Source organism: Zonotrichia leucophrys, chromosome 1, assembly GCF_028769735.1.
Source record: "Zonotrichia leucophrys gambelii isolate GWCS_2022_RI chromosome 1, RI_Zleu_2.0, whole genome shotgun sequence".
NCBI classification, from domain to species: domain Eukaryota; kingdom Metazoa; phylum Chordata; class Aves; order Passeriformes; family Passerellidae; genus Zonotrichia; species Zonotrichia leucophrys.
In genome coordinates this window covers 16,858,421-16,926,333 of record NC_088169.1, presented here as the reverse complement: position 1 = coordinate 16,926,333, position 67,913 = coordinate 16,858,421, and the positions used below count along the sequence as shown (strand labels likewise).

The 67,913-nt window shown below is 45.7% G+C and overlaps 1 protein-coding gene across 2 annotated transcripts; it reads left to right on the top strand.

Annotated features, from left to right (window-relative positions):
- Positions 1 to 23,479: 23,479 nt before the first annotated feature.
- Positions 23,480 to 67,116, top strand: RAI2 (retinoic acid induced 2). 2 transcript variants are annotated; one of them, XM_064707863.1, is made up of 2 exons: positions 23,480 to 23,620; positions 64,942 to 67,116. In XM_064707863.1, exon 2 carries the CDS (start codon positions 65,047 to 65,049, stop codon positions 66,709 to 66,711), a length of 1,665 nt encoding a protein of 554 aa, XP_064563933.1. In that variant the 5' UTR covers positions 23,480 to 23,620; positions 64,942 to 65,046; the 3' UTR covers positions 66,712 to 67,116. The 2 variants fall into 2 exon arrangements, with proteins under 2 accessions (XP_064563933.1, XP_064563942.1); XM_064707872.1 differs by lacking the exon at positions 23,480 to 23,620 and adding an exon at positions 38,862 to 39,001.
- The last annotated feature ends 797 nt before the right edge of the window (positions 67,117 to 67,913 follow it).

Sequence of the window (67,913 nt, the reverse complement as noted above, 5' to 3'; positions counted from 1 at the left end):
GACTCTGTCCCCCAGGCCTCCAGCACAGGGGGCCAGATCCCATCTCTTCCCACCTGGTTAGGTGCCAGGGCTGCAGGCAGCATGTGCCTTTGCTACCAGAATCCACACTCCTCCTTGCAGTAGGACTATGCCTGGCTTTTCCTGAGCTGGCATCTGCCCTTGTTCTTGATCCAGCCTGGCTGGCAGCCTGTGTGCCCCAGCAGACTGATCTGTGCACCAGCTTTTCGGGGCCAGGTGCCTGATCTGCACAGGAGAAATGTGAAGATGTCCCTTACCCAGGCAGTGTAAGTGGTGCCTCAGTCCCTAGTCCCTCTGTCACACCTAGAGGTGCCTTGAAGAGTGTGTGTGTGTCTGTCTGTACAGTGCAGGGCAGCTGAGTGAATAGAATAGATTTTTGTTCTGTGTGCTCCTTTCTAAGACATGCAGATTTCATAGGAGAAATCATGCAGAAGTTAGCCCAGAGATAGAAACATATTCCCCACAGGGAGATGTAACCAGAACTATGCATCTTCACCTGGCCTGTGCCTCACCTACACACGAGACAGCAGCACTGCTGTCTCCCCAGCTCTGCTGGAAACACCTTTGCTCCCTGCTCTTGGAAGAGCATTAACATTTCCGAGCAGTGACTCTCAGCCATTCTGTGCCTGATGGACCCTCCCAGGCTTGTCCGCCATACCTGTAATTTCTGACACAGGAGCCTTCAGCTTACATCAGGAGCGCTTGTCCAGCCCTGAGAGCAAGAGCTGACCTTCAGCACTACTAAATGTCATTTGCTTTCTTTGCTCTGGCTTTCAGGTTCATCCAGTTTTCCTGCAGGATTAAGTGCTGCACTGGGGTCCTCGTTCCAGCCAACAGGAATGCATTTTTAGGAGGCTACTGCAAATGTCTGATTAACAGAATGAGTCAGGATATGACACTAGTTCCCAGTGTGTCTCTCAGATCTCACAGCATCACTTCTAGTTCACAGACCACTCAACTCACATTGCACTTCTGGAGCACAGGTTTACCATAAGGCAGTTTCTGCCCAAAAATGGCTCTCCTGCTGCAGTATCCATGTGCAGCTGGTAACCAGGCAGCTGAGACAGCTGGTGAAGACCTCATCCTATGTCCAGCTTAGGTGAAATGGACATTGTAGGCTTTAGAAGGGTTTTTCACCAAGTATTTTCCAAAATAATGTTGATGGATGCTGCTAAAGCATCTCCCCCCTGGGGTTTTACATGGGGGCTGAGATCTTTGCCCATAGCACCATTTCAGGATCCACATGTAGGAGTGCCAGTGTTCTCATCAGCCATCCTCAGCACAGGTGTAAAAACCCTCATTTAAGACTAATTATGGCAAAGTAATTATTTCTGAGCCATGATGGCAGGCAGTCCCAATTACCTCTAAATGGGTTATAAATAGGAGGGGGAGAAAACCTTCTGTAGGGGGAATCTAAGATAGAAGGGGCCAAGGAGAGTCCAGACACAAGCAAAATAAATAGGAACCTTTTCAAGCGAGGATAAGGTTGTGTTATTTGTTCTCAGTTTCCAGTAACACAGAGCTCTTGAAAGAAGGCAGACAGAAGGCTTGGCTTTCTCTGCTCTGCTGCAGATGCAGAATGGCCTTTCAGTAGCCCCTGCCAAAAAAAAAAAAAAGTTATTGGAGTTATTTTCTGAATGGTGTCTCTACTATTGTTTACAGCACCAATGTTCTGGTAGCTGTGTCCCCAGACTTTGATGTTTGGCATGTTTTACATTCTCAAGAGAAACCCATCAGACAGCAGCTACCCAAAGGAAATCCTGTTTGATTCCTCCCTGGGTTATTCCAGGCACAGCCCTTTGGTGAATGCCTCATGCCTTTGGGTTTCCTCCCAGTCCACAGAGCTGGGCTGATGGGCAGCTGTATTTTCAAAAGCTAAACATAAAGATGTTCAAGAAGATTTCAGACTCATTAATGATGTTTTACAGTGTTATCTCAAAAAAAAAAAAAAGCTACTTTCCTCAAACATTACAACTAACTTTCTGATTTTAATATACATTTGTCCCATGGGGTTTTCACCCATTAAGATAGATTAAGTGACTATTCTAATGTACAATAGCAGAATTTGCCCTGTGGTTTAGTGGCTGGCTGTGGCTGCCTGATACCCAGCCCTCTGAATCCCTGCTGAGTATCTAAGCTCTATGAACTGCAGTGAATGCATTTAATCTACATAAAAAGAACACAAATTGCATGTTAGCCTTTTTGAGCCCAGTAATCAGTTTTACAGTTTACTTGGTATGCTTCTCCGCAGTCCTAGTGGCTCCAAGGAGGTTCCAAGGATTCTCCCTTTTTTTTCCCCTGCCCATCTCACGTAGAAGAAAAGTGTTTGCATTTTGATTGTGCTCATTCCCTGACCCCTGTAATTTAACCATTGTTCATATTTAGTGCTGACTGGAGTCCTGCGGGGCAGCTGATAACGATAATTTGTAATAAAGCATATGCAGGCTCTATTTTTTATCCTTGTTTTCCCTAATAATGCGAAATTAAATTTATTAATTAAAACAGATGAAGCAAAATAGGATTCCAAAATACGTGGATTATCCCAGCCTCGCATTTAGGGTGATTATAATATTTGGCATGTATATGGCACTCCAAATCAGCATCGCAGTTAATCCTCAACCCACCGCCCCTCTGAGGTGTGCTGTTATTCCCAAATTTGCGGGGGAGGATGCCCAAGCAGAGAGGGTAACTCCAGAACGAGCCAAATCTGCGCAGACACAGTCCCTCTGTCCTGCCCCAGTGTGATTTTGGATGATCCCCATGAGCGGGGAAGCTGCGGAGCCGCTGCAGGGCGGGGGTTTGGGCCAATGCTCCCAAATGGGCTCGGGGCGGGCGCTGAGAGCATCCTGACAGCGGCACCGTGTGCCCACCACCAGGGGCAAAGCCAGCTCCTCATTTGCCGGCTGTGTCATGCAGCTGAGCAGCTCATCCCTAAATTATTATCCTCCCAAACACATACGTGCTCGTATGTGAGCTGAGCAGCTCATCCCTAAATTATTATAATCCCAAACACATACATGCTCGTCAGGACTGAGATCAAAAACACAGATCTAAACTAATAGCTGGGGAAAAATGTGCAAAATACTCTTTAGATCAAATAGTTTCTCTGGCAAAATGTAGTTTCAGCTAAATATTTTGTGGGGATAGGGTTGTTACCAATATTGGTGAGATGAGAAAATATTGTAATCTTCATTCTCTGCTCAATTTCATCTCAGGTGATTTTGATATATTTTGCTGTTTTCATACACAAAAATCCTTTGGTGTGTGAGTGAAAAAAAAAAAGGAAATTGAACACACCAAAACATGATGTCTTGGTAGCTCTGCAATTTATTTTGGAAGGGTGCTGGATTTTGTGGGACACTGCAGGATGCAACTCTCTCTGATGGGGGGGCTCAGGACTGCTCCCTCTCCCTGCACTGCAAATTTCAGAATGGCAAAATCCTGGTTCCTGAGCAGCTCTGGTAGAGACAATGAGGTGGGCACAAGCTGGGATTGAGACTGTCCCTGGCAGGTTTTCTTGTAATGATTCACAGGCTGCAAAAGCCCTTGGCTGCTCTTTGGGAGCAGTAGGGCACTGGCATGGGGTGCAAGGAGAATCTGCATGCCCCATCCCTGCAGGTGTTCGAGGCCAGGTTGGATGGGGCTCTGAGAATCCTGGTCTAGTGGAAGATGTCCCTGCCCATGGCAGGGGGTTTGAAAACAGGTGATCTGTAAGGTCCAACCCCAAGCATTGATTCCATGATCCTGCAGGGAGCAGGCTGGTGTGGAAACGTCAGACCTTGCAAAAGCAACTGATTCTGCCTAAAAAGCTTGGGTTTACCCTGTTGAGGGGAAATAAAAGGCAACCCTGAAATGGTGATGCTCTGCTGAGAAAACTGAGGGCAGGCAGCCAGAGCTACCTTGCTGCTGAAAGGGCTGTGAAGGAAGGACAGACTGACCTCAAACTGAGACAGGAGTTGATGGTGGGTGGCAGCCTGCTGTATTTTCTGAGACTCCCATTGAAGGAAGGAAATGATGAATCTGACTCCATGTTCTTAGAAGGCTAATTTATTATTTTATGTTACTATATTATATTAAAGAATGCTATACTAGAACTATACTAAAGAATAAAGAAAGGATACAGACAGAAGGCTAAAAGATAATAAAAACATGTGAATTGTTTTTGACTCCTTCCAGAGTCCCAACACAGCCTGACCATGACTGGTCATTAAGTCCAAAACAATTCACATCTTGGATAAACAATCTCCAATCACATTCCAAAGCAACAAAAACATAGGAGAAGCAAATGAGATAATGTTCTTTTCCTTTCTCTCTGAGGCCTCTCAGCTTCCCAGGAGGAAAATCCTGGTGAAGGAATTTTTCCAGAAAATATGACGGCGACAGCAGCCTCCTCCAGGGAGTTCAGCCTGGGATTTCCTCATGCACCACAGGCTACCCAACAGCATGGGGAGATGTGGGGTGACTTTGCTGAAGGGACAGTCATAAATCAGCCCATGACACAGTGCTACTGAGGAGCCTGAGGGGTGAGAAGATGAGGGTGACTGATAGCAGACAAAGCTCATGCAACTGAGAACATCTTGCATGGCTGGGACACTGGCTCATAACCTCTGTGGGCTGTAACAGATGAGGTTAAAGGGATCATCTCCTTATTCTTCTCAAAAATGTCTATCTTCAGCAGACAGTAAATTCTGTCAGCTTGAGATGGTGAATATTGCTGAAAGCTGTGAGGACTTCAGATACAGATCACATCTTTTTTACCCTACAGGAAATCTTTAGAACATCTGGAGGGCAGCTATAAAATTTTCTTTTTTTTATGTTTTAATTACATTTTGAGATTGTTAAGCTAAGCATCCTCTTCTTTAAAAAGAGAAAACTTCATGCTCAAAATATACAGAAAATTAAATATCTACCAAGAACTGTTTTGGTTAGTTGTCACTTGTAAGTTACTATATTATAAATAATAGGAGAAGGAACATTAAAACACAAGTTTCAACAATTTTCACCAAGAGTCCAACAAAGAAAGAGACTATAGGTGTTGACAAGAACTGCTTAGCAGGGAATGATATTGCATAATGCAGAGCCTGTGAACATCAGCTTTACATAAACTCCTTCCATATGAGACGTTAATCAGGATGGAGAACTGAAGGATCTGAAAACAATAAACATTTCTCCTTTCAAACCCCTGATCTTCAGCGTGAGGAGCTCATGCTCTCCCTGTGTGGTGGGAATGCAGGAGATGTGAGGTAGCCATGGGCTAATCAGAGCTGGGCACATTCTCTGAGTGTGTTGGGCTGAAAGCCCCTCCTGGCCCAGCCTGAGCCCACTGATGGAAGGGGCTTGCTCAGGGCAGAGGTGTGTGGGCCAGTGAAATGAACCTCTGAACCAGGGTAAACCAGAGCTGGATGAAACTGGCATGGTGATTCAATGGTAGAAATTAATAAAAGAAGGAGTAGAAAGTGCCTGGGAGGTTTAAAAGGATGAGTGCAAGGGGTAAGCCAGCAGCACAGGAGACAGAACTACACGTGTACCCACACATCTTAGATAAATACATGGATTACTACAGTCCCTACAAACTGGGACTTTGGTGATAAATGAAAATATTCACTATGTTAATGGAATAGCTGTATGCAAAATACAAGTATATCTTCCAATATACTAATATGAATATATTTCACTATCCTATGACTACATATGAAAATATATAAGCATGATTCACATATCTTTTGAACCAGAATTTGTAAGGGAGGATTGTTTTTCAGAAACCTAAACAGCTGTATTTGACAGTTTCCAAGTGAGATTTTGATTTTGCATTTTCAAATTATATTTTTATTGTCATAAATGCAAAATGCATTTGCAGAAAAAAAAAAAGAAAAAAAAAGTGCTGTTTGCCCTATTACCTTTGTAAAAAGATCTAGTGGTGAAAAACAGTTTGATTGCAACATATATGCTGTTCCCAAGGGAACTGCTGCTTGAAAGGACTTTCTAGCTCTGATTAGACCAACGAGACAATCATTTGCTCTCAGCTTAAGCTAGAATGAAACCAGAGAAAGACAATTGGCTTGAAGAACCTGTGTTACAGTCACCTGGTAAGCTTCTCTTCCTTGGCTAAAAGGGACCAAAGCAAGGTTATTATGGCCAGAGCATCGCTCTCAGCTCAGAGCAGCACACTGGCTGAATGTGGGGGTCAGACCCACTGCTGGGATGGTATCCCCTCATGATGTGCTCCTGCCATGCCCCTTTAAGCCAGCAGTGACTTCATCTGTTCACCTTAGGGCCAAAACTCGCCTTAGACTGTGGGGCACAGCAAGCTCTGAATTAAAATGTCTTTTCTTTTGGTGCTAAGCTGACCAAGGTGGCACCACCCTGATCAGGATGGTTCGGGGCACCATGCCCAGATCAGCTGCAGCTGCCAGCAGGTGACATCTCCATCATCTCCAGCCCTCCAGGGAAGGCTGCTGGGCTCTGTGTACCCCCGCTGCTCCCAGGACCTAGCACATGGATGCTCCAGAGACCAGTGAGACCTCTCTCCCTCACATTCTCCACAGCCCTCCCCACAGGGGCTGGACCCCTCTGCCTATGGTGACGTTACACTGGATCAGATCTTCAGCATGCACAACCTGGGAATGCACCTTTAAGTGCAACACTCCCAATTATCTATTTCTTTGTGTCCCTCTAAATGCTTTTGGGATATACTTCTGGAGTTTCTTAATTTTATTTTTTTTTTCATCACCATTAATCTTAAAGATTAATGCAAAGTCAAGCCATCTTTTACTTAAACAAAGTCACTCACACATATACTTTCACTAACCACCTCTTGGGGAGCTTATGTTTATATGTGGAATTCTGCAATAACAGTTTACCTCCAGTGTGCCCGCTGCCCACCATAAATGCCAGTGCATTACTCTTTCAAGTAACACAGTATATTTTGGACTTTAGGAAAGTGAATCTAGAACAATCCCAAAACTGGAGTGTTTATTCCCACAAATAACTACACAGAGCCATGTGGGAGTGCCTTTGGAGAGCTGCATCTGTGCTCTGCAGAAGGAGGCTGGGGATCAGAAATAGAAGACAAAATCACTTGGTTGCATGTCCAGCTTCTCTCTCTCACCCTCAGGACTGTCACCACGTAACCCCAGCCCATGGTTTTCTCATCCTGCATGGCCACAAACATATGTCTCAGCCCCTCTGGTCTTGGCAATTCTGCTGCATACCAGTTACTTTCCCCATGCCAAAAAAGAGTCTCAACTGTTTTCCTTTCCCTGACCTTTGGCCAACACTCACTGTCCTTCTATAAATAATTCCCCACCTTTGTTTAAACTCTGAAACTGAAGGTATTTATTGCTCATCGTCATATTCCCCAGGATTTTCCTCTCTGCTAAATATAATAGTGATTTGTAGTCACTCCTCATGTCCTACCCTCCCACCTGTCCATCCTTCCCTCTGTCCCTCCTGACCTGACTCCACAGACCAGAAGAGCATTTTCAGCCCAGCCACGGGAAAGGGAACCTTATCTCTGGAGGGATGGGGAAGGAAGGAAGGGCACAGGGGAGGCAGAGGACAGGACTGCCATGCACAGCTCACGGATCACCAGCATTCCCACTTGGAGAGTAGTGCCTGATCCCATGGAACCCTGCTCCCAACAAGGCTATTATACACAAGCTGCAGGACAGTCAAATTTCATTATCCCTTCTGCAAAACATATGGAGGAAACAAAATGTTGGAGGATACTCCAGTGACAGCTAATGACATTACTGAAATTACTATAAATATCATCTTTAATCTAATCAAAAACAGTATATCAAAGACATTAAAGCTGCAGATGCTTACTGTGCCAGGGGGGAACCAAATGAAGCTTTACAGATGTGTCATACTGTGAAGCTGTATTTGCATAATAGAAAATGAATGCTGGTTGTATCTCAGATTTCTGCTGCTTTTTAAGCCAGGGGGGATCTGGACATTACATTTAGTGAAGATCTTTCCAGGTAGCCCAAGGTTTGGGCAGAAAAACAAAAATACAAATTATCTGCAGGCCTGACAAAAAAATTTCTAATGAATGGTCACTTCATTCCCTGCTAATTATTACCTGGGCCACTCTGTCACATCCTTTAATTAGCATCATTTCTCTTGAAAGCACATTTCAATGAACCAGTGCTGACTGCAGAGTAAGAACCAACAAAGTAACATCAATCAGTTAATTAACTAGTTAACACATTTCCTTCCTTCTTAATTCCTGCTTTTGATTTTCATTTAGCTGCTTTTAGCATCTGAATTTTCAGGAGTTGTCTCTGGGCAACCGGTGGTAGTGATGTGAGAGAGGGACCTTACCAACATGACCTTCATGATATCATTTTGCTACTGTAGGGAGAGGTTTGTGCTCTCATGGGGTCTCTAGCATCATGGGGAACATTCTGGGAAATAAAAGAACAGGTGTACATTTATTAAATACAGGCAGAATCCTGCTTACTGCTGGAGAAATGAACAGAGACAGCACTACTCCCACCACTGGGCTCAGGTTTTCCCTCCAGTGCTCACCAGAGCAGGAGAAGCTCCCAGGCTCCAGCACAGAGCTGCTTCCTGAGACAGAATATTTCCAAACTGGCAGAGCTACAACAACCCTGGGCTTCTACAAGCATGAACCAAGGCACTCTGACCAACCTGGGTGATGAACTGCTTCCCTCAGAGTGCTCTCCTGTGTCAACCAAGAGAACTATATTGCAGGGGCTTTTGAAATCTCATTAAAACAGAGAGAGTATAATAGCATTTTTATTTGACCTCATTTCTGAAGAAGGTACAGAGCTAAGGAAATAAGGACCTAGTGAGGTGGGTTTTTTTTGATTTAAGTTGTCCCTACTCAGCCATGCCTTCCTCCAAAGACCAGTTAAACCTCAGTGGTGTCCTTGCCTCGATGAGCTACTCTGGTCTCCCAGCAGCCCTTCCTCCAGACAGCCCAGTTTGGGTCATGCTCCCACTTCCCTCCCTACTGACATGGCAATAGCACTTGTCTCTGATAAAGCTCTCATGCAGCTGGGTTACATGGAAGGAGGTGTGGATCCAGCAGCAATGTGTTTTGTCTGTCCCCAGCCAGCTCTTTGGAAGCAGATTTCAGGTTTTCCTGAATGGACCACGGTGGCAATATGCATTATCACAGCAGAAAAGGGTGATGTGGTCCTGGTGACTCGGCATGAGCATGGTCTGTGGTCAGCCCTGTGCTCATAAACCCCAGCAGGAGCATTGCCCTGAGCAGAGCAGCAGAGCTCTGCCTTCACAACACGCCCAAGGCTGGATTTCACTAGACTGCACACTAGATTGCACCTGGCATGAGGCCCACAAGTGGTCTCTACTGAAAAAAATGGATTTTGTCCTAAAAGATTACATGCCTGGATTTATTTAAACTGCCATTTACAAGAAGATATTAATTTAAAAAGAAAGCATCAGGAAAAGAAAGAGGTTCACCGGAAAAAGGATTTCTGTTCAGCCTTAATTTAAGTGGAAAATGATGTTTGTACTGCTGCATGGCAAACATATTAGAAGGATTTGAGATTATAATATAGAGTAGGTTAATGGCAGTTTCATAATCTAATCTGCTGTTGAATTCCGATTTCACCAACCATCTTTCCTCCTTGGGCTTAGAAAGTCTTTGTGTTTCCATAAACACCAGCAGATTGAAAGAGTTCAGAGTTTAAAGCTCAGTGATTTAGATTTGCCATGCTGCTAAAAGCTGTGGCTTAGGAGCAATGAATAACTGCAATATGGAATCTCTTACACACCAGGGAATCTCCAGCTCCTTGAATTGGTGACAATCCATCCCAGGGATTTGCACCCCAGCTCCCATGGGCTGCTGCCTGCACACCCACATTCAGATAATTCCTCAGAGGCAAAACACACCAGCAGTTTTACTTTTAAACATTTTCACATTTTCTCCAGCTTCAGTGGACAAGGATGTCAAAAAGCAACGCCTAGAAATGAAGGTCACATTGCATGGTGCTCCTGGGCACCCCCTTCTCTGGGGATGTAGCATGTGCGCAGCCAAATTCCTCTTGGGAGGATGGGAGGCAGAGAGGATGTGTTGAAGTGGGTTTTATGGGGACCCCCAGGGTGTGAATCCAGCTTGAGGCAGGGCCCATGTCCTGGCCCTCCTCTGAGCTTTAAGGGATGCTCAGCACGCTGTGCTCCATTAGCAGCAGACCTGAGGTGCAGAAGCTCTGCTTCCTGTTGTGTTTTTCCAGCTGCTCATGTGAGAGGACATGAGCTGATTGTGCCTCCCAAATGCTGCATTTAACTCGGCTCCACAGAAAATGTTGACAGACAGAACGTGGGTTTAGTACTCTGATACTTATGGGGAAAGACTGGGGAAGGAGGAGGAGGAGGATGTCCAACTGTTTAGAAGGGGAATATTTAAGGAAGATGCAGGAGAAGAAGCAGTCGGCGACTGGTACGCCTAACCTACAAATGTCAGCTTTACAGAGTGAGTCAGTCTAAAAATAACCTCCAATTGTCTCCCAGCTACTCCAGCAGCACAGCGAAAGCACAAGTGCTGGAGAAAAATCACCAGAGGGGGGAAGAAAGATTCTCTGTCTGGCTTTTTTTTTATTTTTAATTAAAAAAGCCTATGCTTTTAGAAATTTCTGACTAAAAATGAAGCAAATACCAGACTCTCACAAGTATAAATGCAAGTTAACCTTGTGTAATTGTATTCACTCGATTTATTTTGCCTCTATTTATTTTACCTCTGAAAGGCAGCATAGGCTGAATTCCAGATATTCCATGGAACACTATAAATGTAAAACATGGATATCCTTGCATAATTGCATGAGAACTTCCCCTACATCCCCCCCTGACTAGACTCTCTTTCCATACTCAATATTTTAAATTAGAGTATTGAATATCTTTCTATATAATTTGCATACTTCCTTTTTTAGCAGTCTCCCTGCTCATTTATGCCCTATGAACTATTCTTTTCTCTTTTCAGAGGTCATTGAAATACAGTTTCTCTACAGCAGCATTAAACTAATCCATGATAATATTCCAGAATAAATTTTAATGCACGATCCAGAAATCTGTGGAAGCTTTTTCCCTTCCTGCTGTCTGAAGCCTCTGCTCCACAATAGGTGCACACTGGCTCCAAGATGCAGTAAGAGCCAGAACAATGCCAACACTGTTCCATCCCTATGCACTTCCATTTGATATAGCAAACCAACCAAAAAATACAAAAGGAAAGATCTGAGACATGTGAATTTGTAAATAAGCAAGCAAAAATGCTTTTGAAAGACATGAAACCTAAATACCTCCCCAGTAATATACAGGACTGGTGCTTACCTACAAATGTTCTAGAGATGAATCATGCTGCTGCAGATTAGAGGAACTATTCTGACCATTAATACTACATATTTCTCTGATTTAAGGTGTCCCTTCCAGAATGGAAAGAGGTCATAAGGTCTCTCCACTCTGGCACAGATTTTCAAGAAACTTGTTTTTTAAACAATTAAGCCTAGAATTCACTAATTTTAAGGCTTGAAACATTCATCAACTATTCTGTTATATTCCCCTTTTCTACTCTGTGAGTGGAAATAAATACTCAGCAGGGTTCCTGAGGGTTCCTGACAGGGTCTCCCCATGTGTTGTAGACTCCAATGACATTTCCACTGCCATAAGAAGGTCAAACACAAATGGATCAAGCTGATACTTGATGCTGATGCTGCTAAAGAAAGATCAGTCTCAAGGATGTGGAGGAGCACGAGGAGGCAGGCAGGTGCATGCTGCATTGGAATCACCCTGTGTGCAGAGTGGGATGATGGCAGGGGCTGGAGTCCCTCGGGAACCAGGTGCTCAGCTGGTGTGTGGCCATGAGTGCTCCTCCATGGTGGGTTTGGGCCAGTGGTTGGATCAGTCCCTCTTTTCCTAACACCACGTGGGCAGGACAGGGAAGGAGGACATGAATGACCTCAAGTGACTCTCCCTGGTGGGGAAGCAGTGACAGACACCTCCATACACGTGTCCCCACACAGGCTGTACCAGGTTTAGTGCTCTGTGGTCTGAATGCATCAGAGCTGGGGAATGGAAGGACACTGCAGAACTGATGGCAGCAAATCAAACATATGGGCACACTGGAAAGAAGTGGCACAAAACATTATTCAGCTGTTAATGAATCATTTGAATTTTCCCTGAACTCACTGGAATTGGCCCCAGAGATGGACTCACATCATGGCAATACCAAGCTAGGCTTGGAAAGACCACCAGGTTTGGGCTCCAATTGTTCAATATTTCAATGTGGCAGAAGCTCCATATGTGCATCAAACATGCCAGATGGCCTAAAACACACACTATCCTAAATACTCCAACACCTCTCTTGCCCTGCAAAGCCACAGAGCACCAGGCATGCAGTAAACATGGAACTGAATCCCCTTGGATGTGAGTTAGTGACGGCAAAATTGAGTACTCGGTTAAAGAAATCAGTTCTCCAGTTTGTGTGGCTAATTGGTTTGTTTTACTCAGTGATACCCACTTTCCTGGTTCATTTAAATAATATCTCTCTGGGAGGGCTGATGGCAGGAGGCTTTAGTGACCAAGAGCCAGGGCTGTTTATATTTACATCATTGGTCTGAATCCAACCGAGAGCCTGATAGTGAAAGAAAATATTAGCCATCTGCCCAGTGCTTGACAGCCTTGCTAGCAATAAAACCAAGAATTGATTAGATATGGAGGTTTTCTGACTATCCCTTGCTAGGGTTGGCCTTCCAGTTTGCAGAGGGACGTCCTTGATGAAGGAGAACCATCGGTCCTCTTGACACCCTTCCCCACCTCTATTGGACCTGCAACCCTGGCAGTGTTCACCAGAGAAATCCAACTTGTTACCAGTACTAAAGGGAAAATACTGAAGAGAGAGAAAAATGGCTCTGTGTAAGCTGTTGCTTATTCTGGTGATGCATCACACTGTTCTTGAACTAACAGATGCCTCACAGTGTCCAGAGCTCACAAAGGCACAGTTGGAAGGTAGACCTTGCCCATTGCTCCATTATTGTAATGTTCTTGCTTGCCAAAACAGAGTCCTCTATTTTAATATCTCCTACTTGAACTTGCATTTTGTCACATACTAAAATGCCTCAGCTGCAAAGCTAATACTTTACAGCCTTAGACCTAGGGTGTAGGGAGCTCCCACACATGAGCTGTCCTCACCACCAGCAGGTGCACAGGAAGTAGAAGCAGCTTTGTTTTGGCTTTGTTTATGGCTTTGTTTTTCCTTTGCAGGGGCAGCTACTCCACAGGGACTGCCTTACCCAGGGATCACTCCTCTGCCTAGAACACTGCCTTTGAAACTGCTAATGAAGAACCAGTGGGCCTACATGCTAGTGGCTAAAACATCTATTATTGGTGTAAGTAAGTAGAAAAAATATCTTAAACACGACTCAGAGGGGGGATACACCTGAGAATAGATGGTGTGCTACACTCTCTGGAAGATGTTTGGTTTGTACAGAATCCAGCAGCAGGAATGAGTAAGGAGAAGATTTGCTCGCATACCCAGATGGACAGCATGGCCCATCTCCACACTGCTCACTGGGAAGCAATGGGAAGGCAGAATGCCACACTTTGGGCAGGTGATTTGGTTCCCTTTGTTCTCTGCTCGTCAGACAGAGACCCCCCCCAGCCCACATTTGTGCATGTGGGTATTGAAGGGCACCCATGCTCAGTGCATTTCAATAAATAACACCCCTTGCTTCTCACACAGCATTTCTGTGGCAAAAAGTTTGCACCACCCTGCTTTTATTGTGTCTCAGGCAGAAAGATCCCCCCCACAAATGATGGACTTGCATCGTACCACCTACACTTCATCACACAAGGCAGTAATAAATGCATGGAGGAGTACTGTGCCTCAGGACAATTTAAGCACTGTGCAAAGGTCACTCTCTTCAGACCCTAATTGCTCAGCAAAAGTGACATTTAAAATGCATATCATTAAAATCATAACAAATTTATTTACCTTCTTCCTTATTGGGATTGTTTCTGCATACATTACACATTTGACATATCGAGTGCTCTGGAGGTCAGGATGTGTTTGCATGGTAAAATAATGTCTTGTGGAATCATGGTGACATGGGCTGCCAGGCTCCCAGAGCTGCTCATGCACTCACTGCTCTTGTAGGAGCTATCACAAAATCCCAACAGCCAGAGAGGGCCAACAGTCCCTGGGTTTTGTAGGAAGAGAGTGTGGTGGCTGCTTTAAGACAAACAAGTAATATTGCGAAAGTAGCAAGGAAATAATATTGTGAACACTTTTGGACAGGAGGAAGAAAGGTGCAGCAAGAAGCACATGTGCATGTGCATCTCTGCCTCGGTTCTGAACCATTTGTGCAGTGCCAATATTGGCTCACTATATCTTTCTTTCCATCTCATGTATATGTGTGTATCACTGTATCTTCCTCTCTGTCTCAGAAGATGGCATTCAAGCCAATATCTTTTAGGAACTGGAGACACTGCTCATCTAACATGTCCAACAGATGTTTTCTCTCTCACTTGCCATTAGATGTCAAACACCACTTCTTACTTCAGCACCCTGAAAACCACATTCACCATGAGAGCTGCTATCATAGTACCTCTGTGTTTCTATTTGCTATGACATGATTAATTGAAGGCAGAAAAGCTAAACGCAAGCTCATTTGGGACAGAATTATTCCAGGTAGCCTCAGTTTTCTCTGTGTCACTTATGAGCATTAATTTCTTTTATTCATGAAGTTATTTACTTACCTTTTAATGTCCTTTGGGATACTTGGATTTGTATGCCATAGAATAGGAAAAAGGTTTTGTGACTATAATCATGGCAGTTTAATGTCAGTACCAGAGGCTGAAGATTCTTAACTGAATTCTTGCTTGCATTCTTAACTGAAGATGAAACAAATCTCACTAGTTATTAATCCATGTGCTTAGCTCCCTTCTTCTACACAAAGACAGTGGAGGACTGAGAAGTCATATACTCTACCAAAACATGCAGAAAATGTTTACTTGCTGCTTTACAAGGACTGAAGCAAAGCCTACTGGATTCTTTCCAATCCATTGAATTTTAGTTGTTTGGTTTTGGGTTTCTTTAATAAAGCTGGGAGAATGTTTTTGGCGAACAACAAATTTGTCAAAAAATGTAGTTTTTTGAAGAAGCGACTTGCAGAATTGAGTCCAACTTGGTAAACAGATTTATTTAGCTGGGAAAGAAATAGAAAGCATTCATAAGAACATAACTGAGACTTTCCATGTTTTTCTTTGGAAATTATATATTTGTTCCATGTGTGACACTATTTAAAAGCTATAAAGAGGGATCTAGGTTGGCTAGACTGTATAGAAGAATTTCTTCTTTCTCTTTGTTTTTTCCAGACTGGCCCCTGAACAGACGTTTCCTATGTGAGTGTTTTACTCTTTTCCATCCCATCTTCTCTATTTAAATCACTTTTACTTACTTCTTGATGCCTGTCTTCATAATTTGCAATGCTTTTCCCCTGCAATGGATTCAGTTGAACAGATTCTAAGTTACTAATCTCCAAATTTATCACATCCAAAAGATACCACCATTGGTTGGCAGCAACCTCTAACAGAGCCCATGAAAAATGTAACAAATACCGGTTATTGCTGTGCTTTCGTATATTGATATTAAAACACACTTTAACGTGGACTAGGGGTAAAATCTGTAACTAGTGTGACACTTGCCAATGGGCCAAGTATTATTTCTTCTTCACTTTCTATAGGGAACAGTAAAGTGCCAAAATAGATTTGCCTTTCATCCATTACAGAATCTTCAAAGTGTAACCCTTCAATCCAGTGCTGCTGCTGGACAAACCCACAGGATGGTATCCCATGCCTCTGTCAAGAAGGATCCCCTCTGATCAAAGCAAGTCAGGTAGGCAAAGGTTGCATTTCCATGGCTGCAGTGGCCTGTTGCTGATCCTGGAAAATGTGTGAAAAGTATTCCCCCCTGAGACCAGGATAAGACCGAAAATTCTGGATTTTCCTGGACATCCCAAGGTCTGCAGTTCAGCACCCAGAGAAACCCGCACAAGGATGGAGGGGTGGGCAGCTTTGCAGGTGGGAAGGCTGGCATGCAGACTGACCTCCTGCCCAGGGGAGCTGCCACACTCCTGGCAGGCTCCCTGGGGATGCCCCGGGCTCAGGGAGGGTGGGAGCAGCTCCTGGGCCGGCCTGGCTCACCCTGCAGAGCAGGAGCAGCTCTGGAGCCGGTGCCCTGCTGCCTCCGAGTGACTGCAGCTGCTGCTTGGAAAGCCTGTCTGTCTGACCTGCCTGCCTCTTCCTGACACTGAGCTGCTCCTCAGCTGCCTCATTTCCGCCCTGAGATCCTGACAGAGGCTGCCTGACATCTCTCTGCTCACTGGGCTTCCAAGTGACTTCCCATCTCTTGAATCTATCATTAAAACTTAATGCAAGGTCTTCCCATCAGAAAAAAAAACCAGATCGAGGAATAGAGCATTCCTTTTCTTTCATGATGTCTTGTGATTTTAAACAACTATGCCCAGATTGTTGTTTGATAGCTATAAATCAAGAGCTCAGTCGAAAACCTGTACCAGCCCTGCACAGGCACTTCTCTGTGCTTCCCTCACTCTTTCTTTCCTTTTTTTTTTTTTAATTCTGTGCGGCAGAAGTGAATGGCATAATAGTGGATATTGGAAATAAACTCTTGAGCAGTGGAAGGACCATCATTAGTGCTGACAAAAGCAGCTTTTGAGGCTGTGCCAAGATCAAATAATGAGAACTGGTAGGAGAAGCTGGCATAGTTTATGGGTGTGAGGTTCAAGTTACCACTTTTTGGAAGCAATTAACTTTTTTGATATTTTGTATAGATGGGTCTAAGCTGAGGGCTTCCCTTCAATTGAAGCAGAAATACCTTTGTCCACTACATTAATTATTTCTCCTTGAGTGCTGCAAGAGGCTGCCCCTAATTTACTTGCAGGCTGTTTAACCCAAGTCATTTCCCTCCCTTTCTTCACAGCTCTCCCGCATCCAGACTTTCCTGGTGAAAGCACATGAAAGCCAGCCTTACCCCAGAAGGACAAGGACACCCAACTTTCCTGTGAAAACACAAGAGGGAAGAGTTGGACTGTTCTTTTCAAAAGGGAATTTGTCATGATATCCCTGCATCTACAGCCAAAATGTGCACTGACCACGAGGACCCCACTTTCACCTTCATCCATGGAAGAATTTAATTAATCTTTCTATATTGGCAGGCGAACAACATTTCCTGAAGAGAAAAATAACTGTTAATTTCCAGAGGTAATTAACAGTCACTGAATGAGACTAAAGGGCTTTCATCAAAATTACCAATCAGCTCAAATTTGAAGAGATTCTCTCCTCCTCATTGCTTCTTCATCTCATTCAGCCAGTCCTGCTGAATTAGTGCCTAATAGAGTCTCAGACATATTCATATCCTGTCAAATTCCCATCCTCCCAAGGAACTGTCCCTTTCAAATGGTAATAGAGAGGGCGTATGATGTGCACTCGTTGCTATTTTGGATTTAACAGCTGGCTGTGTTGCACTCAGGGTAGCTGTGGAAACTTAACTGAGGGATGTGTGCATGTGTGTGTGTGTGTGTGTACACATCTGTGTGAGTAAACGCCTACTCCTTTGCAAATGATACCATTTATCTTAAACAATGCTCTCTTTATAACTCTAAAGTTCTAATTCTCTTTTTCGACCCCACAGCTGCTGAAGGGGAGAATGGTGCAGCTTCACAGCAACCAGGAGCATGGCCTCACCCCAGGACTGGGCTGTGCAACCCCCTTCTCACACGAGTTTCAGCAGATGAGCAGGGTCACCCTCAGGACTGGGTCACTGGTGGCACCATCAAGACCTAAGGGTTTAAGGAAGGCTTTCTTCAGGCTCTCCTCACTTTGGCCAGGTGAGGAGAGGCAGGGGGACAGGCAGCCCCAGGGATTTACTTGTTTCTGCACAGCTTCAGATGCTCTCAACACAGCCCAACACACACATTGGAGTGCCTGAGCAGAGGCAGATGGTCTGAGGGCTGCCCTCCACAGAGCAATATGAGCACAGAAATTAGGAGTCCTCCCAGGTCACTGCAATATAAATTTCCCACCTCCTGCTTTGTAAATATTTTGTGGCTGAGCCAAAGACAGGTGGTGTTTGCAGGGACATTCTCAGTGACTTCAGCTGGATCTGGAGTACTTTTAATTTGGACATCTCAGGGGACCTCATGGTGACAACCAACAAGGAGAATTTCTAGTAAAACGTTTCTGTGTGCTGTACCAGGGCACTTCTGGAGACAGCACTAGATGGGTGCAGAGCATGACCTCTGTTAACAATATACACTACATGAAAGCTAATAATTCTGGCTAAAGCATATTCAAAATAGGATGCTTGAAGCAAAACTAATGCATTATTCACTGCTTGTTGGGAATACAAGAACATGGAGATAGACATCTGAGCCTTGGGCCTTTTCTGCAATGTACTGTACAGGGGCTCAGTGGGCTTATTGGCAGTGCTGTGACTCTTACTGCCGTGGAGTTTTCATTACTAATAGCATTTAAAATCTTGCCCTGTGATCAATTTTTTTAAAAAGGGCACGTATTCATCTTTGCTTTCTTGTCACATACAGTGATGGGAGGTATTTCTAATGCTGTATTCATTCCCTTGGTGTAAAATGTGCCCTTTTTCCACCTTTACACTAAATCAGACAAATATTTGGTGACACTCACAGGGTGAAATAGTGCAAAAATTGCCAATTTCTCAGTAGGTAGCTGAAAACAATTCTAAACAGTGCACCAACATAATCAACTCCGATACAGTATGCAAGCTCTGCTAACATAATGCTTCTCAAAAATTAAATTGTTTAAAATAAGGAGAAAAATATGTCATTTTATATATTTGTGATATACAAATAAAAATCCTTGTGAAAGAATTTAAGAGCAGCATTGTAGAAAAATCTGTCTGGGATTTGCCTAATTGCCTGTAGACAGCCTGCAGTATAGACACCTGCCTCTGAACTAATCACTCTCTGGTCCTTTTGTGGTCAACAGAGAAACACTGACACTTGGGAGAGTGATTTATCTCTTCCTAAAGTACATGTCTAAGAAAGGTCAAATGAATTGCATCCTAAAAGTGCTTATTTCTCCTGGCTGACCATAAAGGTTGAAGAGTGACTAACTCAGATGTAAATTAATACACTGTGGACAACCACACCAGCCTGTGGGTTGGTGGTGGGGGGGATATGCTGAAGTGCACACCTATTCTTCCATTTGCCACAGTGGTCGGGTCTAAGAATAAAGGCAGATAACTACACCTCTTCCTCCTCCCCATAGATTTCCACAGTTTCATCAGATGAGAGATTTCTGGTTCAAGGAGTTTTGCCATACATCACAGGAAGGGCATTGTATGCCCAGACCTGCCCCACAATATCCTGTCAGACAGATAAACTCCTGTAGGTGCTGCTGCAAAGAAGTTTTGGATCCTGATTTATAGTAATGGTTAATCCTTCTTGGAGTCAGAAGCAGCTTGACTGGATCCCAATTACTGCTTAACAAGGTAGGTCTTGTCAAAACAGTTTTGAGGCCAGCTTCTTCAGATGGAAGCTGATCTTTAAGTGCAACTGAAGATTGGCACTTCAGTAGCACATCTTTGCTATGGCAAATTCTCTTTAAGGCTTTTGAGGGGCTGACATGGGACCAACTTTCTGCTGGAAAACAGATTGAAATGTAAAAAGCAGCATAGTTATATGCATTACTGGTATCCAAAATCCTCAGTTATCTTTAGCTTCTCTATAGCTTATCCTTTTAAAAACCATATAGTAATGAACTTTGCCTACGTGTGATACCTTTGGTCTTCTCACTAAATGCTTTCAGGATGATCAAATTACATATGATTCTAATGAATACTCACACATTTAATTGAAAAGAGAAACAATTGTGAGAATGCTGTTCTTGAAGTCACTGTGCTCGATTTCAATATCTATGAGCTTGTATTTTCCATATTTGATTGCAGAAACTTTGCCTAAAAAGCCCACACTTGAAGTTCAGACCACCTTAGAAAATGGTAATTTTTAAATGTTAAAGGAAATCAAATATGCATTCACATCTGCTAGCATGTGGCCCTCCCATTGTAAAATAATTCAAGAACAACTAGATCAGGCTGACAATCACTGCATCAAAACCAGTATGTACCATGGTCACATTACAAGCAACAAAGCTGAGCTTGGTGATTTATGACAATATCACTAAAACCTCGTGATATATTTAGCAAGTGGTAATGGTAAAGGTTATAATTCCTCTGAGGGACAATAGTGATGAAATAAACCACGAGGGTCAAGTGGATTATGACCTTGTGAAAACTCAAATAATGGAGATGGAGCTTTATAAACTTCCTTATAATAGATAATGCCTTAAACAATTTAAAAGCTGCTCAGTACTCAATTTGGACTTGCCACAGGCTTACTACTGCCTATATATTGCTAGAGGAAAACCTGAAAATTACTTCTGTCACTATGAATCTTGCATCTGCTCAGAACCCCCATTTTAGGTGCAATGAGTGCTCTTGCTGTGCTCTGAATGCTCCCAACAGACAGTGTGTGTGCACTCGTCTGTCAGTTCTCCCCACCCAGCATTTGCAGTGTGGCTGCTTATGCAGAATTTAAAGCTTCCAACGCATCCTGGATTGCTGTGTTAGTAATCACACCTGGCAGTATTAATTTTGCTACTGTATAGTACTATCCTGGGATCAAAGAGTGATCAAGGATAGGCTGAGATGAATGGCACTGCTGATTGCTTTACATGCTTGGCAAAAGGGAAGATGTCACGTTTGTCAGCACAGACAATACACCAGGTTCATGCAGATCCTCTCTCCACAGTTACCTGAGACACCCAGCTTTAGAATACTGTTTATATGGGAGCTGAGGAGCACCACATACATGAATTCGTGCTGAGATTTAGGTGGAGGTGGAGCAGCATCACAGGCAAATGGTGAGTGTCCTGATCAACCTGAGTACATGATCCTGCACAAACAGTGTGAAAACAGCCTATGGGATCAGTCCCATAAAAGACTTCGACCATGAGTCACTTGACCAAGATCATTCATATACGTAATTTGGGCTCCTTCATTTTCATTCTTGCTGTAGTTTGCCTCCTGGGTGTGGCAACCCACCTCACCAGAGCTAGATTTCTGTACCAAGATATACAATATTGAACTAGCAGATTTCTGGAGAAAGCTGCATGGATAAAGCAGCCATACTGAGGCATACATGTACAGATTTACAAATTAATGCACAGAAAAAATTCTTCTGCCAGAAATGTGGAGAAGTTTGAGATCATGCTATCTCAGCCTCAAAGACATGGATAGGAGGGAAGAGAAGGAGGCAACACAATGCTTACCCACTTGTATAACAGCACTGACAATGGCAGGCCTGGGAGGGCATCAGTCTGAAAGCACACGGGACAATCAGCTGCCATTGAGAGAGGGATTTTTGATTGATTTTAAATTAAGGTCACTGTCCCCAGGCCACAGCTAGATTTGATTATTTCTGTCACATTTTAGAAGAGTGACAGAAACTTCTTTGCAACCAGCGCTCTCTCTCTTCAGTGACTCAATGCATAATGATGTTTTTTTCAGTGGGTTTTGATGATTCCAACTTCCATGATATGCCACAAGTTGGTTCAGCAGTGACATTCTCCCACTGAAAGCCACTCATCCCTTTTACTGCTCAAATCTATGCAGTGAGGGCATTAGGAAAGCTGTGGGCAGCACTAAACCAACCCAGGTGTGACATTTAATCTGAGAGGTGCATTCACTGCTGGCAGGTGAGCAGTGACTGTCAACATACACCAAGGGGAAAGGGCAAAAACGGAGCAAGCCCAGCCACGAGCCATTTGTCATGGAGGGACCTTTCTGAGCAAGCTGTGATTTGGTTGTTCTCTGTGGATTTCTCTCCTGTTAATTCATTCATTTTTCCCCTCAAAAAGACATCAGCTGCCTGCTGTCAGATGGCAAAGGGCTCCACAGCTGTGTTTGCATGAAGAATCACCTCTGTACAGTCAGGAGCTCTATTAATGCCCTCTCCCTTTTGTGCTGGAAGCCAGGGCCACCAGCCCCTGCCCACCCTCTCCATGCTGCTCAAGATTTGAGGAACCTCTTCACATGTGCCCTCTGGTGCCTCCTGCCAGTGTGCATGCACCTAACTACAAAACCCTTTCTAGCCATGGATTATCACTGCTGACCTCCTCAGAATCTTTTACAGCTCTGCCATGTCCTTTTTAAGAAGGTGAGACTGGAATTCCAGCAGTATTGAGAGCACAGGTCCAGCACACATTTTCCAGTGTAAAATCTTTTCCTCTTCGTTGCTCTCCTAACAAGTCCTGACATTTGAGTCACTCTTTTGGCCACACTGAGCATGGAGCTGACATTTTCTCAGCTGTGCATGTCCCTGGGCTCTCAACCTACGGAAAGTGATGGCCAAAATTCTTCCATGGCGATGGGCAAGAAATAAATGACCAACTGCAACTGTACAGTTGTGCTGTCTAGGGAAAAAAAACCCAAACAAACTACCTTGGAATAACAGTAGTGGATTTTAAATCCCAAGATGCTACGAAATTCCCTCTCAGGCAGCTTGACCTAAATTCCTATGGGCAATGAGGAAGCCACATATTTGGAGCATTTGAAAGAAAACTAGACAAATGCCCATAAATTATTGTATGGGGGACATTCCTACTCTCTTTTGGAAGATGGATTAGGCAGATGACCTACTAAGTTTTTTTTTTCTTCTTTCACTAATTCCTAGGATGTCATGAGTGTGTGTGCTTTACCCTTTCTTAAATCATAATCTGATTGATCCAGCACCAGTCAAAGGTTTTGAAAAGCCCATTAAACCGCAAGAGGAATTCTTGAGCGGTTTGTTAATATCAACAGAAATCCAGATGGAATTACAATTATCTTTTATGTACATTCGAGGGCATATTATGTAATACTACCAATGGATTTAGTTTAATGCACCCCACCTTCCAATAAGCTGCTGGCGCCACTTAATAGCGATTTGAAACCTACAAAAAACTCTTTTGCCCTTGACGAAACCGTTTTAAAGCTCAGAGACTGAGGTCAAGAGGCTTGGGATATTCAGAGTCTGATGGGAAAACGGGGACGAGGGAAAGCGAGGATGGAAAAGACGGGTGGGTGGGGAGGGGGGGCGGGCGAGAGGAGGAATTAAAGAGGTGGAGGGGGAATCCAGAAAAACAGGAAGTCAGAATAATCGTGGTCAATCCGAGATAAACGCGGAGGAGACGAGGTCAAAACTTCAAGCGCGCAGGGAGCAAACGCCAAGCGCGGTACGCAGGAGGCCGGCGCTGCCTGCCGCAGCATCCTCCGGCGCTCCGGGCGCTCCGGACGGGCGGGCAGCGGGAGGGCGGGGGCGGCGCCGGCGGGCGTGGCGCAGGTTGGGCGGGCCCGCCCCCGGCGCTCGCCCCGCCCCGGCCCGCCCGGCGCGGGGGGAGCGGGCCGCGGTACCGGGCAGGGCAGGGCGGCGCGTCCCCGGCGGCGGCGGCGGCCGCGCTTGACAGAGCGGGCGGCGGCTGCGGCCCCATGGAGCCCAGCTAGGGGCTGCCGCACCCTCCACCGGAGGTAGGTGCCGCGGAGCGGATGCGCACCGACAGCCCGGGGCGGGTGCAGCGGTGACAGGTTGGCCGGGCGGCGGCGTTTTGCGGGAATCGCACCCCCCCGAGCCTTCTAGCCACCGGCGGCCGGGCGCTGCGGTGCCGCGGGGAGGGCGGCGGCCCCGCGCTCCCCGCTTCGGCCCGTGACTATTGTTTCTGGTGGCGCCGAGCGGGCGCAGCGCGATCCCGGTGGCGGCGGCGGCTTTGTGCGGGTTGTCCCGGCAGTGGGGCTGCGGCGCTGGGGGGGCGCGCAGGGACCGCGGCGGGGAAGGGGACGGGGCGAGACCGTGACCGCACGAGCAGAGCCACCCACCCTACCCCCGCCCTTCCTCCTCCTTCTCCTCCTCCTGCCTGCGCAACTTCTCCAAAATCGCCGCCGTGGGTGCGCGGGGAGGAGCCCGCATCGCCCCCCGCGGCTCCTGCTGCCCCACGGGCGGCGCAGCGCTCTCGGCACGGCCGCGGCGGCGATCGGCCATCGGCGCCCGGCCCGCGCTCCGCCAAAGGGGATTAGAAACGTGCAGGATGCATTTCAAGATGGGCGGTAATGGGATCATTTGGGTCCCTCGCGTAGCCGGTCACAGGCGAGCGGCAGGAGGAGAATTTACCCTTCCGAAGTTGGGGCAGAAATCGCTGCCGCCCGGAGTGTGCCAGGCGGAGGGACTGTCACCTGCGGCTCCCTGAATGGCTTTTTCTGGCTGGGGCTGTCGCGGGGCGTGGGTCAGTGCGCCGGCGTCGCCGCGGTCCCGGCGTACGTGGCGGTGGATGCCAGGGCGAAGTGTCGTGCTCCAGAAGTTCTGCATCCCTCCGGGGGATGCTGCGGGGTGCAAGCGCCCTGGGCAGGAGTTGCTGGGCAGTTATTCTCCTTCTCTCATTTCACCCCAACACACCTCTTTTTTGAGAGATTGGTTCGGCTTTGGTTAATTTACCGCTGTTGATGGTAGTTTTCTTGCACATTCTCCATCAGAATTATTTTTCTAGAGAGAAAAATTATTCAAAGGTGGGATTCAAAGTATACATATTGTCTAATGGGGGTGTATTGTTAAAGAGGAAAGAGTATCTCGTTGCCCATTAATTCTTCAGGTATTTTCCGTTTAAACTTGATGAGGAAATGTTTTTCCTTTTTCTAAGTAACCTTTCATGTCATTTATCATTAGCAAATCGGCTTGGCATTCAAAGTAAATATTTTCTCGCAAATACACTGCTGATTACTAACGTTATGTCTGAAACACTCCAGAGGACAGAAATCAGCACACCTCCGTTTGTTTTTTTTAATATGTAAATTTGAAAAGCCCTTCCATTTCACGAGGCCGTGAGTGGCCCCGTTAATCAGATGTAACTACAGTAACTGGCAGAGGAGGCTGCTGATAGCCAGGGTGGTCCCTGCCCCGCTCTGCCAGAGCAACCTGATCAATTAATGCATCCTCACTGGTTTGTCCTTGGCATCTTTGATGAATTTTATAGTATTTCTGTGAGGAGCTCCAGTGGGGGAAGCTGAAGTCTCTTTCACCTTCAGAGATGACTGAAGCCAAATTTGAAGAGGGCATAACTCTTTGAGTTGACTGGAGAGCGCTGTTGAGTTCCTGTGTGTACACTAAATTCTGGAGGCAATCCAGCAGCCAGAGCTATCTGGGTCAGGCTGGAAATCACCTCAGTGATGGGTTTTGCAGGGTCCTGGTCACTTCCTACCAAAAGAAAGCCAGTGTTAAGCTTTTGCAACATGCACGGATTGCATTGTAGGCATGGACTGGAGAATGGAACTGGTCATGTAGCAGGCTTGGGGTTTACAATCAGCAGGTCACACTGAGCACCCTGCAACTTCAGGATGCTTGACTTCACTGTGCAGAGCCTGCAGCAGTATGAATTACAGGGGAAAAAATGCACTTAGATGTAACAAAGGCTGCTGGCTCATCTCCTGCATGAGGAACTAATTTTTTTTTTAAATCTGGCTCCCGTTTCTGCTTCTGACTCAAGCTGCCAGTGTAGCTGTGGGCAAATCATTCCATGTTTCCCTCTCTCCTCATCTCTGCCTGACCTGCCAAGGTCTCATCTGTACAGGGCTGTGCGTTCAGACCCCAGCTCAAGCCCCTTACTTTCCACCAGCTGCCTTGCACACAGCATTCTGAGACCCGAGGTCGGTGGTACCTGTGTGCTCCGAGGGAATACAGTTTGACATTCAAACACTGCTGCTGGAGCCAGTCATACAGACCTAGCAGCCTCACATCAATCTCTAATCCTAGCCCTGTTCTAATCCAGTCGTTCCCTGCTGCTGATGGAATCCCTCGAGCTGCATTTGGCTGCGTGCTAGCCCGGAGATGGGCTGGGGAGCACCAGCCCTTCAGGACACAGGCTGGCACTCCAGGCTACAAAACACCTGGCACGAGGGGCCTGCTGTGATTTAGAAATAGAAATTATAGCTGAAGGGTAAATTGCAACAATGTCAGAGGAAACTGCCCAGCAAATGGGAGCTGGGGCATTCCTGCCAGCCAGGGGCGTGCTGTGCCGCGGGAGGGAGCGGAGGGGCAAGGGTGCAGCTCCCTGGCCTAACAACGGCATTCTTATTTTAGCATGGAAGACAGCCAGAGATAAGGAGGGGTTGTCATCCGGCTGGTTGGAGGATGGAAAAAAAAAAAGGAAAAGCTGTGTGGAAAAGTATTTTGATGTAGGTAAAGAAAAGAAAAAAAAGGCAGATAACCTTACAAGTGATAGACTAGCTATGTAAAGCTGCCAGGACAAAGCTTTTCCCATAAAATCCAGAATGATCCTAATTAAGCCCAGACCCTGTTAAATGACACATGGCTTTATTTATTTCAGATGTTTCTAGGTCCTAAAGATGGGGCCAAATGTGAAGAGTTTGATGTGGCAGATAGTTTAACCTCAATTACTTTTACATAAATCATGTGATTGTTACGGTAGCTGAAGTACCTCTGATGGGTGCCCCAGAGCTACCGATAAAAAAAAAAAAAAGACTTTTAAAAAATCCCCTGAAAAACATATGGCAGTGCAGGTGAGGGTTTGTGGAAGAGAGGTGACCATCCTCTGAGGCAGGAGGATGGGAGTGTGGGAGCTGTTGTGGTGCTGTGTGCTTGCTGGTCTGTATGCACAGGCAGCTGAAATGGTGGCTTTGTAGAACAGGCAGCCGGAGAAAGGGACGTAAAATGGGAGCTGACAAATATTCTTGTTATGAAACTGGGATGGATGAATGATTTATGGGGGTACTTGCTTTTATTTTATTTTATTTCAAGGGGAAGGAGATGGTTGGTGATGTGAGGCGCTAGCCACGGATGGCTTTGTTTTGAGATCAGGCTGTGCTGGGTCCTGCCTCCAGAAACAGCATCTACAGAATAACAATACAGTGAAACACTTCCCAGCATTGCTTGAGTTTCACAGTCTGTTTTCAGGATGAAAAAGTTTTCCTTATCTTATGTTCAAAGCTGCAGGCCTAAATCCTCCCACCAGACTCTAGCTTTCAAATAAGAGGTGGCTGTATGAGAGGTCCTAGGTTGTGTGGATCTTTGTTAGCCTGTCTCAGTTCTCCCAGGGAATTTCCTTCCCTGGGTTTGCAATGTTGCCCATCCCTCCCAGGGCACTGAGCTGCTCTGTAAATAGGCCACTCTGTGGAGGAGCTGCTCTGCTGGGTGATTTAATGTAGCTTGTTAGTTCTGGCTTTCCTTTTTACCCACCCCCACCCAGTTCTGTCCGTGCTGTCCTTTGGTGCACAGAGCAGTGCTGTAACATGGATGAGGTGAGTTTACAGGGTCACAGCTGCAGGATTTTGCCCGTCCTGTGGGTGGCTGGGTGTCCTGGGGACTCTTATGTAAGCTGCTGCTCCACAGTCAATTGCTGGCTTTGGGTGTTAGTGACTGCATCCCTCTGAGCAGGACCTGTTTTCAGCATCCTTTTGTTGTTCCCGGTTAATAGAATCATAGAATAGTTGAATTAGAAGGGACCTAGAGGTCATCTAATCCAACCCCCCTGCAGTAAGCAGGGACATCTTCAACTAGATTAGGTTGCTCAGAGCTCTGTCCAGCCTGACTTGGAATGTTTCCAGGCATAGGTCATTTGCCACCTCTCTGGGCAAGTTGCAGTGTCTCCCCACTCTCCCAGTAAAAGAATTCTTTCCTATGTCCAGTTTAAATTGACCCTAGTTTAAAACCCTTGTCCTATTGCAGCAGGCCCTGCTAAAACATCTGTCCCTGCAGTCTGTCCTGTTGGTCCTCATTAGGTATTGGAAGATGCTGTAAGGTTTTCCTGGAGCCTTCTCTTCCCCAGCATGAACAGCCCCAGCTGTCTCAGCCTGTCCTCATATGAGAGGTGCTCCAACCCTTGGATCATCTCTTTTGCCTCCTCTGGACCTGCTCCAACGAGTCCATGTCCTTCCTGTGCTGAGAGCCCAGAGCTGGATGCAGTATTCCAGGTGGGGCCTCACAAGAGTGGAGGGTGCCCTTGATGCCACTGCTTGTGCCATTGATAAAGTTATGCAAGGATGCCAGTCCCAGTGTGGACCTGAGAGGGACACCACTCATCACTGATCTCAGTTTGTGCATGTCGTTGTTGGAAATGCTTCCTAAAGATATCAGAGGGCTAAATGTTCTCAAGAATTAAACAAAGAGTCTGGGATAGGTCTCCTGTTTCCTCCACACTTTCAGAAAAAAGGTGTCCTTCAGCTCAGCAGCTTCCAGGTCTGTGTACTGCTCCCACTCCCCTTTAGAGTGGCTAGAGAGCAGCCACTGCAGCAAAGGAAGGCAGCTGCTGTTGACTTGTTGAGTTACCCCCACCTCTCCCACGGCAGGCACAGAGATGTCAGAACAAGCCTCAGGACGGACTGACTGTGTCCCCAAATCTCTTATCTTTGTGTTATCTCTGAGCTGATGACTGAGGGCGAGCTCTGAATGACAAGAGAGGCGAGGGAAGTTTGCTGTGACTCCTCACTAAGCTTCAATGGTACTGCAAAAGGCAGGTCTCTGAGCATTCTGGTGCAGCTCCAAATTCATTTGGTCAGGCTGATTTTGAAAACCAGTCTCCCTTTCAATGTCTGCATGTGCCTCAGCCTTTTAATTATTCTGTGCTTTCCCTGTGGCATGGAAACAAAGAGGTGGAAATGTAGTGGCCACCAGGAGGGCCAAGAGGGCAATGGCTCTTGCCTGCCCTGGCAGTCAGTGTGCTCCTCATAGCAAAGCCAGGTTATTTGGAGGAGTGCAGGTCTTTCAGTCCAGGAAAAAATAATTTGTTAATGGCCAGAGAATAATCACTTTACTCTGAAAAGCCTCTCCAGCTGCATTGCACCAACTGTTCTTTATCAGTCTCTGAATCCTTAATGACAGTAGCAGCTAATTTCTCTTTCTGTGTTTTTCTAGCTGCAGTGTCCTATTTTCTCTGAGTTTATTGAGAAAATAATAGAAGTCATTACATAGCTACTTGTCACCTTTCAGAAAAGAAAACTTCTCCCTGCCTGAACGGCCAAGTTAGTTACTTGGTGACTGACTCAGACAATAGCAACTTTTTGTAACTCATCAGTTATTAATCTGTGCCTAGTGAATAAACTAATTAACTAGAGGAGTATTACTGAAGTTCTAATCTGTGATTATCAGAATATGGTGAATACACTGTTCACAAACTGTGTGACAAAGGCACATGTACATTCTGTGGCGTGTAAGCAAAAAAATCAAGAAATAAAGGGCTGGGAGTGACAAAGTGAGAAATGTGAATTCATTGTGTTTATTTTCTTTAAAATTTGATGGTCTTTGAAGCTTATGTGGCAATATTGCACAAAATGGTCCTTGGTTAAAAGAAAACTATTAGGTGTTCCACATATATCTATAATAATTAGGTTAAAGAAAAGGTAATGAGGAACATTGGAATAGATGGGCAGTGAGAATGAAAGACATAGAAAATAAAGTGAAATGTGAAGTATTTTTGTGTTTGCATGATACACGTCTTTCTGGTTGTTGGTGATGGATCACTTGCTGTAGAGCTGGATCTACACAAGGCCACTGCAAAGCAAACAGGAAGGGCAACACATTGTTTTTTAATCAGGATTTTCTTAACCAAGAAGTCAGGCATCACTGTCTGAATAATAGATGCCTTCATCTCCAGCCTTAGTGGTGGGGCTGGAGGTCTGAGGCAGCTCTCAGCCAGGAGGTCTGGCCTGCAGAAAGGGGGGAAGAGGACTTCTGACATGGCCAGAGCTTGCTCTGCAGGCTGTGCGATGCTGAGGGGAGGCCAGAAGGAAGTAGGAACATACAAGCAGATCCTAGAAGAAGGAGCACACAGAAGAGCCTTTCTGTTCTCATGTGACATTCTTGTAATTCATCTCTGGTCCCTGGGGGATGGATGGAGTTTCCTCTTGCCTTTCCGTGCTGGAGAAGTCATGTTTGCTAAGGGTGGATTCACAAAGCTGCTGTGACAGAGCAAACTGGGCTCTGGGTTAGAGCTCTGCTGCATTGTGTGTGCAGGATACACCAAGGGCTGTGTTCTCTCCCAGGATGGTGGTGCCAAGCTCAGCACCTCACATCTCCCCACAGCCTTGTGCCTACGCTTGTGTTCATTTTGCAGAAAACTGCTTGACCACGCTCCAGTTGTTGCTGGTAGGTGGAAGAAAACAGATGCAAGGAATTTACTTCCCTGCTCACCAAGGAAATGCATCTGCCTTTGGTTTGGGTTTGATGTTTAGGTCTCTAACTGATTTTTTTAGATGCTTGTGTAACAGCTGTGTTTAGCTATGAGACCATCACTTCTTTTAGGATGCATTTTGGCTGTCACCACAGCTTTCTGTCCTCTAAAGCGGGGTAATAAATTGATGGGGGTAGCCATCAATTTGATGCCATGAGTGCTGCAGACAGGAAAGTGGAAGCAGCATAAGGCTGTGTGCCATGGATCCCCATGTTCATGTAACCTCAGAGCTGTGCAGTGACTGCCCTGGAGGGACCCAGTGCAGCCTCCCACCAGAAATGACTGGGTCAGGAGACAAGGTGGGTGCCCTGGATCACAAACAGGCTACAGACATCTTAGACTCACTTTGGTTACTGGAAAGGCTGGTCAGCACTCTTACTTGTATTTGCTTTTTGGTGGAACTAAAGAGCTCTTTGCTCTGCAGCATAAAGACCCAAACATTTTGGGACCTGATAATTCTGATTTTCTTGAGAAGAGATGCCCCTGCATCTCTAAGGAGCTGAGGTTCTCAATTGAGTAGCCTTTTATTTTTAAAAAGGAAGGAGGTGTTTTTATTAGAGTTTCCTGTTTTGGACTCTGTTTAGAGGGTATGAAGTGGTCAGAGGAGGGAGAGTTTTCATTTAGGTCAGGGTTGTCTCTTTGTATTTTCTTACACATACAATGTATATATATATAAAATATAATTTGAATTTTGCAATTTCCCCCAGTTCTAGTTAAGGCTGCTACTTAAAGGAAATCTAAATAAGGTTTCCTGTCAAGAATGGTTTAGATTTAGCTGGCCCTGCCTGGGGCTGAGGGATGGGTTAGGACACTTCTCAAGGTCCATTTCAGGACCCTTTCCGTGATCTTAGGCAGTTACTCAGCAAAACAGATTCATTGTAGGTTGTGCTGGTTATGCTGAAAGGGTTTTGCTGTAGCATTTAATATGGTTATTTGTTTGAAAAGGAAATAATAGGTAATTGTAGCATAGTTACTGCATCTGCACTGGACAAATGTTCCTTTAAATACGAAAATAACTGATGTTACATTTTTAGACCAGCATCGTGATATGGGTGTGATTAATTTTTCCAGGAGCTTTGTGTTTTTTATATCTGCTTAAGTGTATTAACATTTTAAAAGGTCAAAGGTAAGCTTTAAAATGGATGCCAAATTAAGATGGATGGGAAGAAAATGACATTTACTTCTTGTTACTGCACATTGTTTGAATTTGACCAAAGGCAAAAACAAAACAAAGAACAACCCTCCCCCCTGTACACACGCACGCATGCACGCGTGCTTGCATGGACAGACAGCCGTGTTCCCACCACCTGCCTTCCCTCCACACCTGGTCTGGCAAAATCTTATTCATCAGGGCTGGTTAATCATGATAATCATCATTATAATCCTAACAAAATCAGCAGTCCAGTGTATTCACTTCCAGACAGCCTCTGTATTCTTTTGCAAAGTATATAATTTAACTAGTGTGAGTGGGCTCTGTAAATAAAAGTAGCTAAAATATAAATATTAGGAAAACATGGCTAATGAGAACTCTAACCACATTATCCTTTTCTGCCCTTGGTATGTTTGAGATGATGATTTCATCAGGGAAGGGACTGGACCCTCATCCCTATTCATGCAGTTCCTTGCACGTTGAGTCCCAATGAAGTGGAGGATAAAGTATGGTGGGAATGATGCCTTTATTCCAGTGGGAATGGTGGCCAGTCCCAGCCAAGAGCAAGGCCTTAGCAGGGCTGCTCTGTGACCACACCAGTGTTTGGGTTTGGACAGAGGGCCACAGCTGGAGGGAAGGACTGGATCTGGTTTAGGTCCATCACTTCCACTCCTGCCCTTCCATGATGGGGGTGGCTGTGCCGGTGATATGCCCTGTGCCTCTGGAATCTCAGCCACTCTCTGGTGAAAGGGACCCAGCCTGCTTTTGTGGGTGCTGTTGAACAAGACAGATTCCCTCCTCTCACTTCACGACATCTGCCAGTATAAGGAGGGTTTAAAACAAGGGAGAAATCCTTCTTCCTACTGGTGGCTAGTGGCTCATCAGGGAGGCTTCAGACTGCGTCCTGTGTCAGCCTCTGGACACTCAGCCCCATGCCATGTCCCAGAGCACACCCCAGCCTTGTGTGGGCACAGGGCTGTGTGGCTCTGGGAAGAGTCACCCAGCCAGTGCCAGCCGTGGCACCAAGAGCCGTGTGGAGCCAGGAAAAGGCAGTGCTGCTGTTCCCATTCCACCTCTACCTGCCCCCCTGCGCTCCCTGGGCAGGGCAGCTGCCCCGAGCAGAGGTGGGGAGGAGAAGGAAGGGCTGGCAGCAGCTGCCTCAAGGGAGGAAGCTGCAGCACTCAGCCCTGCCCCTGCACAGCAGCATGAGGTGTGTCTAAGGCTGGGATGAGGGATAGGCAAATCTTCTCCTCCCTCCCCAAGAAGCAGCAAGCTCTCCTAAGCATCCCTTCCTGGAAGCTGAAAATGTTTGTCTGACAAAAAAAGGAAAAGAAGGAAAAATGACAATTGCTCATATGCTTTGTTCCAGTGTGAAAATGTATTTTTCATTTCAAACTGAATGGATTCTGAGTTGAATCTGAGTAGAACAGACTAGACAGTTTCATTTTTTCATTTTACCAAAATTGTTTTTAAATCACTCAGCCCAAATATTTCTTTTAATTTTTTTACCCCAGCCTTGCCACTATTGCAAACAATTCCATTATTTGCATAGCTCTAATTGCAGTGATTAAACAAACACAGCAAACTCCGACCCTTGCAGAGCCTCATCACAGCCCCACAGCCAGCTTGGTCTGTATTTTGTCAGCAGAGAGGGAGATGTGGCTTTGTGTAGACTGAAAATAAATTATGGACTTTCTGCTATTTTTTTTCCCCTCTGAACTGATACACTATCAGTTTGGAGAATGAATAATTTTGCCTGTTCTCTTGCTAGTGGGCTGTGAGATATCGCCCTATTGTGAACCTTGTACAGTTTTAAAAGCATTTGGATTTTCAGTGCTTTGTTCACGTGTTACATTTAAGTTGCAACCTCTGTTGTGTTACTAGAATAATGTGTAGGGTTGCTATTCTGTTAGTAATACCCATATTAACATAAAGAGAGACAGATATCTACATCTGTGTGGAGTTTTATTCTGTGAAGGTGTTGGGTACCTGAAGACAGGGTTAAGGAAGATTTTATGTGACTACAGTTCCATCAAATAGGAACAAACAATTTTTTGGACATTTTTTAATGACATTTATTTATAGCAGGTAGCGCACAGGCGGCTGCTATTTCTCAGTGTGCTGGAAGAATGTTCTCCAGATGGTGCTTGCTGTTTATGCTTTTATTCACTTCGCTTGAACACAGCAGCACTCTACACAAAACACAGAAAATTGGAAAATAAAAACAATTATGTTTTTACAAAGTGCCATGTGATTTGCCATGAGATGTCTGAGCTGACTGATGAGCCGTGCTGGGGGCAGCGGGGGGACCGCGCCTGTCACAGACCCCCAGCCCCACGTGGGTCACGGGCTCTCCCAAAAGGTGGGTTTGAGCAGAGCTGCTAATCCCACCCTGTGTGTCTGTGCCTCTTCTGCCTCCCTTCTCCTGCGCGGGGGTTTGGGTGAGTGCAGGAAAGGCTGTCATTTTAATGGCAATATTTTTGTTGGGTTTTCTGTGACTGTGCAGCCCCAAGGTGGGAGAGACGCGAGACAAAGCATTTCATAAACCTCGCCCGTGCCATCGTGTTCCTTCAGCTCCTCATCTCACTGAAAAGTGTTAAGGCCTTTGGCTGGTCCAGCTGAAAGCAGCAGCTAAAGGCAAGACTGATGCCCAAAGGGATCAAATGCCCAAATGCTCCATGATTTCTGTTGGTTGCAGTGGTGAAGATAAATAGGTATCCAAATGGTTGGCATGCTCTTGCAGGCTTTTGTTGTACAGCTTTTGCAGGGCTACTCACACAAAACATTCTGAGAGTGGAAGCTTTAAATAAAAGACTCTGGAATCTGAATTTTTTTCTTTAAAAACCCTTGGGAAAATTGGGAAAATAGCTCAATTATTTAAATTTATTAAAAAAAAAAACCTCAAAAAAACTAGTCAAACCAAAAAAAAAAAAAAAAACCCAGGCAATCATAAAAATAGATATTGGCAAATAGGAAAAAGGTGTTTGTTTTTTTGTTTTTTTTTTTAATATATCTTAATGTATAGGTAAAAGAAATAAGTATTTCTCTCTTCTGCTGAAAAAGAACGAGAAAATGACAAACCCACAGCACTTCAGGGCAGGTTTTCAAATGCCAGAAAACATACACCAATTTTAAACTTTGGAACAGGACATGATTATTATTTCTTTGAGAACAGGAGCCTTCGGATTCCTTCGAAATCTAGTTTAAAGCCAGCAATATCTTTAGTGAAATTAAATTTCAAGAAATTAATGTGTGAACAGCTCAACTGGTTTTGGGGTTTTCTCTGGTAGATGGGCAGTGCTGCATAGCGCTTCAGTTCCTCTGCCTTGCCCGTTACCCCAGAGACAGCCCTTTCCCAAGCAGAATTAGAATTCTTGCTACATCAGCTCCATGCTGTTTATCTTCTGTTGCTCCCTTGGCAGTTATTATTTCTTAATGTGTTAATTGTAGTTCCTGGACCCTTGTGTGTGAGGGTGTGTAATGCTCATGGTAATGATGCCGACACGTTCTCTAGTTCCTGGAATCACAGAGCGAAAATCTGAAATATGGCTGGCACAGAGCATCCAGTAAGGGAAGTCAATTAGAAGAATTCAAATAGCATGACAAGAATGAAGTGGGTAATAGGGAAGAGTAGGTGTTGGGTTGAGGTGGGGGTTTTTTAGGCTTATTCAGTTATTATTCCTTCTATGGCTCTGGCTTCATGTGATATATATATATATTTTTAATTAAAACGTGAATTATGTCACTTGCTTTCCACCTTTTAACAGTATTTCACAGTAAATTTAATTCCTAATAGCAAGTAGTCAGGGGTAAGGAATGACTTTGCTGAGTGATGGTGGTTGTTAATTATTAAAAAGAAACCTATGGATTTGAAACAAATTAGACCTCATTAAGCCGAGGTCTGTTTCCACACAGACCAGCAGACATGAAGAAGCCAATCTAGGAGCATGAAAAATCCCAATTTTTAGCTGATGCATCCCTGGTAGTGATGCTCCAGGGCTGGCAGGAGTGCATGTGCTTGTTTGGTTTGTGTGAGAGATCCCTGGTTTCTGACCTCAGCTCAAAGCCCGTGACTCTCTTGGCTCTCTCCCATTTCCCTTGCACTCCTCCTGTCACCCCCAGCCCACCTGCACACAGGACTCCCAGCCCACTCTGGAGGTGGCTGCTGGCCCAGCAGCTGAGCCCACCTGGCTGGGGAAGCCAGTGCCTGGAAAATGTCAGAGTGCACCTTATTGACTGCTCCAGGTTTAGTGAAAGGAGAAACACAGAAAAACTCCTTTTCTCTTCCTTGATTTTGGAGAGGAGGAGGATCTTTGGCTTGTACCATGGAGTTCTCTCCATGGCTAGGCTGGCAAACTCTGTAGGATACATTTATTTGTTCCCCTTTACAGAGGCACGGGTTTATTTTTTGTTTGTCTGGATTTTCTTTGTTATCCAAACTCACCCATGACTCTTAAGTTGTTTGTACTTAGAGTTTTTCCATGGGACTTAAGCAAAAATCCAAAGGCCTAGAGTGATTGTTAGAGAGTACTCTCAAACATATGTAACCATGCCATGTTTTGAGCTGCTTTTTTGAAACTTCTTGGAGGCAATGGGTGAGTGCATCTGCAGGAGCATCCTAATAAGGAGAGTGAAAGGTGGCCTTAAGGGATCATTTTAACTGTATGTTCATAGGCATGCCATGTATGGGCTTTGCTGTCTAGCTGAGACATCCCCCAAATCTTCTCTGGCATTACAGGCATGACACACTCATATCAGGAGAAGAAACGCCCATTCTGCTGGCTAGAAATCAGCAATAACATTTTGACATCTGTGCAACAGTTTAAAATGAATTATTCAGCACAGAGATCGTGCTATTTGAGCAGCCAGCACATCTCTGCCCATTTACTACTGTCAGTCCATGGTGGAGATATCACTGATGCCAGTGGAAGCTGAGCACATGGGCTGGGGGTAGGTTTTGGCCCATAGCCTGAAACAGCATTTGACAGCACCCCTGCAGAACATGATAGGAATAATCTGCTTTGCCACCAGCAAAAGACTGAAAGACAATGCCAGTCTCTTTCTTCTCTTAGAGTATGTTGAACACATGCAGATCTTAAGATCTTAAAAATAAAAGATCTTAAGATCTTAAGAATTAAAGCAATAATTAATTGTTTGACTGTTTGAGTTTTGCTTTAAAGAGTGAGACAGGCATGTAATTTTGATTAAATCAATGTATTGCATATGACTGTCCAGAAGCCCTGAGCATCTCTTGCCTACTGGGAGTAGAGCCCGAGCACAAACTGGCAGCAGGTCCAGGCCAGTCTCCGCTTCTGCCAGTTTGGGGGGTTAAAGTGAAGCAGTATCTAATCCCTGTCAGCAAAGAAAATTCATAAGATTCATGATGTCAGCAGCATCTGATTTGGAAAAACTAGCTGAAGTGCTGTAAGAACACACTTTGGAGAACTGAGATGGGGAAATGGGAGGAAACAGATAACTAAACAACAGCACAACCCTTCCCTGCTCAAGACGGGCATTGATGAGAGAAAGTGGACATTTATCTTAAGCTTGGCTTTCTAACTCAGCAAGGTCATCTGAATTACAGCGGTGTATGTGTGGTGAGATTCTAACATCTGTTATTTCACAGGATGTCTGTTCCCTGTAGCTGCATTTTTAAAAATAAAATGCAGAACTCAGTATGGAAATGTTCTTTGCTGTAGATTACTGTCCTTTTGTTGCCCTTCTTTAAGAACTATGTTGTAGCTGTTCACTGATGCTTATCTCACAGGTGAAAATTCAGGAGCCCTCAGATAGCATTGCAGTGTGCAGCAAAATCATCTCCCTGTCATTGTCCATGTTTTTCAGTTAGCTAGCTAAAAATGCCTCAATTTCTATCTGCTCTTCCATTTATGTGTAAGAAGTAATACCCTACTGTGGAAGGAGCTCAGTGCTGTACATGAAAAGGCAAGACATATTATCCAGGTAACTGTAAAACAAATGGCTGGTATAATGAAAGTTAAGCAAACCCTTATGTCCCCTGAAGTCAATAGAATTTAAGCACATAGTTAAGGCTTGCTTGCAGTAAGGGTATATCCTCTGATAGGAGCACTGTAGCTGTAAGGTTTTTGAACCCATGTGTGTGTACAGCTTTATTTTCAGAATCCCCAAGAGCTTTGCAATTAGCTGAAAGGAGTGACACTGTGCTGTGCACCTTGCAGCACTGCTGGTTGCTCAGGTGTGGTGCTTCAGCAGGAGCTGGGACCTGGCTCCCTCAGCCAGTCCTTGGCAGAGGATGCTGCAGCTGCAGCTGGCTGTGAGCTGGGCTGTGCAGCCCTGTGTAGGTACATTTTGTAGCGACTAGAGTCTGTTCTGGCCTTTGTAGGGCTGCCATCACCAAAGTGTCTGAACCTTCTTGCTGTCTTTGATCTGCTCACCATTGCTGTGCTCCCCTGGGGCAGGGAGTAAAAGAGGCACAGAGAGATGTCAAACCTGATTTTAATGCTTATTTTTGTGTTGGCATATATGGACATCTCTGGGGGAGGGTTCCAAACCTTCTGTCTGCATAGTTTGACCCCCATCTGCTGTTACAGACTTGGTCCAGAGTGGCACCATGTGGGAAGCTCATGAATGAGGCCATGGATGCTCATCTTCCCTGTGTCAGAGCAGAATTCAAGGATGTGCCTTGCTGGTGTAGATGTGGGATGGTGAGGGAGGAGGGGAATGTGCAGTCCAGAAAAACAAGGAGTGGGGTAAATAGCCTACGTAATCTATGTATCAGGGTGGAAAAGGCTACCTGGCTTTATTGCCGCTTGATTGGAAGGATGTGTGTAGCCTGTGTGCATCCATTAATTAGTGATGCAGTTGCTCCATGCTGGTACCAATAAAACCTTAATAGTACATGATTCCAGCCTGTGATTGCTTCCTTTTTTCCACATCCCCTTGTGAGGATGTGTGTATATCAGTGCAGCTGTGCCCTGCATACAGTGTGGATGTGCTGTGGCTGCCTGTACAAGAAGAGGACAGTAAAATAATTCAGCGGGTTATTACCTCCCATGTGATTTTTCCAAGTGTTTATAAAAGGATCTTTGATATGCAGCACTCTCTAATGTGCACAAAATAAGCAGAGTTGTTTTCTTGCCTTTTCCTGAGACATATTAGTTCTTAAAATGGCTCCTGAGCACCTTTCCTAGGTACATGTAGCAACTGCAGCTGATGGTTTAGCAACAACAGCAAGAAGAAGGAAAAAGGCTGTCCCTAGTTTCCTTTATATGCACACTGTGCAGCTTTTCAAGCAGTGCATCAAACACTGCTGGCTGGAAATTTCCAGGCCCATTTCCTCCTGCCTGGTGCATGCTCATAAAGCAAGATTGTCTGTACAGTCTGGAGCTGCAGTACTGCAGAAAGTCAATAAAGAGCTGACCACCTCACCTCTATCAAAAGCAGTTGAGAAGCCCTGCCTCATCTGCCTTATTAAAACTGCACTTGACTCCTGCAGAGAAACCTAGTTGGAAACCTTGAAGAGGAGGGATAAAAAAGGAGTCTGAAATTGCAGTGAGTATTCTACAGCTAGGTCTTGCAGTAAGGTTAAAGAGTGCATATTGTGAAATAAACCAAAAATGCAGCTTCATTAAAAAGGGGAAATTTCTGAATTTAATGCAATGAACTTCTGACTTTTCCTACCTGCAGTACAGCACAGAGATATGATTAGTTGTTGCAGCAATGAGCAGATTTAACTAGCTCCCTAATGGATTTGTATTTTGAATTTAAATATGTTTATGCCTACATATGCATGTGTGTTTATGCTTATATATGCATTTGTGCAGGAAAAGGCATGATGTAGAAATAGATGCAAGAGGTAGAATTTGTAATGCTACATGTCTTTGAGTGTGTGTTTGAAAGGATGTTTGGGTTTTTTCTCCTTTCCTTTATGTAACAGTAATTGATTAAATGTTTGCCAAGCTTTCAGTAGCATCTACTGGGAATCATCACCCTCACCTACCCCAGGAGCGCCAGCTTTTTTTCACCTTGAAATGAAAAAAGAGAGAACTTTAACAGAAAGATCATTGCTTTAGCTTAATATTGTAAGATTTCAGAGATTGAATTTTCTGATAGTAATGAAATGAACCCTGAGTTGTGCCATGAATTTGATTGCAGTTAATTTGATTTTTGAGATGCTCAACAAAGCTTGCCCATTAGCTTTAACCTCACATACTTTGGATTTGTACAAACTGGTATTTTATGTATGTATGGGTAGAGATACCATGAAAACCTCTCTCTGGTGGTTCGTTTGCTTGTAACATTTACTGTCACTGAGTACTTACTAACTATAAGTACTGACTATAAGTGCTATAAGTACTTACTTACTAGTTAGTACTTACTTACTATAGGGCTGTTGAAAATAGTGTCCATTGAGCTGCTGACCAGTAATCCCACTTTGTTTATTGCTTTCATGGTGCAGGGATAGCTTTCCTTCCCAAGGAAAAATACAGCTGAACATCTCAGCCAGGAGGCACACGCTGACTCCATCCTGCAGTTTTTTCCAGTTCTCACTCTTAATGAGCCTGGTCACATGAGTAGCAGTGACTCTTGTCAGAAAGGAGGGTTTTTGGCTGAAACCTACCATTTCTGTATATGTGATTTGCCTCCTCAGACTTCAGAGTGAACGTGTGCTTCTTGCTTGTGTTTGCCAAGAGGCAACAACTGTGGGGTGGGGTATTCCCCAAGGTGGTCCCAAAGTCTGGCCTGTTCTCCTTGCATGATTTATTCTCAGTCAGCAGTAGATAAGATGGTGGAAGATGGCCTTTTATATATATGTGTGTATAAATAATACCAGATGCAGATAAGAAACTATTTGGTGATGTCAGACAACTAAAGACATAAGGCTGCAGATAACTGGCATAGCATTATGGAGTTGATCGTGTGTGGGAAAAACAGGAGGAGAATTCTGCTGCTGGGAGAAGATAGGTCACTATAGGGAAAAAAATACAGAGGCTGCAGTTTCCAGGACAGGGGAGAAACAAGATAGGGAGGGAAGAGATGAATGGCAGGGGCACGCAGGTTGGGAGTTTGCCAGAAGTTCTCCAGGCAGTGGGCAAAGGGCTGAGCTGCCAAGGAGATTACTGCCATGAGCTGCTCCTGGGAGGTCCTGTGAGCAGGGGGAGGCAAAGTCTCAACAGAAGTCATGGGATATATGACTTTGTGATGTGTGGAAGGGAAACTGCCCATAGATGGAAGAAGGGTTGGATACCTGACTGGAAAGAAGGCGTTTTGTCTGGATCTGTGCCATTGGAGTACCGACAAGCACTTGTGGAGCCGGGAACCAGGCTGGCTCCTTCCAGCTCCATCATCCTGAGCAAGCCTGAGCCTCCTGAGCAGGTTCATTTCCTGGCCCCAGCATGGAGGGGCCTGGGACAGCCCTGCTCCTCACTTGGGTGCTTCTGTGTCCCGTGGAGGGCTCCTAGAGGTCATGCTGGCTGCTTCAGGGGCAAGACCAGGGCATGTGCCCGTCCCCTCCTGTCCACCAGAAGTAATCTGGCCTTGGTGGAGTGGAGCAGTCACAGCAGGGCTGAGCTGAGAGGCCCCAGTTCAGCAGGGTGAGGGGCAGGTACCAGGGTGTGCCTTTGCAGGGAGCTGCTGTCCTTCTGCAGGATGCTGGCATGCCCACACCTCTGCAGCATCTCCTTGGATCCTGCCAAGTCACAGTCCAGCGGTCACCCTTGCTGACTGCATGGCAAAGAGAGGTTTTGTTATTCATAGCTTAGTATTTTATAGAGTTTGGGTTGTTTCTTAAATTCTCTTCTCTCCATTCTGCTTTTGGTGGCCCCATCTGAAGGCACTGTGTGCAGTTATTTTGGTCAGAATTAGGCAAACCCCTTCAGCAGCAGAGGAAAGCAGATAAAACATTAAACAGAAAGCACTGATGACTCTGATGACAGCATGAATCCTCACCAAAAAGGATGATACTGCTTCCATACTGCCACAAAGTTAGACTAATTCAGAGGCATCATGTCTGATGTCTCTCAGCCAATGCCAGCCAGAAAGGAAACAATTTTACACATCAGCAATTTTTTATGATTAATAATATTATCCTGCCTTAATTGAAAAATGGGCTGGTGCTCTCAAGAAGAAATTAAGCTGCAGGAATTAGTATCTAACCTCTTTATGATGAATGTGTATTTTTACACACTGCATATTACTGGCAGTGCTTTTAGAAAGAATCGTGCCGTGTATTGTAATAAAAAATTGTCCTGCATTGTTTGTAGTTGCGTGGCACCATTCTGTCTGGCTGACTTGGCTTTAAGAGCCTGAACGCTTGGGAAGAAGCAGTGTGAGGATGCTGAAATCCTTTTAAAGGGAATTTATGTACAAACAGGAGGATGATGTGTAGGCTCTGAGCTCTGCTATCAGTTGTTATTGCTGAGAGATATTCACAGGGAGTCGATGCCAGATGGAGCATTAGCCATTGCTGGCCTCAGTGCCTTCGTGGGAAGTCGGTCATAAAGTCAGTGAGGGCTCCTGTTTGTGGGATTTTTAAACACCAGTGAATCATTTTACGTAGTAAAGCAGTTGTCGTTGGGTGAGTTTGTGTAAAGGTCTTTGTGAACGTCTTTCTACCAAAACAAAGCTTCAGAAGGAGAGGGAGAGGCGATGCTGAAGGACAGGGAGATTTGTTATGCCAAGAACAGAGCTAGCAGTTCAGCTCTGCTGAGGTTTGCCAGGCACCCAGCAGGAGCAGGGAGCTGTCACCAGAGCCTGCCAGTCTGCCTGCAGCCATGGGTGGTCCTGGGGACAGGGGGAGCCATGGCTTCAAGGCACCATGCTCCTTCCATGTGTCCTGGCACTTTGTCTCGTGTGGAGCAGCCCAAAGAATCCAGGATTAAAGAAGATGAGGTGGTCTGGGTCTCTCAGTTGGACAGCTGGGGACAGCACAAAGTCAATAAAACTGCTTTCAACTGTGCTGCTGGCACCATCCACATCTCCTGCAGGTTTCTTGGAGGACCATCACTTCAGCAAGAGACTCATATCATGTGGTGTGTTTCAAATGCCTTGTTCCCTGAACATAAAACACTTAAATGACCCCTCATCAACTTCAATATTGCTTACCCAAACCTTTGAATGCTGTGTGTCAAATCTCCCTGGAAACACACAGTGAAACATCGATGTCTGTGGTGGAAACGCTGGTGCTTTCCAGTGTCCCTGGGCAGAAGGGTGTAAGGAGCCTCCTCCTCTTCTTCATCCTGGAATAGTGGGAGGATCCTCGTGGAGAAATATGTACTTGGGTGGTGCCATCTTTCCGGGAGGGAAAGCTGCCCACAGTTTGGGGCTGTGTAGGGAGGAGGAGGGTCTGAGCAAGGAGCCAGGAGTGTCTGTGGATCCGGGGGTCTCACTGGCTTTGCTGGGATGTGTGGGAGCACAGTGGGAGCAGCCTGGGCAAGGTTGTCCTTCCCTGCTCCTTCTTGGGCACAGCCCTTTGGATTGTGCCTCCCATGGGGGACCCCAGGATCCTCCCAGCCCTGCTGAGGGGCAGTGGTGGGTGGGCTGGGGCTGGCGGTGTTTCCCTGGTGTCACTGCCTGTGTAGGCTGGTCCCGGGGCATCCTCACACCCGTTCTCTGGCATCTCTACATTTGTAGCCAAGGTCTTCTTACTTACCTCTTCCTTTGTAGTTCAGCCAGGTCCCCATTAAAGCAGACAGTGAGGAAGTCTGCATTAAAATGCTTCCTTCCATCCGTCTGTCCTCCCCTCCTCCCAGCCCCATCCTCCTTGTCCCTGGAGGAAACACTCATCTTTGCCAAGATCCTGCCTCGCAAAAGTAAACAACATGAAATTACAATAAAATGTTTTGATTTGCTGGGCCTGACATTCAGAAGCTGCACAACAGAGACTTACAAAAAAGGATTTTCTATAGATAGCCAGTGTGAGAAAAAAATAAATCTCTCATATTGGGCGTTATTTAGATCCAAGCATCAGGGCAGCATGAATGGGAAACAGGATTTTGTTGCCAAACCTGAAGGTTCTTGGGAGGTTTATGCTGCAGCATCTGTCAGCAGCTTTCTGCCTGGCATCTGTGGGTGACTGGCCTATTGCACAGTAATGTCAATATTTGGGACTCTTGTCTCTGTGTGTGTATATGTGCTGTTGTTGCTTGATGCTTTAAGACTGCGTTGTGGACTGAAAGCCCTCAGAAGGAAATAGATGAGCTGAAACTTGTTTCCTCTGGGGTTCTTCCACATAACTCAGAGGAAGGCAAACAGAAATGGAGGTGTAATCCCTGGGAGATGAGCTTCCTTGGGCACTTGTCAGTTTAGCAGGCTGGGTAATCTGCTCTGTCATCAAGATTTGCAGATTAGCTCTAGTGAAGCTAGTTGGCTTTGACATTTCATTAGGGAAGTTTTCCACAGTTTTTCATCCTCAGTCTTGGGGCTGTAAATTATGGCTGATTTATCTTTGTTATGTTTACACCTTTTAACATTTATGCAAGTAGATGATGGGGGTCCAAACATCTTATCTGATGAAGATTTTTTAAATCATTGCTTGTTTATGGAAGACTAACTGGGTCAAAGGCTAATTTTGGGAAGGATTTGCTTTCCCCAGTGCTAACCAATAAATTTTCATCTGGATATCGTAAGTTACCCAACCGTTATCTCCTGAAATGGGGATAAAAGCAAACATCATTTATCCTATAATCTGCAAATATTTTGAAAAGTGAACTGGAATATCAATAAAAGGGCTTATCATCAAGGTCTTGTGAGAACTCTTAAGGACTTTTGTTTAGAAAGGAGAATGTTAAATATAGAGCAAGAACTGTGTAGATGAGGGGGGAATATGTACAAGTGACAGCATTGTAAATTGTCTCAAGGGTTCAAGGGACCGGGGAAGGACACTGTGTCCTGAAGTCACTCTTTCTCAGAGATGTCTCTGCTGATAAGTGCCAGTAGTTGTTCCTTGTGACAGTGATCGAGGGGGACAAGGCATAGGATCACCCTGTGGGCTCCCGCAATGGTGAGCAGAAATGGGGATGTGGCATGGGTTATTTATGAGGGCTGGACGTGCCCTCGCTCTTTCACTGGCTGCAGAGGACAGATCCATGTCCTTGGAGCTTCAGAGGCTGTCCCTGTTATCCTCTCCCTCTGGAGTCCCTTTTCAGATGCCCCTCTAAAGGGTTGCTGCCCTCAGGGCTGGGAGTGTGGGCTGTGTGAGCCTTGGCCTATGGGCTGTGTGAGCCATGAGCTGTGTGAGCTGTAGGCAATGGGAGCCATGGGCTGTGTGGGCAATGGGAGCCATGGCCTGTGTGAGCCACGGGCTGTGTGAGCCATGGGCAGTGTGAGCCATGGGCAGTGTGAGCTGTGTGAGCCATGGGCTGTGTGAGCTGTGTGAGCTGTGTGAGCTGTGTGAGCCATGGGCTGTGTGAGCTCTGTGAGCTGTGTGAGCCATGGGCTGTGTGGGCTGTGTGAGCTGTGGGCAATGGAAGCCATGGGCAGTGTGAGCTGTGTGAGCTGTGTGAGCTGTGGGCTCTGTGTGCCTTGGCCTGTGGGCTGTGTGAGGCCTGGGCTGGTGTGAGCCATGGGCAGTGTGAGCCTTGGGCTGTGTGGGCAATGGGAGCCATGGGCTGTGTGAGCTGTGTGAGCTGTGTGAGCCCTGGGCTGTGTGAGCTGTGTGAGCTTTGGGCTGTGTGAGCCATGGGCAGTGTGAGCTGTGGGCTGTGGAGAATGTGCTGCAGAGGACCCCTCTGGGGACAGCCAGGAGAAACGTGTGGCCCAAGGCATTCAAGGCAGGGATCAGCAGGGACACGAGGCTCCACTTTGGGGAGGGACATCCTTGTCCCTCTCTGGCCATGTTGCTTCCTCACTTCTGCTTCTCTCTCCTTCACTGGCGCTGTCTCACATCTTTGCTTCCTTGTCAGCCTCCTGTCCCACAGACATTGTCAACAGTGGCATGTGGGCTCTGGCACCTGAAATCTGCCTTAACACACTGCCTTGTACTTCTGTTACAAAACCATGAGTGAAAGGCAAAGTTTAGTTAAAAATATTTGCCGTGCTCTATTCCAGCTGAAAAATTTAAATAGAGTTAACATAAGTGTTAATAGATACTACATATCTTAGGGCTTCAGTGATTTATCCATCAATTATGTCATTGTAAACTGAAGGTGAAGTTGCACCTTCCAGAGTCTGGGATAACAAATGATTCCGCTGAACTTCTGCTGAGTACTTCTGTTTGAATTACTTTCAGTGAGTGAAAAGGGTACAACCAGTAAAAATGTCCTGGATTGGGCACCTTGCAACTGCCTGGGTTGGTTTGGGCTAAATCAGCAGTTCCTGTAGCATGTATTCCTGTGTCCAAAAAATGGAGAAATGTTGAAAATAGAAATTTGTATGTGCCCATGTGGACATATATAGACACATGGTGTTCCTGTAAAAGGTAAATATCAATTCTGATTATCTTTATATTGATGTAGCAATTTAGAAATAGCTTTCCAAGAGAAGGTGTCTGCAGTGTTACATTTACCAGCATAATGAAATCAGACAAGTTTTTAGTCCATGAATCACAGTACAGTATTTGCCATTACAATTTCTATGCTTGTATTGAGCCAGCAACACTATCCAAAGAATTTTATTAAATCAAAATGATGAAATTGAAAATCTGTATTGACTCTTCTTTGAGTCTTTCATGTTCTTTTGTGCTTTGACTTGGGAATAAATTTAGTTTGTTTTTCAGACTCTATTCCCCTAGTTACTTTATTTCTCAGGTTGAAGGCTGTCTGTAAAATCTTACAGTGTTGTGTCGTAAATCTCAGGGTGCTGCTTGTGGTGTTTACTGGCTGCAGTATAACACACATTGTATAATAGTCTTCATTATTGTGGCTATTTGAGAATTTGAAGCACAAAGTGGGTCCAAGCAGACCACAGGAATCTGTGACTTCAAGGCAATGATAAGAAATTTCTTGATGGCTTAGTAAGAGACAACATAAATTTAAAGTTGATTTCTGGTCATCACAAGAAATGCTATTGCTTAGGAATGGCTTCAGTGGAGTATTCTTTCCTTCTAGAAGGCAAACTGTGGGGGGATTTGTGTATGGGATTGACTGCAGGCAGAAAGTAAAGTATTTTTTTAAGAGCCTTGAACATTGTTCTCAATACATTTTTATTCCACACAAATGCAGCTTCTGCAGTTTTAGCTGAGAGCAGTTTTGCAGCTCACACCGTGGAGATGCCCTGGGACTCCACTCCTTGCCAGTCACTTTGTTTGAGCATTCAGTCCAAATCAGACCTTCACAACTGGATTGTGGAGAGCCCATGGAGGCCTGTAAAAGAGCATGGTCTGCCCAAGTGCACCTGTTTACATGGTCTGCCTTTCTGTACTATGATCAAGACAAGCCTATTCTCCAACTTTCAGAATTATGAAAATAGATCACTTCCTCCATTGTTTTCAGAAGGATTTTTCATCCATCTTTGTCAACTGCTTTAGAAACACAGCAGACATCCATCAAGGAGTCTGATTTCTGCAAGATAAGGGCACTGACAGCAGCTCTATATTTGTCCCTGCTTCTGTATCTTCCCTAACAAATTCAGTTTTCCACCATCTCTACTTCTAGTGTTCTCTGCAGCTTCATTCAACTTTTCCCTTGGGTCAGCTGCTCTAGGTTTTCTTCTTCCATTTGCCTCTTCATCTTCCCTACATATTTTTGTCTGGGGGGGGCAGGAGGGAAGGTGTTTATTTGGGTTTTCTGTTTGGTTGATTTTTTTTAATGCCCAGAATTCTGTCTCGTACCCTGCATCATCTTCACTTTTGACAGCAGCATCATGTGCATCCCCAGAATTGCATTCCCCAAACTCGCTGCTGATGCCACATTTCCATGTGCTACCACTTCCTTCCATTGCAGCTAGTGCTAGGAATAAATCATCAAGGCCACTGTGTCAGCAGAGTGGCCTTTCCTGGGAGGATGAGTGAGGTTTGAGATGAGTGGTGGTGTTCTGCTGGAGGGTGTTTGGTGACTGCTATCAAGTGCTCCTTTGATCTGGAGACAACTGAGAGGTCCCCACAGTTCTGTGGTACAGATGTTAGAGCTCTGCATCCTTCCTTCTCTTTTTGCTCCTTGCTTCAGGTTTTTGGGGCATGCTCTGGTCTCCACAGGACTGGTGTCTGACCTGCTTTCAAAGGTGTCTGCATCCCTGGGGTTGATCCAGTACAGCTCTCTGAAGCTGTTGCACCAGAATTCCACCCGGCTGACTGTAGGGCTCCACAACCTGTGGGACCTGATGTTAGAGCCAGATGTGCTGTTCCCTAAGGACCAGCAGCTGGCTTCTAAGGCACTTGTGGAGAAAGTGGTTATGCCTACTTGCACAAACCCAGACAACATTTAATTACTTCTTACAGCCCTGTTCTTAAGGAAAGGGGTCCCAGTGATCTGAGATCATCTGGAGAATGGTGTGGCAACCTCATCTGTTAAATAGGCTGAAAAACACTTACATTCAGCTGCTAGTGTTCACTCATCAGCACAGTGATTGTCTCTGGGTTAATAATAGCTCCCTTTTTTCTTCATTTATCCCCCAATTTTACCCTCTAATGGAAATCATGCCTGTCACATGTTTAAAACAGATTTTCTTCACTGTGCGTATGGAGGAAGGTAAAGGAAGTGATAAATCTCTAAAAAACAATATGATAAAAGAAATCCTCTCTTACTAGGGGGCTAGATATTGAGCTTTTTACTCCTTTGGAGTCTTGATCTGTAGCTGGCCCTGCTGACTGTAAGATGACTTCTGCTGCAGCAGGACTTGAAGTGCCAGAAACTACCCTCCTGCAGTCACATGGGAACCCCAAAAACCAAAGCTGTAGATCACCATATCCAGTGATAACTGGTGTGTTGTCTGTCAACAAGGAATAGATTGAAGGAACTGAAAAAAAAAACCAAAAAAAAGCAATCCCCAAAAACCTGGTAAAAATTGGCCCTGTTTGAAACAAAGTAAATAAAAACTTTGGGGTTTTGAGACTTTATGTCTTTCCCTTTTTTGCCTTCAATAATCAGAAGAAAATCCATCACTATTCCTACCTGCTTCTGTCACAAGAAATATTTTATACTTAATTATTTCCCTCTGTTAGCATCCTGTCAATAACAGGATCAAGCTGCTGACTACCTGCTCATTCCTTTCCTCGCTATGTTGGTGCTGTGGATATGGGCAATAATCAGCTGAGGATCAGAGTGATGCAGCTGCTGTAACCTGGTGTTTCTGTCACACCAGCACCCTGCTGATGGATGGGTTGTTGTTTGGCTTTCTCTCATGGAGACCATGGGGCAGGCTGGGGCTGGTGCTGAGCTTCTCATCCCACTCTGGTGCAGTGTCAGGATCCTCTGGCTGCAGTTCACCAGCAGCAGTGATGGTTCTCTCCCAGCCTGCCCTCCTCCCTTGACCCGAAGAAATGGAAAAGAGGGGGAAGGCTTTTGTTCCTGCAGGATGAACCACTCCAGCAGCAGCCACAGGATGCAGAGCGGATGCTTTCTGCTTGCAGTCCTCCCTGTTCTGTGGCAGATGGGCTTCAGCTAAAATAAACCAGTATTCCATGAACCTTTGAAGTGCTCTTGTCTTCTGAGTCACTTCCCTGTCACTGACGGGCAGTGTGACGCTGAGGGATGTTGCCTTGCATCACACAGATGTGCTCAGCCATTCAGGCCACTCAGCCTCCCACTTCATTTCCTACGTGAGTGGCAGCTCTGCCTTTCCTGACCAACATCTTCCTTAGGGTATTTTCCATGACAGTGGAAAGCTAGGACCATTGGAAATGCACAGAGCCTGGTGCCACTTCTGGCCTCTGAACGTCTCTCCCTGCTTTCTCTCTTTGCAGATGTCCTAGTAGAAGGATCTGGGAGCAATGCCATCAAAACAGGTTTTCTTCTCTCCCATCCTGTATGACATCCACTGTGCAGATAGAAGTGTGGCCTCTCAGGGGGAGCTGGCACACCAGCAGGGCTCCAAGTGAGCCAACCACCAAAAATCAGGAATCACTTCATTATTCTTGATTTTACATCATACAATTAAAGAAAATCCTAATGTTGTAATGCTCTGCATTTTCTTTTCTCTACCTGAAATTTCCAGTTACATGAAATAATTTGTGATGGGTCCAGAAGTCCCCAAAAGCCTAAGCACCTTTTGAATGAAATTGCCTATAGGTCTGTTTTCTTCTTGAATCAGTCCAAAGACTTTAATTTGATAATGTTGAGATCTTTACCCTCCAAACAATATAATTCTTTCAGTTTTAATTAAAGAACTTTTTTCCTTTGCACTAGACTGATTCTAAATGGGCTTCACTAAATCTTCTTATGCTCTAAGTAGCAGTGACCCAGATAAACACTTTTAAAAATGCAACAACTGAAGCTACAGTATGTTGCCTTTGTAAGACGCAGCAAGAGAAAGGCTAAAACAGTTCTATATTTACAAGGGTAACAAGTAGCATTTTATCTTTAATAGCAGATTCATAGACCAGTTTAAATTTTTCATATTACTTGTACAAATCTGTATGAAATAAGTGTTGCTTAGTTTGGAGTCAGAAACTTAAAAGTCACAAAGAGGCCTATGAAAAAAAAATTTTCCATTTGTGGATGACTTTTTGCATCATAACAAGGCCTTTTAAACAAAGAGGAGATAACTGTGTTTAAGAATGTATCATAATGCAGCCACTCTGCCAGGACCATACAGGCAGCCAGGATAAGGTTGCATTTCTGTTTTCCTCAGTGCCTGGGTCTGCAGCTTCAGTGGCTTTTTGATGTAAGGTCTGGGCTCTAGCTCCAGCCAAACCCACCATTGCCAACCAGCACACAAACCAAGGTCTGGGGAAGACAGCTGCACTTCACTGGCTGTATTAAGGGGGTTGCCAAAGGGCTTTGTTCAATGTTATATGGGTAAGTCCTTTCTAGAGTCCTAAAAACTGGTTGATGACATAAGGGGATGCTGCCCCTTGTTCCAGATGCACATTTTGTGTGTCAGTGTGTGACAGATGCTGTCCAGGATGCTCTGGTACCCACTTCACGCTGCAGTTGGAGTGTGCTCCAGCTACCTTGTCCAGATCTGATAGAATGTGAACACTGCTGCTCCAGGAGCAAATGTGACCGGAACTTCTCCTGGGAACTACTGCCCAAGCCATGAACAGCATGGAGGGAGCTGATGGAGCTCAGGAGAGTTCAGACTCAGCTCTGTGTGGTGGCAAGCACCCTGTGGCTGTGGCTGCTGGACAGGGAGAGCCAGGCGCCGGCAGGGCAGCCTGTGGGGTGTCCTCACACCCCATAACTTGGTAAAATGCAGAGCCTTTCCACCACTTTTGGTTTTGTGGGTTTTTTTAGACATTGGCCTCGGTTGTGTTTACACGAAGAAGAAATATGCACTATCGGGAAAAAATGGATAATAAATAACCTTTAATTAGCATTGAAGACACACAGAGACCTAATCCCTCAGTGTCTGTTTAGACAGCTAAACCCAAACATGTGCTGGAGGCTGGGTCCTGGAGAAACCTTCACCCAGAGCAGGGGCTGAATTGTCCTTAATCACTGTAAGGACTGGGCAGAGTTTACTGGATGTTAATTGTACTGGGTGTTTTGGGATCTTCAAAGACCCACAGCTCTTCTTTAATTTATTTTTGGTAGCAGTATGCTCTCCTGTTTACTCTGGTTAGCACTGAGCTGTAAAATTGCTATTGTCAGATAAAAAGTCAATGTATTTTATTGATTTCTCATGCTTTTGCAGCATTCTGGGGGAGCCTTTCCACTGGACATGGAGGATGCCTGGGGGTGGCGAGATGAGTGTGCACTGGGATGCATTCAGCATGGCAGCATTCCATGTGAAGTGATGGGGGCTGGCACTGACCTCACCAGTGAGGTCCATGCAAGGGCTGCCATCCCTGGAGGTGACTGGAGTTAACCTGCACACAGTGTGTTCTGGGAAAGATTCAACCCTTCCAGTTGCATCAGCCAGCCGTGGAGACGCAAGTTGGTTGTTGCAGCCTGGCCTCCCCATGGGGAGAGCTGTGGATGCTGAGTTCAGGGCAGTTCTGGTGCCCTCTTGTTGTGGAGCACATCCTGACAGAGTTCATGGTCGCTATCTGTGCCCTGGTGGCCGCCCTCCAGTGCAGCCATGGCCAGCAGCTGTCTGCTTGGCTTCTTGAACCGTGACACCTTTTCAGGAGGATTCAGCTGAGGTCATACAGGGTTTGTGCTCACCAGGGCACAGCTGTCTCCTCTGCTTTGTGCTGCCCAGATGTCTATCCTGCTCATCCAACAGTTTGGTGCGGGAGCGTGTCTGCCAGGCAGTGCAAACAGTGCTTTTCCTTGGTTGCTACCTTGGCTCTCAGGGCTTCGTTTTCAACCCCTGTAGGGGTGCAGCTTGTTCCTGCTGTGCATCTCGTATTGCAGACACCTCTGGTTTCCCTCAGCCACCATCCTGGGCAAAGACAGGCCAGCAGCACTCCTGGGAGCACAATGGCCTGGCTCACACTGCTTTGGTACCTCACAGATGCCCCATCCTGCATGTGGGGTGCCCAGATAGAGCAGCCCAGCTGGAGCCATGGAGCGTCTTGGGCTAGTGTGGGACAGAGCCACATTTTCCATGCAGAGGACCTGAAAGTTGCAGCAGCCCTTCAGGTCAGCACCAGCTTCACCCCTTGAGCATGGGGCAAGTGCAGTGCCAGATGCTGACTGTGCCACTGAAAGGGATCAGGGAGAGCTTTTGCAGGTGGTATCTGCCCACCCCCTTTGCCAAAAGCAGGCTCTTCAGTGAACATAGTTGTTTCCTTAACACCCCACCAAGAGAATACAGAATATTTTGTACGTCTTGGGTGCTCTTGTTGTTTCTGTCTGCAAGGGTGTCATATTCATAGCCAAGCTTGCTACCAACAGAAGCATTTGCCTGAGGCAAGAGGAGAATGTGCCATTTCTCACAATTTACACAGGCTATAGGCAGTTTTTATTCCCTTAAGTTGCTATATAATTTAAACTACTTCCTCCTTGTTTGCTGATCTCCCATGCTCTGTTGTGATTCTGTTGGGCACTTGGAGCTGCAGGAGCTGCAGTAGCTCAAGCCCTCAGTGCCCACCTCTGTTCCCTTGGCCATACCCAGCGCACCTACAGAGACGGGAGGGGGACACTCACCCTGGGGGTGAGTTAAGACCCTGGGGGTTGCTTAAGATCTGGCATTTGGGGACAGGGAGGGTTGGACAGGCACAGGTGGCATCCGGAGGCTGTCCCCATTTCCAGGAGTATGTTTGGTGCTGGCCCTATCCTAGTGGGAATAGGCATTGGCATTGGTGCCACTTCACTGTATACCCAGGCTGAGGAAGAAGGACCTTGTGCATCACCTGTGACACTGATCCAGTGTGGGGTGGGTTAGTGGGAAGATCTGGTGCCTCAGGGAAGAGAGGACTCAAAATGGTCAAGCCATTGGCAATAGCAGTGTGGTGGCATTCCCCACTCCATACAGTGCAAGAAAACTCTTAGCTCCAGCTACATGAAAAATGTGTCACTGCCTGAAACAATATACACAAAACATGAGAGACAAAAGTGTCCTCAGACCTCCTTGCTCAGAGCTGCTTCTCAGAAGGGCTTCTGTGGGGCTGACCTTCCCCCAGCCTGCTCTTACACTGCAGCTGTATTTGCATTAGTGCAGGAGAAAGGAGAAGCAGCCTCAGGCCCTGTCCTCCTGTCCTCCTGTTATTACAAGGATAAGGTAGGACATGGTACAGCCATGGAGGTTTTTATTTGTGTGTTATTTGTTTGACTTTCCTAAAGGGAGAGCCTGTGACTAGTATGTTCTTCCCTAATAGAGCATCACCTCACATTTTCATGGCAGTCAGTCTGCTCTGTCGGCTGAGGTGGCCTGAAGAATCAGGAAGATTGACAGCAAAAAAAATTACTTCAGAGCTGCAGCAGCCTACTGGCAGGTCTGTTTGGAGTTTTTTCACTGTTAGTTTTATTCCTCTTTATTTTTTATTTCATTCTCTGTGTTAGTGGTGGTAGAGGGATGAAGCTACACAGTGACTTTCTTCCTCCATTGTGTACAGTTCATGTATACCAAAATTCAGTTCTTTGAAGATTGACTGTGTGAGGAATTAATGCCAGGCTGCAGCCCTGTGTGCCCTCACATGCTGGAGTGCAGGACCTCTTACATCCAGAGCTTCATTGCCATAGAGTAACATCACCTCACCAGGAGAGCTGAGCCACAGTCATGCTGTGGACTGCATTGCTAGACTGCTTCCTGAGGCTGAGCTGAGCAGGCAAATATGAAATCTCCCAGTCAGATTTATTGGAGTGAGCTGGTGACGTTCCCCAGAGGACGTGGGATCTATGGTGATGGATGACGCCGATCCATTAACGTAGTAGTCTCATCTGGGAGAGATGTAATTGTCGTTATGCATCCTGCAGTTTCCCTAAGTTTTTCTGAACACATAATAGCACACATTGCAGTGGAAATTACTGGTGAAAAATGCTGCAGTAAATATGTCAGGGGCTCTATATACTACAGCAGTGTGCTTCTCTTCTGGAACCATGCAGCCATCATTAGGGAAGGGGTAGGGGAGACGATAATAACAAAGTTTGGTATAGTGCACTCATCATGATGTATGTTCTCTCCAAAGGTTTGATGGAAAAGTATGGGCAAGACTGACCTTGTTTCCTTTTACAATAAGCATCTGCAAAATATGTTCATGTTGACTTCTTCACAGAATCAGGAAAATGCTATTTACTCCAATAGCAGTGCTGTTTTTACAGCGCTGGTTGCCCCGCCTGCATTTATACATATATATATGTATATATGTATAAATGTAAATATATATACATATATATATATGTATATATGTATATAGGTAAACACAGCCCTTTTCCTCTGAGTTGTCTGAGTCTGAACCCCTGATGACAAAGAGCATTATTTCTTTTTTTGGTAGTCTTGGAATACTTTGGATTAGTCTCACCTCCATGCATTGAGAGCAGTGTGTCGGTCAGAGCTCAGATACCAAAGCAGCTGGAGAAGACTTCATTAATTGGCTACAACATCTTCATTAATAGAGCATCAAATTAGTATCAAATTCAGACAATATTAGGCTGACTAGAAGTGCTCTGGCAGCAGAGAAACATGATGAAGAGATAGGAGAAGGCACATTGGAGGAATGTGTCACAAGGAGTGGCCAGCAGCTGTTCTGAAAGGGAAGGCAGCCTGTGCCACCTTAGTGAGGGTGTGTGTGGATGTGTGTGCCCACTCATCCTCTTGAGTGGTTGCAGTGGCAACTGGAGTCCAAGCTGAGGTCTGTGCTTTGTGCCAATCATGTGCCAACATGACTGCTGCCCATGGGACCTCACAGCCAAGTGGATGAAGGAAAAAAGGCACGACAGAAGTGCTTGCTTGTATGCCTGTGCATGTGGGACATTTCTAGGCACTACAGGTAATGGTATTTATTGCAATCTGTAATAGCAGAGAGACCTCAACAAATTAGAGAGATGGGCAATCACCAACCACATGAAGTTTAACAGGAGCAGGTGCCAGATTCTGCACTTGGAACAGGGCAGCCCTGGCTCTGTGCACAGACTGGGGAACGAGAGGCTGCAGAGCAGTGCCATGGAAAGGGCCCTGGGGGTCATGGTTGATGCCAAGTTGAACATGAGCCAGCAGTGCCCTGGCAGCCAGGAGGGTCAGCTGTGCCTTGGGGGGCATCAGGCACAGCATGGCCAGCTGGGCAAGGGAGGGGATTATCAGGGTGTGTTCAAGAAGCATCTGGACAACACTGTCAGGCACATGGTGTGGCTTTTAGGGTGTTTTGTGCAGGGCCAGGAGCTGGACTCAGTGATTCTAAAGGGTCCTCTTGAGCTCAGTATATTTATGATTCTGTGATAACCTGGACTGGTTGACTGAGCAGTGGTAGCCTCAGTGGCACTGAGATGCAGCATGACATATTTTCAGTGTTTTCTGTTATTTGCATACTACTTGTGTTCAGATCCATCTGTCAGAGGCATATTTCCCAGTTCAGTCTAGAAGCTTCTAGGAGGACAAAACTGGTCATTGTTGAGAGGTTTGGAGGTTTTCTTATTACATCTATCAGTGCAACCATGCTGCATCTCATCTGGTGTTATTTTGAATTCAGTCAGAATTCATCTGACATCTTGGCATGGTGAGAGAAGAGGTCAATTCTCTTCCCCTCAAAGTCAAACCAGGAGACACCTGGTACAAATGCTGTGAGGAAAGCATGCGTAAAATTATGTGAGATCCAAAGAAAAAATGCTGCATTTTTAATCACATCACAGGAGTCTTATATTTTCTGTCTCTTATAAACAAAATTCTTGCAGTGGTTAAAATTTTTGCACGGATGAAAATGAGGGCCTTTTTTTCTTGAAAGTTTTTTCCATCCATACATTACAAGATAGGGTGGTGCATGAGTGCTTGAAATCTGCTGTGTACATACTTTCTGCTGAGGATTAGTGCCATTGTGTGGCTGATGAAATGTTGAGCTTGGCTTATAAAAGTGATGGGGAGGGAGAGAAGGAAGTCAGTCTAATAAATCTGAAACTATGAGTGTAAACTTGATTTTGAAGTGGCAAGCTGATGGAACATTTGCTTACTCATGCTAGTGGGGAAGGACAAAGCATTTAATAACCATATTTTGCACAGAGGGAGGGAAGATTCCTCTATCCTTTGGCTCCCTATGCAGCAGTCCAATACTCCTGCACCTTTGTATCTGCCTGTGCTACCAAGTGAGACCTGTCCCACAATAGAAGATAAGTTGATGAGTCTGCTGTTTATTGCCAGCTCTTCATCTCTACATCTTCTCATTTGGGACTGTATCTGTGTCATAAGAGCCACCAGAGCTATGGGCAGCAGAAAGTGTTTATCCCTGTCAGCCCATGGTGGCAGGCTGGGTGGCACACACGTGTGTGGGGAATCACCTGCATGTCCTTACTGTGTTCTCAGGCAAGAGCATTCATATGTCACCAGAAAGGATCTGTGAGCTGGAAGGCTCTGTTTTTCACTTGGTTTTGCTTTTCTTCTCATTATTTATTTTTTTAAGCCAGGCTATATAAGGACGATGAGAGGCTGTGTGAAAATGTGGCTTTCAGTTGATTTAAGATGAGTTACAAAAGTGTTGGAATTTGCTATTCTAACCCCATGACTTTATAATAAAACTGAGGTTAACCCCATTCCGGCCCTGTCTGCACCAAGAGAAAGTGGTTTTTAACTGGAGCTGGCGTGCTGTAAGGAGTGGATGGGAAAGGGTTTGCAGTGAGTCTAAAGGGCTGGGTGTGTTAGGGCAGGTGTGGTACTAGTGCACCTCACATCATTTACAGGGTTTGAGCTGGTGAGGCTTGTTTACTCCTCAAGGGGCTAGTCTGGTGAGCTTCACTTTTATGGCTAGTTGGGAGACAGAGAAAGGGGTCAAAATCAGGTTTGAATAAAAGGGAAAAATCAGATGCTCTTCCTGCAAAAGTGGCATAACAATTTAAGAACTGATTTTCAACTTGACCCACTAAGCTGTTGGCTGAGACCTGTTAACACATCCATGGCAGGGTCCCTGTCCCTCTTACCAGGAGTAAAAATGTTACATCAGCAAGAAGAGATGAGCAGTGGATGGCAGCCTTTGCCACACTGATGCTCATCTGATGCTGGAGAAGATCAAATGAATGTGGTAAAAATATCTGTGCCTGGGATCAGTGGAGAGAGTCAGGACAAAACAGGGAGCCAAGTGTCTCAGAGCAGTGAACAAACCTCCACTGGGGAACCAGTGAGGCTTTGAAGTCATTTCACTGATATCAAACTTGGAACTCCTTTGTAAGAACTGAGATGCTTTATGGGCTGTTTAATAAAGCACTTGACTGGGAAAGGAACAAATATTTTATTAGGCTGACACTGAGTGCTTTTTGTTTCAGGTTTTGGGGGAAGCAGGGATGGCAATTATGTTTAATTGGTATCCTTTTCCTCTTGTTATCACTGGTGTATTGGTTGCTGGGAAAACAAAATGCGTGGGTTTTAAAATTTACTGTAAAGTAAGGGCTCTCTTGTTTGTTTTGTTTAGCTCTGTGTACTCAAACCAGCTCATTTTTCTTTGCTTTGCTGGCGAATATTATGTTTTGATTGAAAATGATACTAAATAATCAGATAAATGGGATATTTAATGACAAGAAAAATTCTTCAAAATATTTTTCCCATAGGAAAATCATGCACTTCATTTTTTGAGCCTAAAAATGCAATTCTTCCTATGATCCTACTACAAAAGTAAATACATGGGTGCACAGCATGCATGAAAGCCATGGAGGTTAAGGTATAGTAAATCTCAGGAACTCTGATGCAAGACAGATCCCCAGAGTAAGTTCAGTTTTTCCCTCATATAGTTTTAATTTAGACATTCTTAGATGTGCAATCCACTGTCAGTTTCTCTTCCCTGTGGGAAGCTGACCTCCTGTATGAGAAGAAAGCCTGTTAGATGAGAGTAGAGCAGTTGATAGTGAGGAAGGCCTTTGTCACTGTGTCCCACAAGATCCTCACAGACACAGCTGATGCAGGGGCTGGAGGAGCAGGCAGTGGACTGGAAACTGGCAGAACAGGCCCAGCAGCACAAAGTCCAGTTGGGCTGGGTGATTATGGCTGCACTCCAGAGGTCAGTGCTGGGTCCCACCCTGCTCAGCCTCCTCATTCATGGTCTGGATGATGGGCACAGTGTGCCTGCAGAAGTTTGCAGATTACACTAAACTGGCAGGAGTGGCTGATACATCAGAGGGTTGTGCTGCCATCCAGAGGGACATCAACAGGTGGGAGAATTGGGCTCACAGGAGCCTCGTGAAGTTTGCCAAAGAGAAGTGCAAAGCTCTGCACCTGGGGAAAAGCATCAGTACATGCCAGGGGTCACCCACCTGGAAAGCAGCTCAGCAAGAAAGGACCTGGGTGTCCTGGTGGACACCAAGCTGACCACAAGCCACAAAAATGATGGGCTAGAGCATCTCTGCTGGAGGAAGTTTGTTTTTTGGGAAGGTGCTGGTGAGAAGACAGTCCCCCAGGGCTGTGCAGGCAGCGCCTTCCCGTGGGAGGTGCTCAGGGCTGGGTACTGACACATCTGTCCCAGCACAGTGCTGCAGCTGCTCATGTCCCCATCCCAAGGGACTGCCTTATGCTTTGAAGGAGACATCTGCACACAGCCTTCTGTGTAGGGGGAAAGCTGATTTAAACAGGTACTTCTACAGTCACAAAAGCAGCAGCTTGTCTTCCCAGTTTGAACAGAAATTGGGAGCACAAAAGCTGCACAGAGTGAGAAGCCCCAGCTGGGTTGAAGGGACATCACTTAACACATGACTCAGCAGTAATTATGGCTGGCAAATTTATATTTGTCCTCCACATATCAGATTTAATACAGCTGATTTCCATGCACTGTCTCCACCTCAGAGTGTGTGTTCAGCTTACTGGAAGCTAAGCAAGTTGATGCTGTGCAGGTTTTTGTGTAAAACACCAAGGATAAAAAATAAACTATGGCTGTAAAGGTTTGATTTTCAGAAACTTGGTGAAAGGTTCCTCCAAGCATGATGGTTCAGAGACCCCAGGAACAGGCCTGTGCTGCAGATTTGAGAAATATTGAAGATTTGGGAATAGCAAGATCAATCTGAAATAATTTCAAGGTAGCCCTGTTTTTATAGTCCTGACTTACATGGAATAGTGTATATGGTGTAAGCAGTGGTCCTTTTGGAAGCAGAGCCCATCAATTAAGTGTTACAACCAGTTAGTGAAACAGTTTGTGAATGGAGTAAAAGAAAAAGGGAAAGGGCATCCAGCAGTACAGCAGCAAGTGCCATCTCCCTTATGCTTAGGGTGTGTCACAGTTTCCAGTGCAAATGTAGGGGGTTTTGTGAGGCTTTCAAATTGGGCATAAAAATTCAGTACAGGTTGAAATGTGTGAGGAAAGTGTTCTGTTCCTCCCACAGCACTTACTGTCTGTCTTGTATATATTGCCCTTGGGAGTGAAGGCACTGGTTTCAGGCCCATGATAGGATTTTTTTTTCAACTGCTCTGATTTGTTTTTGAACGAGAAAAAAGTGAGTTCACTTCTCCCTGGAATGGATTGCTAACTACAAATTGTTGACAACAGCAATATAGTTAGCAAATCTATGACTCTAACGTGCTCTTTGCAGGCAATTAGCCTGTGCAATAGGCAGACAGCCATGGTATTTATTCAACTGAACTATTTAAAAGACCGAAGGCGGCTGCGTTTGAGAGTGATCATGCTGTGTGCTGAAGCAGTGTATGCATACTGTCCATGTCCCATCTATAACATGCCATTTTGCACTGCTGTAATGATTTAATTTCTCTCTTGTTTCCCCAGGGCTTAACAGCTTGGATGGGAGCCTTGACACACATAACTTTGCTTCTTGAAAGGATCCACAAATGCAGCAGTGCACAGTAAACCTGTTGCATTATTTGCTTTGGAGCATTATTTCTCTAGCATCTTTTGAAGCTATCTGATGAGGTGTTTATTTTAACTGCTCTTTGGCAGCATTCAGCTTATCCTCCATGGTGTAGCTTCCACAGAGTAAGAAGTACCATGAGGCTGTGCATACATGCATGGTGAGCAGGAGATGTGCAGTGGGATGGGCAGCAAAGGCTGTGGGTGGAACTTCCATACTGGCAGTGATATCCTGGTGTAGTCCTCCCTTCTCTCTCTAGCTGGTGCCAGAGTGAATCCTGCCCATCTTTCCAATGCCTTTCTCTCCTTGGCCTCAATTGATTTTGCATGGTACCTCCTAAATCCCAACAGGGAGTTAGTTGTTGGGTGTTTGAGTCAAGGGACTGAGGCAGAAGGGAGCAGAGCTAAACTGGGATGTTCCCTTGGTACCCCTTAGAGGAGACAGAGAAGTGCATGCCCAGTGATTCCCTATTTGTGATGACCAAGCAGTGGTCATAGAGCCCCTTTTAAAGAGTCAGTGGGACTGTGTCTGGGGTCCAGCTGTGAGCTGGCAAGAGGATGAAGGCCAGCTCTCCTCTAGAATTACCCTGTGGGTCTCCTCTGCTCTGCCTGGCGCATACCTTGGAGGTGTTCACCATCAGCCCATCTGCTGGCAGAAGGGGGACAGGCCCCACTGCCCTCATGGTGCCTCTGCACCCAACTGACGTGTGTGGTGTAACAAAAACAGCACCACAAATGGTGCAGCACAGGGGGGAAGGCAAGCTCACTACTAGCTGTGAGCTGATTACTCCTTTGCCCTTTGATGCTTGAGGATTACACTACTAAAAGCATGCACAGGGTAGCCAGGATTCTCAGTGCCAGGTGCCTGAATGAATAGGTGAATCAGAGGGAAATGTGAGGGGCAGACATCGCTGAATCATGTATGGGTTCCACATGTGGGAGACCCCACCTGTGTGTTACTTGTGTAGTAATAGTTCCTTGTATTTGGTATTTGAAAGCTCACTCTATTGAAATATGTTTTTTCTATTCTAGCAACAAAACACCAATAATACTGTGGTAAAGCCTTTGTATATGGCTGAAACTACAGAGACCAAAATTTGTAGCATGGAAGATGATTTGTAGTTGGTTGGATCGGTGACATCAAGCAGCGAGTTTTGGGAAAACACTGAAGTCCATATCCAACCACAATTTTGTCCCCAAGCAGCTCTATTAAGTCAAGATTTTAAATTTTCTGTTTGTTACTGTGTTTGTACTGAAGGGAAACCCTATTTTCCCAGGAGATACTGAGCTAAGCATCCCACAAAGGGAGCATCTAATCCTTTCCCATGGTGTGCACAGTATAATTTGAGTTCTGTGTAGACACAAGGCACAAGTCGTGGTACAGATGAGCAGGCAGAGCACAGGGAGAGCTGTGCTGCAGCCCCACAGGAAGGCACACAGCACCCTGAGAAAAGTCTTGCACAGCCATCAGCAGGAGATAAAAAAAAAATAATCTAGAGTTATCACTACCCTTCCAAAGCATTTGTGTATAGCTAAGATACCATTTCCTGTACAGTCACACACATCATTGCCTAGTGCCATGAACTTGGCTCTTATCAGCACCCTGATGGGAAAGCTTGGGTTATTTACAGTAGGGCTTGTTCCAGTGTTCCAGGCTTCTTCTCAGTTAAAACAAACAGCAAATTAAATATAAAATAGATAAGTAGGGAAAGTGAAATTGATTGTCCAGGACTGAGGTATGATAGGCAGAGGAAAGGCATTAAGGCATTTCCTCTAGATTACATTACCTTCTTTTATGTATATTAGATACATGAAACTTTTTTAAAAAACTAGATAACTGAATAATTTACATGTAGTGAAGCAGCAATTATAAAAGACCCAAAAAGTCCCCAAACCCCAGCATATGCTTCAGGTCGATTTTTTATTACAGAAGTATTGTATAGCTATCACTGTTACTACCAATACTGAAAATTTGCTTTTGTTTCAGTCACTTACCATGAGGATTTGGGGTTTTGTATGGTGTACGCTGTGTACATAGTATATAAAAAAGGAGTCCAGGAACTATAAAACACCTTTGGACAACTTCAGACTGTCTCTTGATCTCAGATCTTCAAAGTTTCCTCATTTGAGGCTTGGGGACTTGGATCCTTTTCTCTCTGCCTGTTTACTGACCTTGATAAAAGATTTTTAGTCTAACACGTGTTTAGCAGCCCTGGGATTCCCTCCCAAATGAAACTAAAGATAGCTTTACAGGGAGCAGGATCAAGTTGTGCTGGACTCCACTGTACCTGGCAGCCAGCTACTGCCAAATTGCAGGCCGTGGGCAGGATCAGGAAATATTTTTATGTATATATATTTTTATATATGTTATTTTTTTTTTCTGTAGTGATGACATGCTCTAGAAGCAGGTGTACTGGAAGTACAGAAAAAAAAAGGTACACTTCTGATAGGAAAAGTGAGGGGGGAAAAACCCACCCCAAACCCATAAACCTGGCTCAAGGGCTGCACCTTGCCTTTCTTGTTTCCTTCCCCTCACAGAGAGGGGCCCTCCCAGGGGCAGTGACCTGGCTCCTAAAAATGTATATTTACAGATCCCAGGCATATACAGGATTCAGTGTGGAAACCAGTATTTGACTGTGCTTTGAAAACAACCAGCCAAGCTTCCAGGCTTTTCTCCATGGTTTCTGAGGGTGATAGATGAACTCTTCTTCCCCTCATCTCAGTATTTCCTCTGCCTCCAGCCCTGTCGCCTTTCAAAGCAGCAATGGGGGAATTTTATTATGTTTTATACTTTCATCTTCAGTGATGATCTGTCTCTTTCTCCATGGGTCCCTACAGCTTGCTAATCCCTCAAGTCTCTTACACAGCATAATTTTCATCTTAATTTTTCTGTTTCTCAGTGTTTAGTGGTTTTGCCAGGGGAACGAGGGGTCATTTCCTGTCCCCACCAGATCATTAATTCTCTATGAAAGCACCACAATCTCACACTTCTCAAGCAAACAGAAACATTGGGAAGAGGCAATGTCATGTGCAGAACACTCAGCTGTGCTGCAGCAGCTGGAGGAGCAGAGTGTGTGCACTGCAGACACCAAAATGGTCATTTGAAAAACAGGGAGGGAGATTATGTAAGAGCAGAGAAAATGGCTTTTTAATTCCGTAACAGAAGTGACAATGTCTGTTTTTTTCAGCTTAATCTGCTGAGCTGTCTCCTCAGTCTTTATTTTTATAAACAATCACTTTTTTTTTTTTTTCTAAAACAACACTGGCCAATGGTTTTCTTATTGATACTTGCCACTTTCTGAATAAGAAATTTGATTTTTGCTCCTGTTTTCAGTGCTTGGCTATCTCTGCCTTCCTGTAATCTGTCTCAGCCAAAGCTGGAAAAAAGGAAACAAACAAACAAAAAAAACCCCAGCCCAATATTTGTGAATATTTTCTGCAGAACATTTCATGAGATGGGAGAAATCCAGAATTATTCTCCTTAAGCCAGCAGCAGGAGGAGAAAATAAATGACTCATGTGTTTACTTTTAAAAATCTTTTTTAAGAACTCAGATGTGCCTGATAAATTATTAGCATTTCACCCAACCAGCCTGTACTATCAACTCCTGGCATTTCTGTAGGTAGTCTTGTGCTTGCTCTAGTATCTCACTGCCAAATCCAAGGACTCAAAGATCTCAGGAGAGATTTAGTAGATTTCCCACTTCCTTGTCTTGGACATTTTTTAGCCTCTCTTTGTGGGTTTTTGGTTTTTTTCCCCTTTTCATTGACTTCTTTTCAGGTTTGTTGGTCTTACAAACATCAGTGCCAGCAAAGAATTTCTGTAAGCACCAGAACCAGGGAGTTCTTTACGTGCTCTTAGGCACATGCCCAGGCTGGGACCCTTCACCCAGACAATTTCAGTTTCAGATGGGGCTGCCCTCCCTGGCATCCCCTGGCATCCCAGTACCGGTGTGCCTGCAGGACATGGGGAAGTGCCTTCCTCCCATGTCCTGGGTACTGGGCAGTGGTGACGGCACATCATTTCCTCATAGAGAGCAGGATTCAGCTGTGTGCTGGTGAAAAATGTACATTTGGGGTGTGCTGGTGCTTCCCCATGGTAACAGAGTTGAAACTGGACAAGTTTCCATGGTGATTATTACTACTGCAGGATTCTCTTCACACTTCAGGAGAGGCACGGGCAGCACCAGGCAAAGCAGCCAGGCATCAGCCAAAGTCTGCTGGCAGCAGCTCACAGGGCACAAATTCTTTATCCTTCTCAATAAATGGATGCATAGTGCCATTAATTTGCTGATTTTTTGGGATTTTTTTTCCCCAAGGCAGGGAAGTTTTGATCTTTAGGGGAAACAGGCTGCATATTACACCACGATCATGAACAGAAACCATCCGTGCCTTTTTTAAATTGCCATTTGCTTAGTTGATATAAAGAGTTGGGCTGTCAAACTGGATTTTAAGTTGTTTTCATTTTTTTTTTACCCCCCCAAGTCTTTAATGAATCAGGTGCCTGGTTCACATTGCTGTCTCTGTCTAGCTCTGTGGCAGGGTGAACATTGAATTTTGGTTGGTTTTGCTTTGCCATTTCATGGCTCCTTTCTGATCCTGCACTCAGCATTTTCAGGAGGAAAAAGGGACAAGTATTAAAGGGGAATGAAGTACCCTTCACAAATAGTTGAATATTTCTTGGCTGCAATATTTTTAGAAATGTTTGTTTTGAGGCTTGAGTTAAAACAACATGCTGTCACTCAACTCTGATGTGCATTGTCATTATGTGAAGCTGTGTTTAAAACTGTGGAATGGGCATCCTGAGTCCTTGTTTCAGGCTGTCATGAGAGGGTTTTTTGGCTGCAGGCAGTCCTTAAGGCCATGTTTATGGCTAAATATAAGTTCCTCAAAATGTTTCGCACAACACTCAGGGCTGTATGTATATCCCACATCTCTGTATGTATAGTGCACTGTATTATGGAGCTGTTGGCTCGAAGTGTGGAAAAGTTTAATGGCTTTTCTTTGGTGACGGGGTTTTTAAAGGCAATTGCAAATATTATTTTAGGGAAGAGATTTATGTGGTGCCTAAAATATGCTTCTGGCTTGCAGGCCAAATTATGTCGGTGCTGATGCTCCTGGCAGCGCGGAGCCGCCGCGGGTCCCAGTGACAGCGATGTAGAGGTGGTGCTGGCGGAGCCCAGGAAGCCCTGCGACATGGAGGAGCTGTACAAGGATGCCCCCAACCTGCCTATGGATGTCACCAACTCACCCTCGGCGATGGCCAACAACAAGCTGGAAAATGGGGTGGCTCAGCTGATCACAGCAGAGGCTTGGAACATCAACTCGGCCGACCTGATGAAGAAAGCCCTTTCCCCGCTGGTGACAGTCCCTGCGCCCTCCATCCTGACGCCGCCGGCCGAGTCGCAGAGCGGGGTGGCCCTGAAGGTGGCGGCCACCGTGCTGCAGCCCATCTGCCTGGGGGACAGCCCCGTGGTCCTGCCCATCCACCTGCAGGTCGCCGGCAGCGCAGCCCCACAGATGCCAGCCACCAACGCTGCCACCCCCTACGTGATGACAACGCAGGGCCCGGTCCCGCTGCCCGTCCTCCTGGAGCAGCACGTCTTCCAGCACCTGAACTCGCCCCTGGTGCTGCCCCCGGGCGCCGCCTGCCCCGCCAGCCCCCTGCATGCCGGCCTCTTCCCCGGCAGCGCCACCCCCGTTGGGCAGCCCCAGCTCCTGGACCCCAAGCCCTCCGGCCAGGCCCAGGAGCCCGTCCTGCCCCCGGTCTTTCAGACCCCGGGATTCGCCGCCGTCCTTCAGGACCTGTTTCCCTCACAGGGCGCCCTGGGCTCAGCCCCCTGTCAGCCGCCCCCCGACTACTCCACCCTCCCACCGCAGGCCTTCAGCTCGCCCCTGTCCCCGCTGGTGCCCCCTGCTACGCTGCTGGTGCCCTACCCCGTCATCGTGCCCCTGCCCGTCCCCATCCCTATCCCCATCCCTGTCCCCATCCCTGTGCCCCACGGCGCCGAGGCCAAGGCGGCCCCTGACCCACCCAAGCCTCCACTCTTCACCCCGCACTCCTGCAAGGGCACCCAGACACCCCTGGAGAAGGAGGAGACGAAGCCATTCGAGCTCCTCCACCCACGGGAGTTTCCCCAGCTGAGCCGTCACACTGTCATCAAAATGGGCGGTGAGAACGAGGCTTTGGACCTCTCCATGAAAGGGCCGCCCGCGCTTCGGGCCAGCGAGGCGGTGCCGCCGCCGCCGCCCGAGGACGGGGCTCTGGACCTGTCCCTCGCCTCCTGTCGCAAGCCGGGGGGGCCGCACGGGGAGGCGGCCGGCTCCAGCCCCGCCACCACCGCCGAGGTCGGTGCCCACCCCGCCCCGGACAAGCTCCCCGGGCCGGCCGCCCCCTTCGGCCCCTGCAAGCCCCCGGAGGCGGCGGGCAAGGCGGAGGGCAGGGCCGCGGGCGGCGGCGCGGCCGAGCTGCTGCGGCAGCCGCAGAAGTGGCTGGTGGAGCAGGCGGGCAGGGCGGGCTGCGAGCCCAAGGCCGGCAACAACATCGAGATCGTCAGCACCTCGCAGACAGCCAAAGTCATCGTCTCCGTTAAGGATGCCGTGCCCACCATCTTCTGCGGCAAGATCAAGGGCCTGTCGGGCGTCTCCACCAAAAACTTTTCCTTCAAAAGGGACCTGCCCCAGGACTCGGTGCTGCAGTGCTACGATGTGAAGAGCCCGCCCGAGCCCCGGGACAGCGCCGAGGCCCTCAGGAAACCCGTCAAAAACAGGAGCGTAAAGCTAAAGAAAATGAACTCGCCGGAGATACATATTCTTCCAATCAAGAAGCAACGGCTGGCTGCCTTTTTTCCAAGAAAGTAAATTATGGGTTTTTAGAATTTTAAGATTATTATGAGAAGAAGAAGTAATAAAAAAAGATGCACTCGGTTTTAAACTCATTTAAAACTTTAAACTATCTTTGTAAGTTATTTTTGGGGGAAGAGGGAGAGGATTGGATGTAGAGGCCCTATAAGCTGGGTTGGTTTGGTTTTTTCTTTTGTTTTGTTTTTGGTTTTTTTTTTTTTGTTACCAAATTTTGACTTTTCATGGGAAACTGAATAAAAAGCAACCTATTTTTCAAGCAGATTGCACATTTTGCAGCTTTAATGGAGTAATGGATGAGTCAGAGGGGTAAGAGCTATTTTCACTGCCATAAAGTGCTTTGATGATGTAACTCTTCATAACAGTCGGAATGGAAATTTCAAAATAAATGTTTGTACGTGCTAATTGGTTGTGGCATTCTTTTCTCATTTCCGAATCACTTTCAGGCTACAAAGAAGGTCGTGCAAAATGTCTGTAAGCTGTAAAGCGCTGCAACTGACTTGTGATGAGCCTAAAATGTTAAAAAAAATAGCAGGCTAAGAAAAATTATCTTGTCCTGCAGCAGTGTGGAAGAGCATATCACAACAGCTGCTAACGATGCACCCAATGAGCTACCAGAGGAGTGAGAGAGTGCTACAGCCTGGTGCACACCTAAGACAGGTTCACGGTGAGACACCCATAGCAAACCATCTTAAATAATGTTATCAGTCATTTAAATAGAAAAGCCTAAAAGTCAAGGGAATTCAGTTGCCAGGGGGCAGGAGGGGAAAAAAGAATCACATAATTTTTCCCAGCCTGACTACAACTATATGGAAAAATTGTTTATTGTTAGTTTTCAATGTTTCTTTGATGGCTGAAATCAATGCACGTAAAAGAGCAGAGCTGTGTAACTTTTATCTCTCAGCAGTGTACAAAGCCGCCCACGTCAATGCAGAAATGTGAATGTACAATTAAAATAAAGTTCTGCTAGGTTACAGCTCTGCACTTGTCTGTGGAAATGGGCTGGAGGTGAATGTCTGTCAGCTTCAGAGTTCACACAGCTCACTGGCAAAACCAGATCCTGATGGAAGGACAAATGCGAGAGCAGGAGGACAGTTTATGGGGGATGCTGCGTTTTTTGTGGCTATACCTGTAGAAAACTTTTGTTACAATTTCAAATTACATGTTCTGGCAGGGGACCAGGACTGTCTAAGTAAAAAAAG

Excerpts from the sequence above, each read along its gene's own strand:
- RAI2 (XM_064707863.1), top strand. The coding sequence starts at position 65,047 with ATGGAGGAGCTGTACAAGGATGCCCCCAACCTGCCTATGGATGTCACC.